General features: G+C 46.1%; 1 protein-coding gene and 1 pseudogene across 15 annotated transcripts; both read right to left on the minus strand.

Annotated features, from left to right (window-relative positions):
- Window positions 1-23373: 23373 nt before the first annotated feature.
- Spin2bl1 (spindlin family member 2B like 1) lies at window positions 23374-51849 on the minus strand. 15 transcript variants are annotated; one of them, XM_039100266.2, is made up of 32 exons: window positions 51660-51843; window positions 49852-50216; window positions 49295-49530; window positions 48719-48976; window positions 47986-48295; window positions 47410-47667; window positions 46677-46986; window positions 46101-46358; window positions 45368-45677; window positions 44792-45049; window positions 44059-44368; window positions 43483-43740; window positions 42750-43059; window positions 42174-42431; window positions 41441-41750; window positions 40865-41122; window positions 40132-40441; window positions 39556-39813; window positions 38823-39132; window positions 38088-38504; window positions 37531-37766; window positions 36955-37212; window positions 36222-36531; window positions 35646-35903; window positions 34913-35222; window positions 34337-34594; window positions 33679-33914; window positions 33055-33246; window positions 31662-31736; window positions 26313-27124; window positions 25702-25853; window positions 23374-25059 (listed from the first exon to the last, which is right to left on the minus strand). In XM_039100266.2, exon 32 carries the CDS (start codon window positions 25055-25057, stop codon window positions 24095-24097), a length of 963 nt encoding a protein of 320 aa, XP_038956194.1. In that variant the 5' UTR covers window positions 25058-25059; window positions 25702-25853; window positions 26313-27124; window positions 31662-31736; window positions 33055-33246; window positions 33679-33914; window positions 34337-34594; window positions 34913-35222; window positions 35646-35903; window positions 36222-36531; window positions 36955-37212; window positions 37531-37766; window positions 38088-38504; window positions 38823-39132; window positions 39556-39813; window positions 40132-40441; window positions 40865-41122; window positions 41441-41750; window positions 42174-42431; window positions 42750-43059; window positions 43483-43740; window positions 44059-44368; window positions 44792-45049; window positions 45368-45677; window positions 46101-46358; window positions 46677-46986; window positions 47410-47667; window positions 47986-48295; window positions 48719-48976; window positions 49295-49530; window positions 49852-50216; window positions 51660-51843; the 3' UTR covers window positions 23374-24094. The 15 variants fall into 15 exon arrangements, with proteins under 15 accessions (XP_038956194.1, XP_063136531.1, XP_063136539.1 ...); XM_063280461.1 differs by having other exon boundaries at window positions 26313-31736; window positions 48732-48976; window positions 51660-51849; XM_063280469.1 differs by having other exon boundaries at window positions 26313-31736; window positions 47423-47667; window positions 51660-51849.
- Window positions 51850-61911: 10062 nt separating this feature from the next.
- Window positions 61912-68634, minus strand: Tmem256-ps1 (transmembrane protein 256, pseudogene 1; annotated as a pseudogene).
- Between the last annotated feature and the right edge of the window lie 1953 nt (window positions 68635-70587).

Genomic DNA, 70587 nt, shown 5'->3' on the forward strand with positions numbered 1-70587 from the left:
TGGACAATCCTGAGACCACACTATAGACTGCCACTTCTGCCCACCTTTGCCCACATCCCTGGCCCAAGAGGAAACTTCATAGTGCCTCTGGACACAGGCATATGGGAGCAGGCAGCTGCAGGAACCTGCAGTCCAGGTCTGCACCCAGAACTGAACTGAACCAGTCAAACAGTTCCCTGTACCCAAATGCCATGGTTGGGGGTGGAGCTGGACCCTCAGAAGTGTGGAAACAGTCATCAGGAGTTCCTATACACCTGAGAGCAGAGGTAAGACCAACTTTTCTGCTCCAAGTGACCTGCCTGGTGGACTCAGGACACACAAAGGCAGAAGTCTTCTGGGACAGGGCACTTCTGGTTTCTGGCTATGCCTGGAACTGATCTGATCCCAACCCCCAGCTCCCTGCTTCCAAATCCCGTAGGAGAAAGAGCGGATTTTTAACTTCATTCTTCATCTGTTTGTTTGTTTTGTTTGTTTTGTTTTCATTAGAGCCAGGGTCCCACTATATAGCTCTAGCTATCCTGGAAATAACTAATGTAGACAATGCTAGCTTTGAACTCATAGAGGTCTGCCTGCCTTTTCCTCCCAAGTGCTATGATTAAAGATGTGGTCATCTGGCCACTAAATCCATTCTAAATTATTTATTGATTTTCCCCCAAGTCAGGGTTTCTCTGTGTAGCCATGGATATTCCAGAACTGACTTTGTAGATCAGACTGACCTAGAACTCAGAGATCTGCCTGCTTCTGCCTCCTGGGTGCTGGGATTAAAGGCATGTCTCACCACTGCCTAGCCATATTATAGATAGATAGATAGATAGATAGATAGATAGATAGATAGATAGAATAAATATAGCTCTCACTACATATTGATTTTTACATAAAATAGAAACAATTTCAGAAATCCACAACTGGTCAAAATGAAGTACAAGAGACTATGGTGTACACGATCCTAATTGATAAATCTGTAACACAAGCACCACATCTAAAGATCATAGAACATCATGGAATTTGCAGCGGGGGACAAGGTTGTAAGAGCCAGAGCACACGGGTATTTGCTTTTCAATATATGATAGAAAAGTTGCACCCATGAATTCTCAAAAATATGGTCACCTAAACAAGACCTGCACAATGACACTATCAGTTAAGTGCCAACATAGATGGAGGAGTTTTCACAGGGCTCCTCCCCTACAAGAAAAGCTACAGGTAATTAAATGACGGCAGCTGTGCAAGCTATGCAGGGCAAATGTAGTCTAGCATCTCTGCACTCTGCCTGCGCAAGCTGCATTTGCAACACCCCAACATTAAATTATAATCTCTACTCTTTCTGTACTGTAAAAAATATGTATTCTAGCCATAGTTTGAAGCACATTTTATTATATGTTAATATTTTGAAGTAGTAAGAACATCATCTTGTGCATAAAAGTAAATTAAATTCTGAATTAAATCTTTGAGGACTCCTTGCTACCTGGCAATTTTAATGAGACAAGATACAACATGAAATCTATTGTTTATATACATTGACACACTGATGTTTAGATGCTGCATTGCATAATATGGCCAAGATTTTTTATATCCAAGGCAGGTTTTTTTTTAATCTTCAGAATTTTTATGGGAAAACTCTAAATACACTGAATACATCTGAATAATAAACACATCTAAAGCTACTGTTTATGGAAATAAACAGCCATAAATGGGATAAACAGGATGTTTTCATCAAATCCCTTCCTCCAGAGTTTGTAATCCTTCAGGAGAGGGGGTAGAAACTGTGTAAGAAAGAGTCAGAGAGAATGGAGCACACCTGGGGAACAAGCTCCTCTGAATGAGTTGAGCACAGATGATATAAACTCACAGAGACTGAGACAGCATGTACAGAGCCTACACAGGTCTATACCAGGTCTTTTATTTATGCAACATAGATTTCCTTTTAGTATTTTTATTTGATCCCTGAGTGTGTAAATGAGTGAACCTCTGATTCTTGTGTTTTCTCTTGTGTTCTTTTCTTTCTGTTTGTCTTGTCCAACTCCATTCTGTTAGTTTTTATTATACATTATACTATGTTATATTATATTATAATCCCCTAGAAGCCTGTTAGCTTTCTAATAAGAGGCAGAAAGGGAGTAGATCCCAGTAAGAGGAGAGGTGGATAGGAAGTAGGTAAAGTCAAGGGAAAGGAAACTATAATCGGGATATATTGTGCATGTGGGAAAATCTATTTTCAATAAAGGTTCAAGGAAAAGAGCAACCTTATGATCAGTTCACACTGAAGATGTTCAGTACCAAAAAAAAAAAAGTCCTAATGAAAAGAGGAAGCCTGACAAGGCAATAAGATGCCCCAGATCATAAAAATAGGTAAGAAACAATTTTTATTGTCATTCTAATTATGATTATAAAAAATCCTCATTTTGATTCCTCTCCTAGTTCAGCACACCAGTCTGAACTTACAGCATTGCTATATGGGAAAAATAGCCTTTGATAGATATTCAGCTTCCCCGAGGAGGACAACTTTATTTTCTTACAGGCAGGTGAAAAGCAGAATAAAAATGCCTAAATTTCTATAGGGATTCACTAACAGCAAGGAAAGGGGATGCTCAAAGGCTCAAAGCAGTGCTATGATGCATAGGCAAGCAATATCATTTAAATAGATTTTAAAAAATCATTTCTTCAACCATAAACCAGAACCAATTATATAATATAGCCAAGAAAGATGGTTTAGAATTATTTCTGAATTAGATCATTGAATTGGATTCTAACCTAGATAACAAAAAAATAGCTAAAACTCTTTCTAAACAAAAAAGCAAGCTGTGAGCCCTCCTTAATTAAAAAGGGTCATAGTGTATGAAACTGATCAACCAGAGACCCTGTATTAACTCCACCAATCCTCAGAACAGTTTATGGTCCTTCTCTTAGTTATAGTTTTATTGCTATGAATAGACATCATGACCATGGCAAGTCTTATAAAGCACAACATTTAATTGGTGAAGGCTTATGGGTTCAGAGGTCCAGTCCATTATCATTGTATTTATTAGTCAGGGTTCTCTAAAGTCACAGAATATATGGAATACCTTTCTACATTGAAGGAATTTATTATGGTGACCTGCAATCTGCAGTCCAACTACACTAACAATGGTCAGCTGTGAATGGGAAGTCCAAGAATCTAGTAGTTGCTCAGTCCCTCGAGGCTAGGTGTTTCAGCTGCTCTTCGGTAGAAGTAGATTCCAAGAGATAAGCTGGCAAGTCAATCCAAGTTTGGAAGAAGAGTGAATCTTCCGTCTACCAATGTATTTATGTAGGTCTCCAGAAGGTGCAGAAGGTGTAGCCCAGACTAAAGGTATGTACCACCACATGTGGATATGGGACTTGCATGTCCAAGGCTGACCTTGAACTCAGAACTCTTCTTGACTCAGTCTCCTGGGATTAAAGGCATATATTATCTCGCCTGCGCCTAAACTGTTCATAGCCACTGTGCCTCAAGATCTCCAAACTAAGATCCAGGTCAGAAATTTGTGTCTTCCAGCCTTGAGATCTGGATCACAGTTGAGCCCTCCAATTATGGATTGTAGTTCATTCCAGATACAGTCAAGTTGACAACCAGGATTAGCCACTACAATCCACCCCTTGCCAACTTGACATAAGTCATATCTCATGTCTAAATGAAACAATAACCAAGCCATGAATATGCCTAACATGATATAACTATTCTTTGTACAATTGCAAACACATTTGTAAACCGACAATTGGGCAATATCCCTTGGGAACATACTTTTAGTATCTCAACTTAAATACCAATTAATGTGAAAGATATTGGAACGGAGAACAAATAGCTATACAAATGTGTTCTTAACAAAATAAAACAGAAGCATTCATATTACTTTATAATCTTCATCTGCATCTGGTTGTGTGGCCTTAGCTGGTATTTTTAACTCCCTTCCTCTACTACCCATTCTGGATTTCCTCCACCCCCTGCAAGCAACTCAGCAGGTCTTGGCTCTTTTCCTAGAGGAGTGACCCATACCTCCATTCCCAGTGAGTCTGTTTCTTTTGTGATCCTGCTTGGATTAGGCTGTTGTAGTTCCCCATTGACTTTAATCACAGGACATAGTAATACTAAAAGAGACCTTTAGGGATGTCCTGCATTCCATAATCCTTCTTACTTCCATTGTGGAGAGCTAATCCAATTTCCCAATCGAAATCTGGATCTATCACCCCTCCTAACACTGTTATTCCTTTCTTAGCCTATTGGTTTAAGGGCATTCATTACAAGCCCAAACCAGGGGGAAGTGTGAGCTTTCAGTTCAATGGAATGTTTATTGTGGCTCCTGGTAGGAGCATTCTCCCCTCTGGGACCAAAACTTCTATGCCAGCAGAACCTAGGGTTGTGGGAACAGGAAGTAAAAATTTTCATAGAGGGTCACTAGGAATGATAGTGAGTGGAACTATTCCTTTTTCCACCCCTTCATTTCTGGACCCATGGATCCTGGCTATGGGAGAAACTGTACCATTTATAGGACATCAATTCAAAGTATATACTGCCTTCTGAAGAACTCTGCCCCAGCCCTTCATGCTGCTGCCACCTAATTGGTGCTTTAACTGCATCTTCAAAACACCATAACATCTTTCTATCAGGCCAGCTGCTTCAGAATGATGGGAAACATGGTAAGACCAGTGGATTCCATGATCATTGGCCTACTGTTGCACTTCTCTGACTGTGGAATGAGTTCCTTGGTCAGAAGCAATACAGTGTGGAATACCATGACGATGGATAAGACATTGCGTAAGTCTACAGATGGTGGTTTTGGCAGAAGGATTACATGCAGGAAAGACAAATCCATAATCAGATTAACTATCTACTCCAGTAAAAAACAAAACATTGTCCTTCCCATGGAGGAAGTGGTCCAATGTAGTCAACCTGTCACCAGGTTGCTGGCTGGTCACCTCTATGAATGGTGCTGTATCTGGGGCTCATTGTTGGTCTCTGCCGTTGGCAGATATGGCATTCAGCAGCAGCTGTAGCCAGGACAGCCTTAGTGAATGGAAGTCTGTGTTGTTCAGCCCAGGCATAAACCCCATCTTGGCCACCATGGCCACTTTGTTCATGGGCCCACTGAGCAATGACAGGGATGACTGGGGAAGGAGGCTGACTATCCACAGAATGGGTCATCTTATGCACTTGATTACTGACCTCATCACCTAAGTCCCCTTTTGGTGAGCATTTACATGGGACACAAATATCTTCACATCCTTTGCCCATTTGGAGAGATCTATCCACATACTTCTTCCCCAGATGCCTTTCTCACCAATTTTCCAATTGTAATCTTTCCAAGTCCCTGACCATCCAGCCAATCCATTGGCTACAGCCCATGAGTCAGTGGAAAAATCATACATCTTACCTTTTCTTCTTCCAAACAAACTATAATTCCAAGCATACTTCCCAAAATTCTGCCCATTGAGAAGATTTTCCTTCTCCTGTATCTTTCAGGGTTGTCCCAATATAAAGCTGCAGCTGTCTACTTCTGGGTGGTGCCTGCATGATGTGCAGAACCATCAGTAAACCAAGTCCTAGTCTTCTCTTCATCAGTCAGCCAATCATAGGGAACACCCCATGAGGCTATAGGTGCATGCTTGGCAGCAGATGGCATTGTAACAAGAGTAGAAACCATAGGCATTTGAGCAACTCCTTCATGTAACTTGCTTGTGCCTTCAGTACCTGCTCAGGCCTGATCCCGTATATACCACTTCCATTTGATAATAGACTGCTGCTGTGCATGTCCTACTTTATGACTTGAAGGGTCTGATAACACCCAGCTCATGATGGGCAGTTCAGGTCTCATAGTTACTTGATGCCCTATTATCAGACATTCAGTTTCCACTAAGGCCCAAGAGCTGTTTTACAAAGGGAGATTGGTTGTCTGTAGATGATGGTAGAACTTTGCTCCAAAATCCCAAAGGTTATCTCCTGTGATTTACCTACAGGGGACTGCTAGAGGCTCCAAACAGCATCTCTATCTGCCACTGACACCTCAAGTACCACCAGGGTCCAAGTTGAGCATGTGGTCCAAGTGGTAAAGCAGACCGCACAACAGCCCAGACCTGGTGAAGAGTCTTCTTCTGTTCCAGAGCCCACCCAACCTAGCAGCTTTCTGAGTCACTTGGTAAATGGGCCTGAGCAATACACCCAAGTAAAAAATGTGGTGCCTCCAGAATCCAAATAGCCCCACTAAACGTTGTGCTTCTTTTTTGGTGGGAGGGGCCAGGTACAATAACTTATCTTTCACCTTAGAAGGAATTTATCTCTGCATGCTCTACACTGCTGAACTAAGAATTTCACTGATGTAGATGGTCCTTGAATTTTGGTTGCATATGTGGAGGCTGTCATGGAGGTAACCTCATCTCTGGAACCAGTGTAAACCACAGTCAGTCCAGGTTTGACAGACAGGCACATGGGGACAGCAGGGGTCTGCAGGGCATCTGTAGGTTTCACATGGGATGTTTGCAACAAAGCCGCAATATCATCCACCTTGAGGGCTGTGGGAATGGTTAACAGTCCCTTTCACCAGAGTCCCAGCAACTGTGCTCGATGTGCCCAATGTAGACCCAGTCACCAGTCTGGAAACAATGAGGGGTGTCTGTCGTTCCTGAAGCATAAGGCAGACAGTTTAGGCCAAATCTCTTATATTGACTGAAGGGCTTGGAGCCTCAAGAAGTGGTTCCTATCAGTGAGTTGGGATACCACCAGTGGACATCAAGGGAGTTGGGGAATCAAACAGGATCTCAAGAGGGGTCAGGTTAAAATGGTAGGAGGTGTTCCAGGCTTGGAACAGGGCCAGGGAAGGGGCACGACCCAGTCAACACCAGTCTCCAAGGTCAATTTAGTTACAGTTTATTGTAGAGTTCTGTTCATTCTCTACCTGCTCTGAGCTCTGGGGATGGTATGCACAATGGATCTTCCAATTAGTCCCCAATATCTTTGCCAATCCCTGACTTACCTTAGAAACAAAAACAAGACCGTTTTCCGATCCAATTACCTTGGGCACTCCGAACCTCGGGAAAATTTCTAATATCTTTATGGCTACCAAGGTAGCTGTTTCCTGCTTGGTGGGGAAAAAGTCTCAACCCATCCAGAGAAAGTATCTACAAACACTAGGAGGTATTTGTAACCATATTTTCCTGACTTAACTTCTGTGAAATCAACCTCCTAAGATACCCCAGGTCATTCTTCCCTGGGTCTCTTGCCCTGTTTGCTCTTGGCTGCATAAGCATTTACTTGCTGATATACTTTACTATTGCTGATATACTGTTCTACTGTCTTTCTGACTGCTTGGATGACCTTCTTATCCCCTAAATGAATGAGTCCATTTGTGCATTTGGCCAAGGGAGTATTTTGTTTGTTTTTTGGGGAGTATAGTTTTCCCCTCTTGAGTGAGCCATTGTCCTTCCTCCTCTAAGTAGCAGTTGGTGGGGTGGCTAGCAATTTGGGCCTTATCTTTGGATGTATATTCTAAGTGAGACCATCCCTTAGTCTAATCCCATTTCCCAGTGGGTGTCCCTTGCAGTCCCATAACCAGGATAGGCTCCTGTATAGTCGCTTCTGAAGATACTTGATCTGCCTGGTTATTACCCCAGGGCACTGAGTCTCTTCCCTTCTGATGTCCAGGGCAATGAATAATATATTTGCTGGCTTCATCAGGGCATCTAAGAGATCCAAGATTTCCTGCTTGTTTTTTATTTCTTTTCCCTCTAATGTGAGCAATTCTCTTTCTTGATAAACACATACTGTGGCAAAGGCATACCTGCTATCCAGGTAGATATTAATTTTCTTGTCAGCCCCAAGTTCCAAGGCTTTGGTGAAGGCAGTTAGCTCCGCTTTCTGCACCAATGTCCTATGGGTAGAGGTTCAGCCCAGGTGACATTTGTGCTGTCCATCACAGCAGCACCTGTTCATCTCTGACCATCATGAAGAAAACTGCTCCTGTCTGTAAACTAGGTAGACTTGGTTCCGGGCAGGGGTTGGTCATAGAGGTCTTTCCTCCACCCATGGGCTTCTGCCAGTATTTGACACTCATGCTGTGGTCCCTGCAGCAAGGTAGCTGGAGAATCTAGTCCATGTCAGCTGACCAGTGGTCCCATCCTCTGGGTCTCTCCATTCAAAAGTGAAATATTCTTGATCTTGAGGTGCCAAAGTCAAGCAGAAGAAAGCATCTTCCAAGTCTAAGACCAGGTACTAAATTCTGGAAGGTGGCAAAAAACTCAACAGAGTGTAGGGGTTAGACACAGTAGGGTGGATGTCAGTCACTCTACCACGGTTTATCTCTCTTAAGTCCTGGACTGGGTGATAATCGTTAGTGCCCAGCTTCTTAACTAGCAGGAGTGGTGTTCTGGGCTGAAAGGCACTAAGCAACACCCCAAGCTGGAGGAGTTGGGAGATGTGTGGCTTAATTCCTTCTTGTGCCTCCCCAGACATCTGGTACTGACGCACCGAGACAGTACCAGGATCAGCCTGTGTCTTAAGTTCCACATACACAGTCTAGAGACACACGTGACCAAGCCTGGACATTTCAGTCCAAGCAAGAGGAAACTTTTTCAGCCACTAAGCAATATACTCTGTCTTTTTGGTGACAATTTGTGTTTGTCCTCCAGACTAGTAGTAAGGACCTGGACAGGTTCTCTAGCTGGCCCCGTCAATTGAGGGCCCTCAGGAAGGAAGTGGATATGAGCCCCCATCTTGGAGAGCAAATCTCTCCTGAGCAAGATATAGGGGCAGGGATGACCATAAATGAATGGGATAACTGGCCCATGCCCAAGTCTACAATGCTTCGGGTAGTCAATGAATATTGTTTAGTCCTAGTGGCCCCTTGGACCCAAAACTTTACTGCTTTGGTCACCTGCAAATCAAGGGTCCCTACAGGTGGCCATCCTACTCTAAAGGTAGGCCATTCAGAGGAACAGAGAGCTGTGCCCTTCTTTACTATTACTAACAAGTTTTCTCCTCTTTTCATAACTTCCCTCCAGTGGTTCACTAGGATGTTTACCAGGATAGATTCAGTATGTTCCATGTCCAAAAATAATGTCAGTCCAATTCCAAGTCCAAGAACACAGAGAAAGATACACAAATACACAGACAGTTTGCCCCTGCCATGGGCACAAAAACCAGGTAATCAGGCAACTTGGCCAGCTCCCACTGATATGGAGTCCAACAGTTGACTTGGCCAGCTTAAGCTGGTATCGACTCTAGTAGATTCCAAAAGGAAGGGAGTCCCCCTGACTTCCTCCCGGGAATCTGAAGCACATCAAGATTCCCAAAGGTCATGATGTTAAGGCACATCTGCCCACCACAAATTGACTGCACCAGACCAGAGACTCTCTAAACATTACAGATGCTCACAAGCAAGCCGAAAGCAAGTCAGACAACATGGATACAGACAACTGCAGTATCTGACATCAAGCTCAAGCTGTTCCTCCAACTACCATTCCTTATGACCTCATAGGGGATCTGGCTTCCTGGCCAATGTACCAAATGTAAGACTCAAAATGAGAACCCCACTCCCCAAGTGAGACATTCGTTACACACTCAAGAGGTTTATTTTCCAGCCCATCAGTGTCGACCTTCAATCATCCCCTCATGGTGAGTGACTAGAAGGAGACCCCAAATGGTTATAACAAGCAGTTTTATACTTTTTAAGGGTTCAGGTTACATCAGCAAGGTTACAGTTCAAACGTATTGGCTAAGCATATTGACCTTTGAATCTATTGGCTAGCAAGCATAGGCATATTATGACATGCATTCGAACTCTATCTGAGACCAGAGGGTCAGGTGACTATCATTCAGTACATTTGTGGTTTTTCAAGAATGTTCCTGCTCCTCCGGAGAACTGTGGGTGAAGAATGGAATTAGGCCTAGCCTTGACCAGAGGCAGGAAGCTGGAACCTGGCCTAGACTTGCCCTGAGGCGGGTGGGTGTAAGGCTGGCAAAAGCCCATAGGGTCCTTTACCTTCTTATAACTATTTTTGCCTTTTGGGTAGGCATTTGGTTCTTGGGTTGCTATTACTCTTACCTGACAAGTTGTGAACCATCAGAATGATACTTGGTTCTCAGTCTTTGAGTCACCCTGGATCTTAATATTCCAATTCTAACTTGTATTGGATCTAATTTTCTGATTGCAACTCTGGGTCCACACCATAAACTGTCCCAGATCAATGTAGTGGGTGGTTTAGGTGATAGGCTAGCAATTGGAGAATAGCAACTGACTCTGGAGGTCTATTAGCTAGGATATGATATCTGACTCCTGGGAAGAGGGGCAGAAGCAGAATTAGTGTACATTAGTGGTAGTTAGTGATTGTAATTGTTGGCATATGCTCATCCCAGGAAGAGGCACTATTAGAGGGTGTGGCTCTGTTGCAGTTGTGTGGCCTATTGGAGTATGTGTGTCACTATAGGCACGGGCTTTGTTCTACCTTCCTGAAAGTGATTCTTCCCCTAGCAGCCTTCAGATGAAGATGTAGAACTCAGCTCTGCCTGCATCATGTCTGCCTGGATGCTACCCTGATTGCACCTTGATGATGATGGACTGAACCTCTGAACCTGTAAAGCCAGCCCAATTAAATGTTGTCCTTAAGATTTGACTTAGTCATGGTGTCTTTTCACAGCAGTAAAACCCTAAGAGAGTGATGAATCCCAAGGGAATGGATATGGACTTCAAGGAGGGGTTGAGGTGGGCAGACACGGGGGGGGGGGATCTAAGGGGAATTTAGAGAGACGAGAATCAAAAAGAGAAAATAAGGCACAGGCAGCCTGTCAACTTTTGTTTTCCTATGCAGATCTGTCTATAAGACCTGGGATTTGAAGACATTAAAGGATAAGGCAGAATACAGTCTAATGCTGTAGACAACTTTATTTCAGTTTCAGTGCTTTTATACACAACTGTAAAACGAAAGCAATGATCCAAGCAAGATTGTTTGAATTCAGAAAAGCATAAATAAAAGCCAGCAAGCACATGTTAAATATCAACAGAACAACTCTTTCCAAAAACTCTTAGGACAGACCAATTTAAACACAATTGCCTGGCACCTATTATACACTACTACATCTAGGAAAGTCTGAAAGAAGGCCAAAGGCCATAACCATTTTCAGGGTACTCTGAAGACTCTGTATATCCTTCTACCAGACTGGGCTCTGTAGCTATCTTCCAACATCTAACATGAATGAATAAACATGCCTTAGAAATTGAATGCAAATACTTGACACAGGAGGCATGAAATCATATCCAAGAAAAATCCAGGGAGCAAAATCTGCTTAATGGGGTGGGAGGAACAGCCTCTGTCTTTGTCCCTGGAACCTCTCTAGCTTCTTCCACAGTTCCCCAAGGCATTCTATTGACCATGTTCCTTGACAGCAGCAGCCTACCTGTGTGTCAGCCATATTGGCCATGGATCAGTAGAAGAGAATGAAGAGCACAAAGGAATGAACATGGGCTGGGAGGAATGTCTGAGGAGGATGATGAAGGAAAAACTAGAGGAACCCTGGGTGTACTCCACATGTGACAGTAAGTGCCAATAGCATGGTGGTAGACTGGTGTCTGTTCTAGTTTGGATTATTCACTTTTATTCCTGTGAAGAGACACTATGACCAAGGCAACTCTTATAAAAAGAAAACATTTAATTGGGGGCTTGCCTACAGTTTCAGTGGCTTAGTCCATCATCATCATCATGGCAGGGAGCATGGGGATAGGTAGGTGTGGTACTGGAGCAATAGCTGAGAGTTACATCCAGATTCACAGGCAGAAAGGGAAAACTGAGCCTACCATGAACTTTTGAAACCTAAAGCTGAAAGAATAAAGATTTTAAACTATCCCCCACTGACCCTGCTGTGAGGACAAGTGCACCTCACAGCAAAGAATAACATAACATGTTTTCGGGATGTAGCCTATCTATAGCCACCACAAGCCATCTAGCTCAACAGTCCTGAGAAAACCCAGAATTAGGGTCAGCTTGCCCCAGAAGCAGGGTGGCCTAGAGTTGAACTGAGCCCAAGTTACAAACCAATGAAATTCCTTTGTGTAACTCTGTAACTGTTGCCAACTACCTATGTAATTTTCCCTATAAATACCTTCCCCTAATTGTGTTTGGAGTCGACTCCCCTGTCTCCTGTGTGAGTGAGATACGTGTCGTCCCCAGAGCTCTGGTTCCTCAAATACACCTCTTGTTTATTACATCAAGACCAGTTTCTTGGGGGTTGCGTCGTCTCGAGATTTGAGTGGGGGGTCTTCCCCACCCCGGTGGTCTTTCATTTGGGGGCTCGTCCGGGATCTTGCGACCACTCACAACTCCGAAGACCTTCTTGGAGGTAAGGGGGATCCCCAATTGTGTCTGAGTGTGCAGCCTCTGTCTGTGTCTGTCTCTGTTCTGGTTCTGATTAGAATCTGAAAAGCACTTTGGTTTCGCAGCCACTTTCTGGAGCTGTAAAGCTCAGAAGCTGTGGTCAACAGATGTGTCTGGAGGACCACAAGCTGCACCCTGAGGGACGCTTCAGGGCAATAGGAAAGCCAGGGACGCCTGGTGGTCTCCTATCGGGTGGAAGAGGATAGTGTGTTCCTCTTGGAAGAGAAACTTCGAAGACCTCTTCCATCTGAAACTGCTTCTGGCTGGTGCCTATGAATTAGGCACAGCAGTTGTTGTCTGGATATTGTGTCTCTTTGTGTTGTCTGTTGTTTGTCTGTTTAGTGTTTTTTGTGACAATAGGACAGACGGTAATGACTCCCCTTAAGCCTGATGTTAGATCATTGGACTGAAGTTAGGGACAGAGCACATAATATGTCAGTTGAAGTTAAGGGAAAGTGGCAGATTTTCTGCACCTCTGAGTGGCCGACTTTCGAATTTCGGTGTCGGCTGGCCCCCTGAGGGTTTTTCGACCTGACTGTGATTCTTGATGTTAAAGCTATTGTTTTTCAGGAAAAACTGTGAGCACATCCTGACCAGCAACCTTACATTTCAGTCAGGCAAAACCTGGTTCAAAATCTTCAGTACCCTCTGCTCCTCCTAAGATCTATCCTGAGATTGAGGAGCCTCCTGAATGGCCAGCTCCTCCCTCGTATCCCCCATTTCCTCACCAGCAGCCTCTAATCTCTGCTCCACAGGAAAAAGAAGCAGGGAGTGGGTGTCCGGCTACAGGTACCCGAAGCCGCAGGGCTCGGAGCCCCACAGAGCCTGACTCCACAGTAGCCATGCCTTTGCGCACTTATGGTGTACCCAACCTCCTGAATCTTCTGCCCCTCTGGAGGCAGACACTTCTGGTCGGGCCCCTGGACGCGAAGTTGGCAAGCACTCACCCCTGACTCCTCTACTGGCCCGATTCTTGTTTTTCTCTTGCAGTCTTATAGACCTCCCCCAGGTCCAGGCAAGGAGATGCAGCCCCTTCAGTATTGGCCTTTCTCCTCCTCTGATCTTTATAACTGGAAACTTAATCACGGAACTATTTGTTTTGTTCATCAAAGAGTTTTACTTGGTCCTCTTTGTGCTTAACTTAAATGTTAAAAATAATTTGCTTGAGAAAAATTGTTTTCTGCCAGGGAGTTTTATCTTTCTCTCTCTTAGCCTCCTCCCCAAGGAGAGATGCCCCTCCCTTTGCTCCCCTTGTCCAGTCTAGCTGCTGTTAGCAGTTGTGTATGAAGGACTCTAGGTTAGTGAGTGACCCTGTCTGAAGCAGGCATTAACAAGAACCTGAAAGCTTTACCTTAGATCCTGAAGAAAAATTCTCCCTGTTGCCTAAACATTCACAGCTTCTAAGGAAGGGACAGCGCAGAGTAGGGAAGTGTGGGGCTGAGGGTGGCAAACGTGCAGGCCTGCTAGCAAGCTACAGGCTGTGAGTGGGCGGCAGTGCAGCTTAGGCCAAGTCAGCGTAAGAGGAGTTTCAAGGTGATGAGGCCGGCCGGGATTGACGCTTTGACAGCAAAAAGATAGCATAGAGTTAGTGGTTGTTTTATGAGACTTTTGGCCCTGAAGAAAAAAATTCCAGTTGCTGCCTTCAGTGGCCATACCGTCAACACTTGCTCACAGAAGGAGAGCGTTCATTAAGAGAAGTTCTTTAAGGGAGCCTGCCCTATCCGCTGGCCCTATTCCAAAAGAAGAGTCTGTCTACATGGAGAGTGCCTTTGATCCTATCCCCTCAGCAGCCAGTTCCTGCCCCTGTGGTCAAAATGCCCCATGTTGGGGGGCAGGGAAGCCCCTAAAATAGTTTCAAAAAGAATCTACAACAAACTGTGAAGAACTTTGTTTTGCCAGTCAAAATTTAGAATTCAGGCTTTGGCTGTGGCTAAGGTCAGGATTAATGTTTTCTTTTCCATGGGCCTTTAACCCACTGAGACAGTTTGGTAAAGGGCTGCTACTGAGGTCCTGAAAGTCCCAGGTGAACCGGTTACAATTCTTTTGTCAGCCACTTGGCATCTAGCACCCAGGTCCTAACCATCTCTCCATCCTTTTGTTATTAGTTCTTACTGGAAGCCTAGTGAGGTTTGGAGGCTGGGTCTCTTGAGAGGCAAAGCCACCAAGCTGACACTGAAGAGAGATATTCCTTGAGGAAAAATCTAAGTCCAGAGAGACAGTAACAGATCAACTGCTCCTCTGCTCGCCTTTCTGTTTCACAGGCACAAAGCTTGTGCTTATTTTTACAACAGCCTTTTTGTCCCAAAGAGGCTTCCTAGTTTAGCTGTGTGACTAAATGCTATTTGTCCTCTTTAGTGGACCTCTATTCTCTAGATTATCTTCTTGTTTTCTCACCATTCCACTTGAGATGCTTGTTAGTAACTGTTACAGGTCTTCTTTACCACCGAGGAAAGACAGAATCCTACTAGAGGCCAAAAAAAAAAAAAAAAAAAAGAAAAGAAAAGAAAAAAGTTCCAGACATAGATGGAAGACCCTCACTCCTGACAGTTGACTTCAATACCCCTGAAGGTAGGGATTGCTCCAGGTCTATGGCCAGTCTCCAAGGGTGGGTCTCCGAGGAACTGGAAAATGCCCCACCAACCTGGCTAAGGTAAAAAAAAAAAAGATATAAAGAAAAAGTTACAGAAATTTAAAGGGTTAAGCTAAGTTGCTGAGAGTTAGTGTAAGTTACAGAGAAAGTAAGGTAGAAGTGTGGTTCAGGGTCTGTGCATCTAGTAGCTGTAGAAGAAGATACAATAGATATAACAGAGAGACTGAGGGAAAAAAAGAGGAAAGAAGACAAAAAGAACAGGATGCTAGGGAAGAAAAGAGACAGAAGAAGAGGAAGTTAGAGATCTAAAGAGAGATAAAAGACAGGAGAGGAACATATACTGGTCACAGTAGGTAGGGAACCTAGGAAGACAGTACCTGACAACAGAAGAGAATTCCTGACTAAAGATCAGTGTGCCTAATGCAAAGAAAAAGGACACTGGGACAGGGACTGCACAAAAACAACAGGGACTGCAGGAAAAACAAGAGGGGCCTCTCCAGCAGCCCCAAAGGCAAGCCTCTCAGTCCTATAGTGCTGACTATGTGCAAAGATAGAAGGGAAGCCTGCCCAGTTTTTTTGTGAATATGGGGGCCCAACACTCTGTGCTCCTAAGCCCAAATGGGCTAGTGTCCAGCAAAAGACCTTGAGTACAGCAGACTACCAGCAACAAGCAATACTCATGGACTACCTGAAGAACGGTGGACCTTGGCATGGGCCGGGTATCCCACTTGTTCCTGGTGATTCCAGACTGCCCTATGAGTCTGAAGCCTACAACCCTGCTCCCAGACCCCGACCTAGAAACCTCCCTTCATGACTATAAGCAGGTGCTCACTGAAGCACAGGGGTGGCATAAAGATCTGACTGACCAGCCACCAGAGGGGGTAGATGCCATCTGGTTCATAGATAGGAGCAGCTTCTTAGAGAAGAAAAAAGATGGGCTGGGACAACAGTGGTAGATGAAAACAGAGTCATATGGGCTCAGGCCCTACCAGAAGACACCTCTACTCAGAGGGTAGAGCTCGCTCCCCTCACCAAAGCCCTTGAGCTGAGAAAGAGACTTAACATCTACATGGACAGCAGGTATGCCTTTGCTACAGCCCATCAGCAGAGGGGCCTGCTGACATCTGAGGACAAGAAACGAGAGATTCTGGCTCTGTTAAGGGCCTTCCATGACCCAGCCAGGCCGAGGAAGAGACTCTGGTACACCTCAATGGGAAAGGAGATCCTGTTACAAAAACAGGCAGAGGCCATACTAAAACAAATGCATCAATGGATTCACTTAGGGGTAAGCAAACTCATCCAGGCATTTTCAAAAACTAAATATTATGTCACAGGTCTCAAGTATCTTGTGGAACAGATAGTATACTGATGTATACCATGCCAAAAGGTTACTGTTTTCAGGAAAGTTGACTGTAGTAGGAGGCTCTGTGGGGAACGGCCTGGATCCTACTGAGAAGTGGACTTCACAGAGATAAAACCAGGAAAATATGGTTACAAACATCTCCTAGTGTTTATAGATACCTTTTCAGAAATAGGTAGAAGCTTTCCCCACCAAGCAAGAGATGGCCTCGATAGTCATCAAGAAGATACTGGAAGAAATCTTCCCCCTGTTTGGAGTGCCCAAGGTAATTGGGTCAGACAATGGCCCTGCTTTCGTTGTCAAGATAAGTCAGGGTGTGGCCAGGTATTTAGAGGTCAATTAAAAATTATATTACATCTACAGACCTCAAAGTTCAGGACAGGTAGAGAAAATAAATAAAATTCTAAAAGAGACCCTGACCAAATTGACCATGGAGACTGGCGCAGACTGGGTGACACTTCTTCTGTCTTGCTCTTTTCAGAGCAAGAAATGCCCTTCCAGATTCAGCCTTACCCATGCCCCCAAAGAGACTACAGAGTTCAGGACAGGTAAAAAAAAAAATAAATAGAACTCTAAAAGAGACCTTGACAAAATTGGCATTAGAGACCGGCGGGGGAGACTGGACTGTCCTCCTTCCTTTTGCTGTTCCGAGTACGGAACACTCCTGACCCTTTTGGCCTAACACCTTATGAGATTATGTGTGGGAGCCCCCCCTTCATTGAATTGGTCAGGGCCCCCTACCCTGAGGTTTTTCCTAAAACCCTGTTTGCTCATTTAAAGGCTTTAGAAACAGTCCAAAGTGGAATTTGGAGCCAAGTGAAGGACGCCTACAAGACAGGAAGTCCAAGCACCTCACCAGTTCCCAGCGGGAGACACAGTCCTGGTCCAGAGACACCAGGCTGAGAATTTAGAACCTCACTGGAAAGGACCCTATAGTTAACCACTCCCACTGCTGTTAAGGTAGATGGGATTGCTACATGGGTCCATGCCTCCCATTTGAAGACAGCACCAGATGTTCTCAGACATAAATAAAAGTTAGAAAAGACTGCTAATCCTCTTAAGCTTCATCTATGTTGTAAGCACTTATAATCCTCATATCTCCCAGAAACCGATTTGGCAAGTTTCCTCCCAAGCCGGGAAGGTAATATGGTCCATCTCCAAGGTGGCCCACTCTCACCCCTGACTTTTGTAAGTTGGTAGCTGGGCTGGACCCTTAGGACATTCCTGACACAGATCCTCAGAGTATGCCCTTAGAAGTCCCAAAGAGACTTTCACCTGGGGGCAAGTTCAGATGCGGAAGTCCAGAAACAAGGAGCCATTAGGGAGACTGAGGTTTTACGTTTGCCCCCGAGATGGCCGAGACCAGGCTACCATCTGATGCTGTGGGGGCTTAAAAAGTTTATACTGTTCTGCCTGGGGATGTGAGACTAATTTCCATGCTCCTAGGACCCTTAGTTATTCTCTTGTTACTTTTGACATTTGGACTCTGTATTTTCAATAAGTTAATAGCCTTTATTAGAAAAAGAGTTAGTCAGGCTGAGGATTTAGCTCAGCGGTAGAGCGCTTGCCTAGCAAGCGCAAGGCCCTGGGTTCGGTCCCCAGCACTGGGGGTTGGGGGGTGAAGCACTAAAAAAAAAAAAAAAAAGAAAGAAGGAAAGAAAAAGAGTTAGTACAGTACAGATTTTAATGCTTCGCCAACAATATCATGCCTCAGAAGACCTTAGGGGGAAAAAAATTAAAAAAAGAAGGCCCTGAGTTCTAAGATTAGAACTAGTCACAAGCAGAAGTGGGAAATAAAAGAATAAAGATTTTAAACTATCCCCCACTGACCCTGCTGTGAGGACAAGTGCACCTCACAGCAAAGAATAACATAAAATGTTTTGGGGATGTAGTCTGGCTATAGCCATCACAAACCATCTGGCCTCGATAAGGCCTGACTCAACAGTCCTGAGAAAAACAAGAACTAGGGTCAGCTTGCCCCAGAAGCAGGGTGGTTTAGAGTTGAACTGAGCCCAAGTTGCAAACCAATGAAATTCCTTTGTGTAACTGTTGCCAACCACCTATGTAATTTCCCTATAAATACCTGCCCCTAATTGGGCTCGGAGTCGACTCCTCTGTCTCCTGTGTGAGATATGTGTCGTCCCCAGAGCTCTGGTTCCTCAAATACACCTCTTGTTTATTACATCAAGACCAGTTTCTCATGAGTTCTTGGGGGTTGCGTCGTCTTGAGATTTGAGTGGGGGTCTTCCCCACCACGGTGGTCTTCCAAAGCCACCCCCAGTGACACACTTCCTCCCTCAAGGCCACACCTACTCCAGCAAGTCCTCATAATCCTATCAAAGATTCTACTCCCTGGTGACTATGCATTTAAATATATGAGTCCATGAGGGACATTCTTATTTAAACCACCCCAGCTAGAAAAAAACATAAATATTTTTATTTGCATTTCTCTGATGGATGCAGATTGTTTTAATAATTTCCTTTCTGCTCCTGTGAAAAAACACTGACCAAAAGCAGCTTGGATGAAGAAAGTATTTTTTTATTTAGTTTACAGATTAAAGCCTATCTTTTTTTGGGGGGGGGGACTGAACCCAGGGCCTTGCGCTTCCTAGGCAAGCGCTCTACCACTGAGCTAAATCCCCAACCCCTAAAGCCTATCTTTGAGATAAGCCAAGGCAAAAACTCAAGTTATTCTTTTTGAAAATACAGTAATTTCACATCATCATTCATTGATTCAACACATATTTATGGAATATTGGCTATGATATAGATCAGTGGTTCTTAACCTTCCTAATGCTACAACCCTTTATGCTGTGGTAACCACAACCATAAAATTACTTTTGTTTCTACTTCATAACTGTAATTTTGTTACTGTTATGAATTATAATATAAATATGTGATATGCAGGATATCTGATGTATGACCCCTGAAAGAGTTATGACCCACAGGTTGAGAAGTAGTGCTCTAGATCCTTTTCAAGAGACTAAGATGTAACTGAATGGGACACAGTGTTGTATTCAAGATGATAATTTTTTGGAGTAAAACTGAAAGTAATAAACTGGACTAAAGAGATAGCTCAGACAGTAAAGTGCTTGCAGTCTCCAGCATCCACAGAAAAGACTGGGCATTGCAACTTGCACCTGTAGTCACAGGACTGGGGATGTGAAGACAGGAGGACCACTGGAGTGTGCTGAGCAAATTGGTGAGCTCTAGATTCATTGAGCGATCCTATCTCAAAACTGAAGGAGACACCCTAATGACTTCTGGCCTCTACAACCATGCACTTGTATACACATGTGCTACACACATTTAAATTCTCTCTCTCTCTCTCTCTCTCTCTCTCTCTCTCTCTCTCTCTCTCTCTCTCTCTCTCTCTCTAATAAAAAAATTCAATAATATCCTACAGTAAAAAAAAACCCATTCATGGGTTTAAAAAATGTTTTTGAACAAGTGATGTTTAATTCAAGACAGGAAAGACATCAACTTTGAAAAGTTATGAAAAGCTCTGTAAGAAATAATTTTAGTGCAAAAGCTTTCAAACCCAAAACAAACTTGTTACCTTGAAGAATGCACAGAGACCATTAGTATGGCTGTCATACATACTCAAAAGAAAGAAAATCTCCCAGAGCAGCACTTTACTACTTTTCATCATTGTGTTTTCCCGACTAAAAATACATTTTTTAAACTGGCATAGTGGTACACAATTGAAATCCTAGCTCCTGAGACTCTAGGGCAGGAGGGTCATGGCTACATAATGGTACACTCTCAAAAAGAAAGAAAACTCTTAAAGTAAGAAGCTTCTAAAATATGTTTTCCAATTGTTTCTTCACGAAAATTTAATATCAGTGTTCTGTATCTTTTTAATACATGTATCTGCATATGTGTTTATAGTTAATTTATAAAATAGTAAACTTTATCTAGAACTAAGAATGAGTAAAATTTGTAAGTTAAAAATCAAAAAGTTGTTATCTAACAAGTACACTTGACATATGGTATTACTGAAAATTATTTATGTACATTATAACAAAATTATATGTACAAATTATCAATTTATAAAATTATACAATAGAAATTTTGGTAACTTCATACATAAACGAAATGTACATAGGGAGACAATTAACTTCCTAGATATTTAGTAAATATAACATCTGAATTTTGCTTAATGTAAGAAAATACATTTCTAGATACACATATAATATCAATATATTTTCATCACTTATAAACAGTGACAAGTTATAAAGCTACTTAATAAGATGTAAACTACATCTAATTTTAAAAAGCATAAGACACAAGGATACTAAAGATAATACATGAGACGAGGTGAGGGCAGCCAGTAGACATACACGGGCTACTTGTTAATGAATGAATTCATGAATGATCTCTGAATTGTAAATTCTTCTGATGGTATGGGGAGCTCATCAGAGATGAGCACTCAGACACAGTGTATAGCCAATAAAAAGTCTTTATTCTAGCTCTCCTGCACCATGCCTGCCTGGATACTCCCATACTCCCAACTTGATGATAATGGACTGAACCTTTGAACCTGTAAGCCAGCCCCAATTAAATGTTGTCCTTATAAGAGTTGCCTTGGTCATGGTGTCTGTTCACAGCAGTAAAATCCTAACTAAGACAGGACATATGGGTTTTATCTGCTTCTTGGGGAATCATGAACTCTGAACATTGTGCTAATATACCTAGGGCCATTCTGAAGATCATATTAGAACCCAAGCTGTACTACATAGTAACAAACAAACTTCATGGTATTGGTACAGAAATAGACATGTTGTTCAATGGAATCAAATTGAAGACCAAGAAATAAACCCACAAACCTATGAACACTTGATTTTTGATAAGGAAGCCAAAACTATACAATGGAAAGATGAAAGCAGCTTCAAGAAATGGTGTTGGTCTAACTGGATGTCTACATGTAGAAGAATGAAAATAGATCCATATTTATAACCCTGCACAAAACTCAAGTTCAAGTGGATCAAGGTCCTCAAAATAAAACTGGGTGCACTAAATCTTATAGAACAGAAAGTGGGAAATGCCAAAAGGAAAATGTCTAAGCTAGCAGAAATGGATCCTTGGAGGAGGGAGCTGCTGTTGTTACCTGAGCACAACATATGATGTAGGAAAGAAAACTACAGTTGCCCTGGTGAGGTGTGCTGGTCTTCTGTCATTCTTGATGCAATCAACCTATAGAGTCAATGCTTGGTAAGCAGTGAACATCATCGAGATTGAGATTGGACACTTTCTTTCAATGTCTGGAAGACCCTTGCTCCTTCCATTTGTGGCCTTGGGAAGAACTCAGCAGCAGGAACAAGAAACACTCTTTCTTTCAGAGGCCATAAAAAAGTTTGCTAAATAAGGGGAAAAACACACTCACAAGAGTTCTTAGAGGGACTGTGGAAGCATGGGACAGGACAACAAACTAAGGATGAGGACAGAGACACATTTCCTGGACTCCACATGAATATATATGGCAAAGCTCTAAGGCACTGTGCTGGCATTGCCAAGTCTTCTTCGCAGGAAGCAAACCTTTCCAAGTGGCAGTATATAGTCAAAGGAATTAGGTTCACAGTCCTAGCCCCCTTGATAGTTTTAGAGAGATTGTCCAAAAGACAGATGTAACTTTAATTTTTTTCAGAGCCTGCTTTTAACAATGGTTCCTAAGTGCCAAGAGGGGAAGTAAACTTGTTTAGAAAGGATCTTTGGAGCAACTCCCATCTGTGTTCTCTGGAAATTGGCAGTTCAGTTCACACGTCAACAGCTGCACCTCAGTCTACAACCTAACAATTCATGGATACACCAGCATCCAGTACTGTAGAGTCAGGCTAGCAAATATGAATGAGCAGTGGTGACACTAACTAGCAGAGACAGCCAGGTCTTGGCCTCAGCATAAGTCAGCAGGAGGGACCAGGACCAACAGAACACCAAGAAAAGCTCCCCACTGTGCCTCTCTCAAGGAAGCAAAGATCAGCAAAGACACAGGACCAAGAAGTGTTTAGGTATGGAAGCAAGCCAAGCTCAGCCTCCTTCCCTATCCATCTAGTCCTCTTTATACTCCCTGCAAACATCACATGGCCTCCATGGGTCTTGCCACAGTACCTGTCTTGACTCAAAACATGAGTCTGTCTCAGCTGACATCATTCTGCCAATCAGCACGAATCCTTAGAAGTGGTCAGAAGCCAAAGCACACCACCAGAAGTTCTCCAATGAGTTTCTCCCCATGGAGTCCCAACAAATGAAGTTCTACTACTCAATGTAATGCAGACCAACACAAACATGTCATTAGTAAAGAATCCCTCATCACATGTCTTTTCACATGTTTGCTTAAGCAGAACATCCTTCCACCTGTGCCTGCTTCAATAAAACGTTCCTTCATGTGTTTGCCTTTGCAAAACACCTTGCAACACAAAGGAATTTTCAAAGAACCCATAAGTTCCCATTTCAGAGAGGTACACACATTTCCTTCAGGGTTAGCTCCCAGTTTAAGAAGGGAAAACCTATTTGAGTAAGAGGTACCTAGAAGATGTCAGGAGAATAGGCTTTGTGGGAGTCTAAGCAGAAAGGGCTGCAAAAGAAGGGTGTCTTCCCTTTGCCTGGGCAAGGAAGGGAGCCACCTGTGGCTTCAGGCAGCTGTGAGGGAACATGGACAGACAAGTTCTCTCTACATCAGGGAGACAAGAGGCACAATCATCAGATGCCTCCTCCCCCCAGGAAGGCAAGGACAATTTCAACAGAGGAAGGACACGACTGCTATTCCTGGATCCACCATTTTCCAGAGAAAATACTTGCCCTGTGCCCGGACCTAGCCTTGAACTCTTACTAGTTTGTTCAGGCTGCTGGCTATGCCAGACTCTCTGAAAGAAGAAAAGCCTGAGATAGATACAACATTGACTTGTGGTTGAAACTGTCCAAGTAGTCCCTGTTGAAATGGCTTTTAGTGACCCTCCAATGTACACGGATGCCATCAGAAGGCCAACTTTTTCTGGGCCTTCCTGCCCCCTCCCTCACCCCCAAACCTACCCACCATCCTTCCTTATCTCTCCCCCGACCCAGAGACTGCCTTTCTTCTTGGAATTGTGCCTCCTACGGGTATCTCCTTTAGTCGCTCCACCACCTATGTATGCATGGGTCTTCCTGGACTCCCTGATCCTTGAGCCTCTACTCAGGGACCTTTGTAAATGGCTTACTCTGCCTACCCTTGCTGTATACCTCTTTTACACTAAATCTTTCTTCCTGAATTCCTTAGCTTTCTTGAAAGCCTGAAGGTGCCACCAGGCTTCACTCTGTTTCCAGCCCTCCCTTCCCAATCCATATTTCTTCCTTCACTCTGTTCCTCTTCAAGGAGTCTCCCCCTCTCTGTTTGGCTTCCTTCCACCTCTCTAGGCAGTTACCTCCTCCTGTTCCCTCCTCCACAAACCATCTCCAGATCCTTCTCCTCCTCCCCCCAAGACCAGACCAGCTAAGTCCCATTGCATTTTTAGATGACTGCTTATGAGACAAGCTCACTTCTCTCAGAGGCTGAATTGACAGCTGTTCCATGGTTCCCTGCTCCACCCACCAGACACACCCAGCAAAGTGCTTCTGACAGCGTGCCATACCCACAGAATTTTGCTTTTGTCAGGACAACATTATGCCTGCAGTGAGACTCAGACACACTGAAGACCAGAAACCTGGGCACATCTAGAAATTACATCTTCAATTATACTTCTATGGAAAGTACAATTTTCACTCTATTTCTACAGTGATGGCAACTCTATTTCAAAGGCTTAGCGGATTTTCACCAAGGAACAGACATAGATGTGCACATCATCAGGAAACTTAACTAAGAAGACAGATGGATTGCCTTCTACCTGGTGGATTACCATCCCAACCCTCTTGGAGCCATCATCTGTGGTGTATTCTGCACATGTGCCTACTAGGAAACTCAAAAGTTCAACGGGGATGTCTAGAGGCGGAGGCTCATCAAAGCCTTCCAAGATACGGAGGTCCCCCTCTCTATAGTCTTCAAAAAGCTGGTACATGTAAAGCACTGGGTCGTTCTCATAGGTCACATAAAAGTTGGCATCCAAGACAGGAGCTTGACCGAGAACGATCCCTTTCCATTCATCCTTAGAGCCATCCTCACCCTCGAATACATGTTCTACAGCTTTGCCAATAATGGTATCAGCAAAGCTAGGGTCAGTGGCTTGGGATGATCCAACGTTGTTTGAAAGAATTTTAAGGGACCGTACCCTCTTGTCTTTATATAGTTCTAGTCCGTAGACACAGTCCACTCCATCATATTTCACCAGGTAGAGAGAGGGGTTTACAGGCACCTGCTCCACCACAGTGCCCTTCCAGTGTGTGATGGGCTCATCTCCTTCCTTCCACTCATGAGAAATTCTGCAGCCCACAATGTTCCGTCGAGGCGGGGTTGGAGATCTGCGTCTCTGCCTCTTCTGACCAGCTCTTCTGTTCATCGTTTCGTTTTCCATCTGCCTCTTCTGACCAGCTCTTCTCCTGTTCGTCGTTTCGTTTTCCATCTGCCTCTTCTGACCAGCTCTTCTCCTGTTCGTCGTTTCGTTTTCCATCTGCCTCTTCTGACCAGCTCTTCTCCTGTTCGTCGTTTCGTTTTCCATCTTCCTCTTCTGACCAGCTCTCTTCTTGTTCATCTTTTCCTTTTCCACGTCCTGTCCTGAAGCTTTGCTGGTATGCTGCTCTTGTGCTTTCTGGGTGCTGGAGGGCTCCATGGCTGCAGAGTGAAAAGGGGAGAGACAGTTAACTAAAGGGGTAAATGGTGAACTTCTCCTAGTCTCACTCTCAGCCTCTGTAACTGCTGGACCCGGAGCCTGAGAATGAGGCTGGAAACCTGGCTGGGCGCCTGCTGTGCGGTGGGAGCTCTGGGGTTCTCTAGCGCCCCTAGGAAGGAAGTACTAGAAAGTGGCAACAGGGCGGCCAGTGCCCATTAAAACTAGGAATCCCCCAGCAAGGGAATTAGGGAATCCATGCTCAGCAGCCAGCGCTCCGCGCCCCGCCCCCTAACCCCCAGGACTGTTGCCAAAGCTCTTTGGAAGTCAGAAGAGCTGTAAAGGGCCTCTCCTCCCTCCACCTTACAGTCCTGAGCTCCCCTGAGGCTCACAATCCTGTCTGTTGCTCAAAGTCCCCTATGCTTTCCCTGACTGCTTCCAAGTACCCACCTCTGGGCTCCACCCAGCTCCTTCGGACTCCTAAGGACAATCCCACTTCCTGCAGCTCCCGGCAGACTCTCCCACCCAGGCCCCCTGCCTTCCTGTGGGAGCCTGTATCCATTGCTCCCACAGTAGCTGCCAGAGGGGGCTCCAGAAAAGTCTGCTAAAAGGCTGAGTGGAAGGCTGCCGACCTAAGGAGGGCTCACCAAAATTGAGAAGGGAGGATCTGCCGGCTGCCTGCAAGAGTTGTCTGAGCTGGTGGAGGGACAGACGAAGTGACCCTTGCTGGTGTCCCGGTGCTGCTGGTGGGCTCCCGGATCCTTCTGCTTAGCTCTCCTTGAGGAGGCTCCTCTGCCAACTGTAGTTAGAGCCAAAGGCTTCAGCAATAATTGTTCCCTCCCCTTTTCTGGAGACCAGCTTCCTGCCTGCAAAGCAGAGTCCCCCTTCCTACTACAGAGCCCTCCCTCCCGCTGTTTTATAGTTCTGTTCCACTAGATTCTCAGGGAGATCCTTTATTTCTGGCTCCATGTCTTTGCAAAACCCTTGTTAACCTAGTCTAGAACCCTCCTTTTTTCTTTTATATTTATATCCCTTGGTTCCTTTCTTCAGTTTAAATCCTCTCAGTGACCCTTTCATCTGCTTTTCATCTTTCAGGAATTTGCTTTACAAACACAACACTCCTTGTCCCAAATACACTTATGAAATTGTTCTGTGTATCAGAATTCACTTTCTTTTCAGTTGGAGAACCTTTGAAAGGAAAAATGTGCTAGCCTTTAGTTTGCCATTTTGACCTAGTCTCAACCTAATTTTTACTGACCTTTCCCTGCTCTTTCAATTGAATGGAGTTTTCTCTTTCTCCTTCTTTAAAGCTTTACCCTATGGAAAAGGAATTGTGGTCATTGTGTTTATAAAAAGATAAAGAGAGGGGGGATATATTCTATGGAGGTCTGGGGAAAGGGGATGTCTCAGTGGGCCCATGCTGAGGCATCCCTTCCACCTGAGGGACCAGCCACAGAACAGTATAGAATAGAATACAATTTTTTCAGGGCAAGGGGAGGGGAGTTAAGAGGGTAGTAGGCCAGAGAAAGAGACAGGAGAGAAGAGGAGAGAAGGAGAGCAGTAGAGGCCAGCCATGAGCATATGGAGAGAAAGGGGGAGGGGAATGGGTAGAGAAGGGACAAAGGGGCAAGGGAGAGCAAGAGGAAGCAGGAGCAAGACAGTGAGGAGGCCGCAAGCAGCCACTTTTATAGTATCAGGCACAACTGGCTGTTGCCGGGAAACTGTGGGGGTGGAGATTAGACAGAATGCTTTCTTTTCCCCATTTTGGTTTAATTACAAAAGAGAAATTGGAGGACATGGTGGAGCAGGAATAGGGACATTGTGATCTCTGATTAATGATTCTTGTTTTAGGGCAATGCCTCTCAAGGGAACCTAGAAAAGTGGGTAAGAGATGTTTGTCCAGTCTTAGAGTTGACTGTTTCCTTGTTGTCCAAGGTCTGTGGAACCATCTAGGTCAGAAGGAAGAGGTCCAATAGAAGCATCTGTGTCTGTGATAGGAGATTGGAACATCTGGAGGTCGCTTCTCTGGAGCTGTCCTGGGTGTAGTAAGCGCCTGGACTGGACAAGATGCTGAAACACACATACATACATACATATATATATATATATATATACATATATATATATATTATAGGTACAGAATAAGATTAAGTGTGTCTGAGAGAAAGAAAACATTTTTTTCTTAAATGTAAATTTGAAACCCAGAGGAATCCCACTCTGTGGAATAGGTAGTAAGTGGGAGCTTCAGGCAGATGTACTTATCCAGGCGGAATCTATTTGGTCCATGAGAAGTAGATCTGAGTGGGTTTCCTGTAGCTTATAAATTTACAAAAGAGATAACAACATCAGTTAACAGCATGAACATTATTTAAGATCAGCTTTTTTTTTGAGCAGAAGAGACAAGAATTTATGATTATAGTTGGATCGTATAGTGGTGAGTTTAGCAAGAGGAAATATGAAGCATTTAACCAATGAAAACCGAGTTGAGGTAAGGAAGTAACCGATTACATCTGTGAAAGCTTACTTAGAAGTCTAGTTTTTCCATTGTCAGGCTACAGTTACCTTAGCTGTCAATGTAGTCAGAAATCTGGGGAAGAATAAACCATAATCTAGCAGTCATGTATTATTTAAACAATGACAGAGCCCATTAGCCAACAGTTCCCCATGGTCTCTGTGGTCTTCATGGCAACTTGGACAGAGTCAGTCTGGCTTTCAAGCCCAGAAGACACAGAGCTTTTCTCTGTAGAATGAATTTGTGTGACATGAGAAATGACTTACCTTGATTTAGATAAATCATTTGACTCTGAGGGTATCCAGTGGTTGTCAGATCACAATCCAGGCAGACTCATGAAGCTGTGTTCACATCTTCTGAGACCTTGAGGGTCAAACTATTAAAGGCTTTGGGCAATGCTGTCTGTCATAAACTTAAATATATTAATAATTACCAGACTTCTGACAAGATTGAGGGTTATATTGATTGGTTACATCTAAATAGCGAACATCATATGTACATCGTGGAAAGTCAAGCTATAAGATTGGGTAATGTACCGAAACTCTTTAATAAAGGCAGATGAGTTAGAGGTTTAGGGACCCATTCTGCTTTCTATCTAAGAAAGTTCATTAGCTGGATTGAGGGTTGTACTGTCATCTGGTACCCTTTGAAGACAATGAGTTACTCATGGGGGGACGTATTGAATTATTCATACCAGTGTCCCAAGAACAATCTCAACACCCCAAATTTCTGCCAGGCTAGATGTCTAAGTTGTCACTTAGACCTTCTAGAAGCCATGTATAGTGAGTCTCAGACTCACCAGAAAGTGTCTCTACCCAGGTCTGGGAGTTTCTTTACACTTCTGCAAGAGGCCGGAAGGAAGAGGGGATAGAAAGTCGCTTTCCAGGGAATACTTGCCCAAGGATCAAAGTCTTATCCCCTTTATCCTATAAAGGCTGGCCAGGCCTTACTTGGGAAATCGGGGATCCTCCTTGCCAACTGGGATTAGCAGGGGATCGTTTCCCTGGATTACCCCTAGTTCAGGAAAAGGAGTACCAACATACAAACTCCTGACCAACTGGCAGGTAGACGATGATATACCTGAGCACCACAAAGAATTCACATGTTTCAGACTGCAGGACATTGTGGCAGAGATGAGGTATCAAGACTTGTAGTTCTATTGCAGTCTAGAGAGCCTAGCGTTCCCAAAGAACCTGTCGTGGATGTCTTAAAAGTTTGCCATGCCAAAAAAAAAGGGATATAGAAAAGGTATGGAGTCATGGCAACATCAGGGTCAGGGCAGCTGACAAAAGGTATGGTAAGGTCACTTGGCAGTATCACTAGAGAGGCTGTAAGTGGCAGCTATGCATTGGTTCCTAAGGGTACACATAGCCAGTAGTCTTTAAAGTGATTAGGTCGGGTGACATTAAGGAGTTGGCATGTGGAGGTCAGGGTCTGAAGCAAAAGGTGAAATGACAAGTTAGTTCCCTTTAGGAGGTGGAGATGTCAAAGAGGTAAGGACCACGGAGGAGTGTTTGATTACCTCCCCCACTTTTCTGATATCTAGAGGTTGGGCAATTGAGACATATTTTCTCTGAATGTAGATAGTACTCACTGGGAACTGGGCTTGGTTTTTATAGTAGAGCTTACCAACAACTCCTGTCTCCCACCTGGGATTCCATGCATGGATCTTGCATGTAGAAAAAAAGTGTCTTGCATTGCTGATAGAAGTGATAGGTTCGTGATCATAGCATATGTATCTGACAAGACCAATATGGGTAGTCCCCATATTCATCTGGCCATTTTTTATAATCATTCTTTGCCTGGTCAAAGATAAAGCAAGTAAAGAGATCATAATACTTAGATGGGATACCAATACAGGGATGAGAGCAATTTGGATCGGTTCCTGGCATCTGGCCATGGAGCAGTTTCTGAACCCTGTTTAGAAAGACTGTTTAGGAACAGAAGGGTTCTGGACCTCCCAGACTCGGGTTCTACCTGAGAAGCTGGTAAAGGAAGCATCATGTCCGTGTTAGTAGGTTGACCGGCCAGAAGGAGCAGAGGGGCTGCTGGCGAGCTTGGGTTTAGGCAAATGGGAGCAAATGAAATAAAGGCTCCCAACTTAGCTAGAAGATCCCTTCCCAATAAGGGGACAGGACATGTCACCACCACCAAACAGGAATGGGTGAGAGGTACACCCCTAAAAAGGCAACTAAGTAATGGGGTGTGGTGAGGAAGGTAAAGGTGCCCTCCTACCCCAACAACAGGAAAATGGGAGAGAAAAGTGGGTCCCCAAAACTCCGTTAGGACTGAGTAAGTGGCCTCAGTGTCCAAAAGGAAGGAGATAGGCCACCCAAATACCATGATAACTACCCGGATCTCCCTGCTGGTGATGGCCGTGGTTGGGTCAAGGGAGCTAGGGCCCCTTCAGTCATCCATAGCCAAACCTGGGAGATTGGCTGGAGAGTTATCCAGGAGTGATGTCCCTCTGTTTTGTGCAACATGAGGGCAGTCAACAGCCCAGTGTCCCTCCTGATGGCACCTAGGACATGGCCCCTTTGGCTTGCTGAAGTTATGTCAAGCCCTCACCCAGTGACTTTGTTGACCTCATTTGTAGCAGGAGCCTAGTGGTCTCTTAGCCTTAGAAGACCAGGAGCTCGGTGCAGTGGCTGAGGCTGGTCAGACAGCCTTCGCCAGCATATGATACTTTAGTCTGTGAGCCTTTTCATCTCTCTCATGGTACAATTTGAAGGCTAGGGTCAAAACTTCTGCCTGTGAAGTTAGGAGCCCCCTCTCTAGTTTTTTAAGTTTGTCTTTTATGTTGGGGTAGCTCTGGGAAAATAAATAGGTCATAAGAGGTTGCTTATCTTCTGGGTTTTTAGGGTCCAGATTAGTGTATTGTAAAAAAGACTTTGTGAGGCATTCTAAAAATTGAGATGGGTTGTCCTGTTTGTCCTGGATGACCTCTTGGAATATTTCAAAGTTTCCTGTGCCATGGGTGAGACCTTGACTGGGGGGATTTAAACCTGTGACATTGAGCACAGCAAGGTTTGGGTATGGCTAATCTTCAGAGCAAGGGAGAGGCACAGGCACTTGCAAGCAGGGGTACAGCTGAGGCACCAGCACTCCCGGTAGTTCTGTGGTGAGGGGCTAGGGCCCAGACAAGAGTGGGGAGCCTCCTCCTGGCAGCTGGAAGCCCCAACAAGTGATTCGGGCTTCAGGGCCAGCGCTGCCCCACCCCATGGTGAGGAGGGAGGAGAGCCCAAAGTACCAACCATAATCCTAGTAAGGAGTGTGTTACTCTTGTGGTGGGTGGGCAGTATGAGAGTGCAGGAAAAGACAGGGTGAAAGCTATTTTTCTCAAGGCTGTGGCAGGCAGACAGAGCACAGGAGCAAAGTCAGAGAGAGAGAGAGAGAGAGAGAGAGAGAGAGAGAGAGGTGTCTTAGCAGGCAAAGTCCCTGGCAGGACACTAGGAGGCGGGGACAGACCCCACTTTTCCCACTGCGGCCTGGCAAAGTGCAGAAGCCCCATGTGAGAGAGTGCGCCAAATGTAGGGGCCACACGCACATCGCACATCAAAAAGCAGGTCTCACAGACAGAGTCCCTGGGAGGACAAAAGGGACAGGGTCAGACCTGCTTTTCACGAGGCATCGAGGCATCGAACCAGGAGCTGCAGCAGCGCAGCAGCAATGAGGAAGGGAGGAGGGGAAGACTATGCTAGCAAGAGTGCCAGTTTAGTGGCCACATAGAGATAATGCTTTCTGCTTACTATGAATTAGACCAAAACATCCCAGGAAAACTGGACAGATGACCCATGGGTGAGAATAGGGATTATTAATTCCCCCTACCAGTACTGGGGCTACACTAGGAGCTGGTCCTTCTGAGCCAGAGAGTAGTTTATTAAGGTCTGGCCTGGCATTTTCAGCATCAAGAAAGAAACTGTCTCAAAAGGAGAAAGGGAAATCTCACCCAAGGGAAAAGGTCCTGGAACGAGGGTCAGTGAAAAGCTCCATCCTCAAGGGCAATAGAGGGGTAGCTCCAAGCTCAAGAAAACTCCCCTGGGACCCTGGGACCATGTGGACATTTACTCTGACCAGTGGAGGAAGGGGGCTTACCAGTTCTCCTAAGTTTATGTCAGGAAGCGGTGGATCTGCGAGTGATATCTGGTGGGGTGGAAACCTGAAGAACTTCTAAATCCGAGCCACAGCACCATATAATGTGTTTATAAAAAGATAAAGAGAGGGGGGATATGTTCTATGGAGGTTTGGGATAAGGGGTTGCCTCAGAGAGTCCCATGCTGAGGTATCCCTTCCCTGGAGGGACCAGCCACAGGATAGTATAGAATAGAATAGTTTATTCGGGGCATGGGGAGGGAGGTTAAGAGGATAGTAGGCCAGAGAGAGAGAGAGAGAGAGAGAGAGAGAGAGAGAGAGAGAGAGAGAGAGAGAGAAGAGGAGAGGAGAGGAGAGGAGAGGAGAGGAGAGGAGAGGCCAGCCATGAGCATGTGGAGAGAAGGGGGGAGGGGAATGGGGGTAGAAAGGACAAAGAGGCAAGAGAGAGCAAAAAGAAGCAGGAGCAAGAGAATATGGAGGGGGAAAGCAGCCACTTTTATAGTGTCAGGCATGCCTGGCTATTGCTAGGTAACTGTGGTGTGGAGCATACCTGGCTATTGCCAGGTAACAGTGGGAGTCTAGCATAGACAGAATGCTAACAGTTATAGCTATGTAAATTAGAAACTGGCATGAACAAAATCAACTTCAAACTCATATTTCAGTTACTGGGCTTCACAGCTAAATATGAAATTTGTTTCACTTCCCCCATTCCTCCTGGAATTTATGTAACTTTTAATTCCTATAATCTGTGAATTAAGATTAAGTCTACATAAAAAATACTGACGTAATAATTTAATAATTTATTAAGTTTTTGCCATAAATCTGCTCCTGAGTTCATATTTGATTCACTAAAAATATAATTTAGCATAATCAAACACAACAAATAATCAGTAACAGATCCATAGACCTATGAATAAATATTTAGGATGTAATTATACTAAGAAAGAAAACATTTACAATAGGCACCCATAGGTTCCCATAGACTCCCAGAGGAGAATTATTAGGAGGTGTGGCCTTGTTGATGGTATTGTAATGATGGAGGAAGTATGTGAGGGAGGATGGGCTGAGGTCTCAGAAGCTCAAGCCAGGCTTAGTGGTTCTCACCCTTCTTCTGCAGCTCCATCTGGTTCAAAAGGACAAACACAGTTCCTGCTCCTCCCAAAAAAACTCCCACACCTAGCCCCCTGCCTTCACTTGTGAGCCTGTACCTACTGCTAATCTTCTTCTCATGAGGGGCTCTGTACCAGCAACCACCTCCACTCTAGGACACCCAACTCTTAGCTTCTAATGGCTGGCAGAGGATAGTGTGTGTGGAGGGGGTTCCTGACACCTTGTAGTCCCTTCTCCTAATAGCTGGAGAGCCAGGAGAATGGCATCCAGCACAAGGAGTGCTCACCAGAGGTGAGCCTGGAAGATCCGCCTGCCCAGGCTAAGAATCCACTGAGCAGTTGCCAATACAGAGGAAGTGACCACAGCTGGTGTTCTGGGCGCTGACAGGTCCTTTTGCTTTGGTCACACGGTGTCCTGCTGCAGCTGGTGGGCTCTCGACCCTTATGCCTAGCTCTCTAGAACAAGGCTTCTCTGCCACCTGGAGTTAGAGCCAAAGGATTAAGCAAGAATTGTTCCCTACCCATCCAGGAGGCAAGCTTCCTGCCTAAAAAGCAGAGTCCCCTTTACTTCTACAGGGTCTTCAATCCCACTGATTTAGTTAGTTCTGTTAGAATAGATTCTCAGGGAGATCAAATAGGCTAGTGGGTCCTAAGGAAAACCCTCGTACCTGCTGCATTCCACACACTCGCTCGCCCCGCCCCCTGCCTTCCCGGGAGAGTCTGTACCCACTGCTACTCTTCTTCCCCTGAGGAGCTCTGTCCCAGCGCCCACTTCCACTCTAGGACGCCCCCTGTTGCCTTGTACTGCTGGCAGAGGATAGTGTGCTGAACAGCTCTACAGACACCTTGTAGTCCCTTCTCCTAATAGCTGGATAGCTGGTAGGAAGGCTTCCAGCACAAGGAGTGCTCACCAAAGGTGAGCCTGGAAGATCCTCCTGCCCAGGCTAAGAGACCACTGAGCGGGTGGCCAATACAGAGGAAGTGACCAAGGTTGATGTTCTGGGCACTTGCTTCTATTTTAGTCACACAGTGTCCTGGTGCTGCTGGTGAGCTCGCGGATGCTGCTTTGCTCACGCGGTGTCCTGGAGCTGCTGGTGGGTTCTCAGACCTTTCTGCCTAGCTCTCCCAATGGAGGCTCCTCTGACACCTGGAATTAGAAACAAAGGGTTCAGCAATAATTGTTCTCTCACCTATCCAGCTTCCTGCCTGCAAAGCAGAGTCCCCCTTCCTACTACAGAGTCTTCCCTCTCGCTGTTTTAAACTTCTGTTCCACCAGATTCTCAGGGAGATCAATTAGGTTAATGGGTCCTAAGACAACCCCTGATCCTGCTCCTCCCTGCTCCTTTCCACAAGCTCCCTCACCCCTCACACTGCCTTCCTCTGAGAGCCTGTACCCAAGGCCACTCTTCTTCTCCTGAGGGGCTCTGTCCCAACACCCACCGCCAGGTCAGGACGCCCACATCTTAGCTGGTACTGGCTGACAGAGGATAGTGTGGGCTCGAGGGCTCTACAGACACCTTGCGGTCCTTACTCCTAATAGCTAAATAGCTGGAAGAAAGGCGTGCTCACAAGGTGTATTCACCAGTGGTGAGCCTGGAAGATCCGCCGCCCAGGCTAAGAGACCCCCGAGGGGGTGGCCAATACAGAGGAAGTGATTGCAGCTGGTGTTCTGGGCGCTCTCTGGTCCTTCTGCGTTGGTCACGCGGTGTCCCGGTGCTGCTGGTGGGCGCGCGGGTCCGGCTTTGCTCACGCGGTGTCCTGGAACTGTTTGCTTCTGGGCTCACAGACCCTTCTGCTTAGCTCTCCCGAAGGAGGCTCCTCTGCCGCCTGGAATTAGAACCAAAGGATTCAGCAATAATTTTTTCCTCTCCTATCCAGGAGGTCAGCTTCCTCCCTGCAAAGCAGAATCCCCTTTCCTACTACAGAGTCTTCCCTCCCGCTGTTTTAAAGTTCTGTTCCAATAGATTCTCAGGGAGATCAGTTAGTTTAGTGGATCCTAAGGACAATCCTTGTTCCTGCTCCTCTCCTCAAACTCGCTCGCCCCGCCCCCTGCCTTCCCGGGAGAGGCTGTACCCACTGCTACTCTTCTCCCCCTGAAGGGCTCTGTCCCAGCACCCACCGCCACTCTAGGACGCCCCCTGTTACCTTGTACTGGCTGGCAGAGGATAGTGTGTGCTGGAGGGGGCTACAGGCACCTTGTAGTCCCTTCTCCTAATAGCTGGATAGCTGGTAGGAAGGCGTCCAGCACAAGGAGTGCTCACCAGAGGTGAGCCTTGAAGACGGGCCTGCGCACCCTAAGAGCCCACTGAGCAGGTGGCCAATACAGAGGAGGTGACCGCGGCTGGTGTTCTGGGCGCTCCCAGGTCCTTCTGCTTTGGCCACGCGGTGTTCCGGTGCTGCTGGTGGGCTCGCGGACCCTTCCGCTTAGCTCTCCTGAAGGAGGCTCCTCAGCCACCTGGAGTTAGAGCCAAAGATTTCAGCAATAATTGTTCCCTCAACTATCCAGCTTCCTGCCTGCAAAGCAGAGTCCCCCTTCCTACTACAGAGTCTTCCCTCGCGCTGTTTTAAACTTCTGTTCCACCAGATTCTCAGGGAGATCAATTAGGTTAATGGGTCCTAAGGACAACCCCTGATCCTGCTCCTCCCTGCTCCTTTCCACAAGCTCCCTCACCCCTCACACTGCCTTCCTCTGAGAGCCTGTACCCAAGGCCACTCTTCTTCTCCTGAGGGGCTCTGTCCCAACACCCACCGCCAGGTCAGGACGCCCGCATCTTAGCTGGTACTGGCTGACGGAGGATACTGTGTGCTGGAGGGCGCTACAGGCACCTTGTGGTCCTTACTCCTAATAGCTAAATAGCTGGAAGATAGGTGTGCTCACAAGGTGTATTCACCAGTGGTGAGCCTGGAAGATCCGCCGCCCAGGCTAAGAGACCCCCGAGGGGGTGGCCAATACAGAGGAAGTGATTGCAGCTGGTGTTCTGGGCGCTCTCTGGTCCTTCTGCGTTGGTCACGCGGTGTCCCGGTGCTGCTGGTGGGCGCGCGGGTCCGGCTTTGCTCACGCGGTGTCCTGGAACTGTTTGCTTCTGGGCTCACAGACCCTTCTGCTTAGCTCTCCCGAAGGAGGCTCCTCTGCCGCCTGGAATTAGAACCAAAGGATTCAGCAATAATTTTTTCCTCTCCTATCCAGGAGGTCAGCTTCCTCCCTGCAAAGCAGAATCCCCTTTCCTACTACAGAGTCTTCCCTCCCGCTGTTTTAAAGTTCTGTTCCAATAGATTCTCAGGGAGATCAGTTAGTTTAGTGGATCCTAAGGACAATCCTTGTTCCTGCTCCTCTCCTCAAACTCGCTCGCCCCGCCCCCTGCCTTCCCGGGAGAGGCTGTACCCACTGCTACTCTTCTCCCCCTGAAGGGCTCTGTCCCAGCACCCACCGCCACTCTAGGACGCCCCCTGTTACCTTGTACTGGCTGGCAGAGGATAGTGTGTGCTGGAGGGGGCTACAGGCACCTTGTAGTCCCTTCTCCTAATAGCTGGATAGCTGGTAGGAAGGCGTCCAGCACAAGGAGTGCTCACCAGAGGTGAGCCTTGAAGACGGGCCTGCGCACCCTAAGAGCCCACTGAGCAGGTGGCCAATACAGAGGAGGTGACCGCGGCTGGTGTTCTGGGCGCTCCCAGGTCCTTCTGCTTTGGCCACGCGGTGTTCCGGTGCTGCTGGTGGGCTCGCGGACCCTTCCGCTTAGCTCTCCTGAAGGAGGCTCCTCAGCCACCTGGAGTTAGAGCCAAAGATTTCAGCAATAATTGTTCCCTCAACTATCCAGCTTCCTGCCTGCAAAGCAGAGTCCCCCTTCCTACTACAGAGTCTTCCCTCGCGCTGTTTTAAACTTCTGTTCCACCAGATTCTCAGGGAGATCAATTAGGTTAATGGGTCCTAAGGACAACCCCTGATCCTGCTCCTCCCTGCTCCTTTCCACAAGCTCCCTCACCCCTCACACTGCCTTCCTCTGAGAGCCTGTACCCAAGGCCACTCTTCTTCTCCTGAGGGGCTCTGTCCCAACACCCACCGCCAGGTCAGGACGCCCGCATCTTAGCTGGTACTGGCTGACGGAGGATACTGTGTGCTGGAGGGCGCTACAGGCACCTTGTGGTCCTTACTCCTAATAGCTAAATAGCTGGAAGATAGGTGTGCTCACAAGGTGTATTCACCAGTGGTGAGCCTGGAAGATCCGCCGCCCAGGCTAAGAGACCCCCGAGGGGGTGGCCAATACAGAGGAAGTGATTGCAGCTGGTGTTCTGGGCGCTCTCTGGTCCTTCTGCGTTGGTCACGCGGTGTCCCGGTGCTGCTGGTGGGCGCGCGGGTCCGGCTTTGCTCACGCGGTGTCCTGGAACTGTTTGCTTCTGGGCTCACAGACCCTTCTGCTTAGCTCTCCCGAAGGAGGCTCCTCTGCCGCCTGGAATTAGAACCAAAGGATTCAGCAATAATTTTTTCCTCTCCTATCCAGGAGGTCAGCTTCCTCCCTGCAAAGCAGAATCCCCTTTCCTACTACAGAGTCTTCCCTCCCGCTGTTTTAAAGTTCTGTTCCAATAGATTCTCAGGGAGATCAGTTAGTTTAGTGGATCCTAAGGACAATCCTTGTTCCTGCTCCTCTCCTCAAACTCGCTCGCCCCGCCCCCTGCCTTCCCGGGAGAGGCTGTACCCACTGCTACTCTTCTCCCCCTGAAGGGCTCTGTCCCAGCACCCACCGCCACTCTAGGACGCCCCCTGTTACCTTGTACTGGCTGGCAGAGGATAGTGTGTGCTGGAGGGGGCTACAGGCACCTTGTAGTCCCTTCTCCTAATAGCTGGATAGCTGGTAGGAAGGCGTCCAGCACAAGGAGTGCTCACCAGAGGTGAGCCTGGAAGATCAGCTTGCCGAGGCTAAGAGACCAGTGAGCCAGTGGCCAAAACAGAGGAAGTGACCGCGGCTGGTGTTCTGGGTGCTCCTTTAGGAGGCTCCTCTGCCACCTAGATGTAGAGCCAAAGGTTTCAGCAATTATTTTTCTCTCCCCTTTCCTGGAGAACCGCTTCCTGCCGGACAAGCAGAGTCCCCCTTCCTACCGCAGCGTCTTCCCTCCAGCCGTTTTAAAGTTCTATTCCACTAGATACCCAGGGAGATCCATTAGTTTAGTGGGTCCTAAGACAACCGGTGTTCCTGCTGCTCCCTGCTCCTTCCCTCAAACTCCCTTACTCCGCCCCCTGCCTTCCTGTGAGAGTCTGTACCCACTGCTACTCTTCCTCTCCTGAGGGGCTCTGTCCCAGCACCCACCGCCACTCTAGGAAGCCCACCTCTTAGCTTGTAAAGGCTGCGGGATAAAGTAACTGCCTGGAGTCTTCCCCAGGCACCTTGTAGTCAGTTTACTAATAACTGTATAGCTGGAGGCTAAGGAGTCCAGCTGTATGAGTGCTAGCCAGGGCTGCGACTGAAGATCCACCTGCTGCCGGCAAGAGTCGACTGAGCGGGTGGCCAGTATAGGGGAACTGACCGTTGCTGTTGCCCTCGAGAGCTCACGGGCCCTCCTGTTTTGCTCACGCGGTGTTCTGGTGCTGCAGGTGGGCGCGCGCATCCAGCTTTGCTCACGCGATGTCCTGGAGCTGCTGGTGGGCGCGCGGGTCAGGCTTTGCTCACGCGGTGTCCTGGAACTGTTTGCTTCTGGGCTCACAGACCCTTCTGCTTAGCTCTCCCGAAGGAGGCTCCTCTGCCGCCTGGAATTAGAACCAAAGGATTCAGCAATAATTTTTTCCTCTCCTATCCAGGAGGTCAGCTTCCTCCCTGCAAAGCAGAATCCCCTTTCCTACTACAGAGTCTTCCCTCCCGCTGTTTTAAAGTTCTGTTCCAATAGATTCTCAGGGAGATCAGTTAGTTTAGTGGATCCTAAGGACAATCCTTGTTCCTGCTCCTCTCCTCAAACTCGCTCGCCCCGCCCCCTGCCTTCCCGGGAGAGGCTGTACCCACTGCTACTCTTCTCCCCCTGAAGGGCTCTGTCCCAGCACCCACCGCCACTCTAGGACGCCCCCTGTTACCTTGTACTGGCTGGCAGAGGATAGTGTGTGCTGGAGGGGGCTACAGGCACCTTGTAGTCCCTTCTCCTAATAGCTGGATAGCTGGTAGGAAGGCGTCCAGCACAAGGAGTGCTCACCAGAGGTGAGCCTTGAAGACGGGCCTGCGCACCCTAAGAGCCCACTGAGCAGGTGGCCAATACAGAGGAGGTGACCGCGGCTGGTGTTCTGGGCGCTCCCAGGTCCTTCTGCTTTGGCCACGCGGTGTTCCGGTGCTGCTGGTGGGCTCGCGGACCCTTCCGCTTAGCTCTCCTGAAGGAGGCTCCTCAGCCACCTGGAGTTAGAGCCAAAGATTTCAGCAATAATTGTTCCCTCAACTATCCAGCTTCCTGCCTGCAAAGCAGAGTCCCCCTTCCTACTACAGAGTCTTCCCTCGCGCTGTTTTAAACTTCTGTTCCACCAGATTCTCAGGGAGATCAATTAGGTTAATGGGTCCTAAGGACAACCCCTGATCCTGCTCCTCCCTGCTCCTTTCCACAAGCTCCCTCACCCCTCACACTGCCTTCCTCTGAGAGCCTGTACCCAAGGCCACTCTTCTTCTCCTGAGGGGCTCTGTCCCAACACCCACCGCCAGGTCAGGACGCCCGCATCTTAGCTGGTACTGGCTGACGGAGGATACTGTGTGCTGGAGGGCGCTACAGGCACCTTGTGGTCCTTACTCCTAATAGCTAAATAGCTGGAAGATAGGTGTGCTCACAAGGTGTATTCACCAGTGGTGAGCCTGGAAGATCCGCCGCCCAGGCTAAGAGACCCCCGAGGGGGTGGCCAATACAGAGGAAGTGATTGCAGCTGGTGTTCTGGGCGCTCTCTGGTCCTTCTGCGTTGGTCACGCGGTGTCCCGGTGCTGCTGGTGGGCGCGCGGGTCCGGCTTTGCTCACGCGGTGTCCTGGAACTGTTTGCTTCTGGGCTCACAGACCCTTCTGCTTAGCTCTCCCGAAGGAGGCTCCTCTGCCGCCTGGAATTAGAACCAAAGGATTCAGCAATAATTTTTTCCTCTCCTATCCAGGAGGTCAGCTTCCTCCCTGCAAAGCAGAATCCCCTTTCCTACTACAGAGTCTTCCCTCCCGCTGTTTTAAAGTTCTGTTCCAATAGATTCTCAGGGAGATCAGTTAGTTTAGTGGATCCTAAGGACAATCCTTGTTCCTGCTCCTCTCCTCAAACTCGCTCGCCCCGCCCCCTGCCTTCCCGGGAGAGGCTGTACCCACTGCTACTCTTCTCCCCCTGAAGGGCTCTGTCCCAGCACCCACCGCCACTCTAGGACGCCCCCTGTTACCTTGTACTGGCTGGCAGAGGATAGTGTGTGCTGGAGGGGGCTACAGGCACCTTGTAGTCCCTTCTCCTAATAGCTGGATAGCTGGTAGGAAGGCGTCCAGCACAAGGAGTGCTCACCAGAGGTGAGCCTTGAAGACGGGCCTGCGCACCCTAAGAGCCCACTGAGCAGGTGGCCAATACAGAGGAGGTGACCGCGGCTGGTGTTCTGGGCGCTCCCAGGTCCTTCTGCTTTGGCCACGCGGTGTTCCGGTGCTGCTGGTGGGCTCGCGGACCCTTCCGCTTAGCTCTCCTGAAGGAGGCTCCTCAGCCACCTGGAGTTAGAGCCAAAGATTTCAGCAATAATTGTTCCCTCAACTATCCAGCTTCCTGCCTGCAAAGCAGAGTCCCCCTTCCTACTACAGAGTCTTCCCTCGCGCCGTTTTAAACTTCTGTTCCACCAGATTCTCAGGGAGATCAATTAGGTTAATGGGTCCTAAGGACAACCCCTGATCCTGCTCCTCCCTGCTCCTTTCCACAAGCTCCCTCACCCCTCACACTGCCTTCCTCTGAGAGCCTGTACCCAAGGCCACTCTTCTTCTCCTGAGGGGCTCTGTCCCAACACCCACCGCCAGGTCAGGACGCCCGCATCTTAGCTGGTACTGGCTGACGGAGGATACTGTGTGCTGGAGGGCGCTACAGGCACCTTGTGGTCCTTACTCCTAATAGCTAAATAGCTGGAAGATAGGTGTGCTCACAAGGTGTATTCACCAGTGGTGAGCCTGGAAGATCCGCCGCCCAGGCTAAGAGACCCCCGAGGGGGTGGCCAATACAGAGGAAGTGATTGCAGCTGGTGTTCTGGGCGCTCTCTGGTCCTTCTGCGTTGGTCACGCGGTGTCCCGGTGCTGCTGGTGGGCGCGCGGGTCCGGCTTTGCTCACGCGGTGTCCTGGAACTGTTTGCTTCTGGGCTCACAGACCCTTCTGCTTAGCTCTCCCGAAGGAGGCTCCTCTGCCGCCTGGAATTAGAACCAAAGGATTCAGCAATAATTTTTTCCTCTCCTATCCAGGAGGTCAGCTTCCTCCCTGCAAAGCAGAATCCCCTTTCCTACTACAGAGTCTTCCCTCCCGCTGTTTTAAAGTTCTGTTCCAATAGATTCTCAGGGAGATCAGTTAGTTTAGTGGATCCTAAGGACAATCCTTGTTCCTGCTCCTCTCCTCAAACTCGCTCGCCCCGCCCCCTGCCTTCCCGGGAGAGGCTGTACCCACTGCTACTCTTCTCCCCCTGAAGGGCTCTGTCCCAGCACCCACCGCCACTCTAGGACGCCCCCTGTTACCTTGTACTGGCTGGCAGAGGATAGTGTGTGCTGGAGGGGGCTACAGGCACCTTGTAGTCCCTTCTCCTAATAGCTGGATAGCTGGTAGGAAGGCGTCCAGCACAAGGAGTGCTCACCAGAGGTGAGCCTTGAAGACGGGCCTGCGCACCCTAAGAGCCCACTGAGCAGGTGGCCAATACAGAGGAGGTGACCGCGGCTGGTGTTCTGGGCGCTCCCAGGTCCTTCTGCTTTGGCCACGCGGTGTTCCGGTGCTGCTGGTGGGCTCGCGGACCCTTCCGCTTAGCTCTCCTGAAGGAGGCTCCTCAGCCACCTGGAGTTAGAGCCAAAGATTTCAGCAATAATTGTTCCCTCAACTATCCAGCTTCCTGCCTGCAAAGCAGAGTCCCCCTTCCTACTACAGAGTCTTCCCTCGCGCCGTTTTAAACTTCTGTTCCACCAGATTCTCAGGGAGATCAATTAGGTTAATGGGTCCTAAGGACAACCCCTGATCCTGCTCCTCCCTGCTCCTTTCCACAAGCTCCCTCACCCCTCACACTGCCTTCCTCTGAGAGCCTGTACCCAAGGCCACTCTTCTTCTCCTGAGGGGCTCTGTCCCAACACCCACCGCCAGGTCAGGACGCCCGCATCTTAGCTGGTACTGGCTGACGGAGGATACTGTGTGCTGGAGGGCGCTACAGGCACCTTGTGGTCCTTACTCCTAATAGCTAAATAGCTGGAAGATAGGTGTGCTCACAAGGTGTATTCACCAGTGGTGAGCCTGGAAGATCCGCCGCCCAGGCTAAGAGACCCCCGAGGGGGTGGCCAATACAGAGGAAGTGATTGCAGCTGGTGTTCTGGGCGCTCTCTGGTCCTTCTGCGTTGGTCACGCGGTGTCCCGGTGCTGCTGGTGGGCGCGCGGGTCCGGCTTTGCTCACGCGGTGTCCTGGAACTGTTTGCTTCTGGGCTCACAGACCCTTCTGCTTAGCTCTCCCGAAGGAGGCTCCTCTGCCGCCTGGAATTAGAACCAAAGGATTCAGCAATAATTTTTTCCTCTCCTATCCAGGAGGTCAGCTTCCTCCCTGCAAAGCAGAATCCCCTTTCCTACTACAGAGTCTTCCCTCCCGCTGTTTTAAAGTTCTGTTCCAATAGATTCTCAGGGAGATCAGTTAGTTTAGTGGATCCTAAGGACAATCCTTGTTCCTGCTCCTCTCCTCAAACTCGCTCGCCCCGCCCCCTGCCTTCCCGGGAGAGGCTGTACCCACTGCTACTCTTCTCCCCCTGAAGGGCTCTGTCCCAGCACCCACCGCCACTCTAGGACGCCCCCTGTTACCTTGTACTGGCTGGCAGAGGATAGTGTGTGCTGGAGGGGGCTACAGGCACCTTGTAGTCCCTTCTCCTAATAGCTGGATAGCTGGTAGGAAGGCGTCCAGCACAAGGAGTGCTCACCAGAGGTGAGCCTTGAAGACGGGCCTGCGCACCCTAAGAGCCCACTGAGCAGGTGGCCAATACAGAGGAGGTGACCGCGGCTGGTGTTCTGGGCGCTCCCAGGTCCTTCTGCTTTGGCCACGCGGTGTTCCGGTGCTGCTGGTGGGCTCGCGGACCCTTCCGCTTAGCTCTCCTGAAGGAGGCTCCTCAGCCACCTGGAGTTAGAGCCAAAGATTTCAGCAATAATTGTTCCCTCAACTATCCAGCTTCCTGCCTGCAAAGCAGAGTCCCCCTTCCTACTACAGAGTCTTCCCTCGCGCCGTTTTAAACTTCTGTTCCACCAGATTCTCAGGGAGATCAATTAGGTTAATGGGTCCTAAGGACAACCCCTGATCCTGCTCCTCCCTGCTCCTTTCCACAAGCTCCCTCACCCCTCACACTGCCTTCCTCTGAGAGCCTGTACCCAAGGCCACTCTTCTTCTCCTGAGGGGCTCTGTCCCAACACCCACCGCCAGGTCAGGACGCCCGCATCTTAGCTGGTACTGGCTGACGGAGGATACTGTGTGCTGGAGGGCGCTACAGGCACCTTGTGGTCCTTACTCCTAATAGCTAAATAGCTGGAAGATAGGTGTGCTCACAAGGTGTATTCACCAGTGGTGAGCCTGGAAGATCCGCCGCCCAGGCTAAGAGACCCCCGAGGGGGTGGCCAATACAGAGGAAGTGATTGCAGCTGGTGTTCTGGGCGCTCTCTGGTCCTTCTGCGTTGGTCACGCGGTGTCCCGGTGCTGCTGGTGGGCGCGCGGGTCCGGCTTTGCTCACGCGGTGTCCTGGAACTGTTTGCTTCTGGGCTCACAGACCCTTCTGCTTAGCTCTCCCGAAGGAGGCTCCTCTGCCGCCTGGAATTAGAACCAAAGGATTCAGCAATAATTTTTTCCTCTCCTATCCAGGAGGTCAGCTTCCTCCCTGCAAAGCAGAATCCCCTTTCCTACTACAGAGTCTTCCCTCCCGCTGTTTTAAAGTTCTGTTCCAATAGATTCTCAGGGAGATCAGTTAGTTTAGTGGATCCTAAGGACAATCCTTGTTCCTGCTCCTCTCCTCAAACTCGCTCGCCCCGCCCCCTGCCTTCCCGGGAGAGGCTGTACCCACTGCTACTCTTCTCCCCCTGAAGGGCTCTGTCCCAGCACCCACCGCCACTCTAGGACGCCCCCTGTTACCTTGTACTGGCTGGCAGAGGATAGTGTGTGCTGGAGGGGGCTACAGGCACCTTGTAGTCCCTTCTCCTAATAGCTGGATAGCTGGTAGGAAGGCGTCCAGCACAAGGAGTGCTCACCAGAGGTGAGCCTTGAAGACGGGCCTGCGCACCCTAAGAGCCCACTGAGCAGGTGGCCAATACAGAGGAGGTGACCGCGGCTGGTGTTCTGGGCGCTCCCAGGTCCTTCTGCTTTGGCCACGCGGTGTTCCGGTGCTGCTGGTGGGCTCGCGGACCCTTCCGCTTAGCTCTCCTGAAGGAGGCTCCTCAGCCACCTGGAGTTAGAGCCAAAGATTTCAGCAATAATTGTTCCCTCAACTATCCAGCTTCCTGCCTGCAAAGCAGAGTCCCCCTTCCTACTACAGAGTCTTCCCTCGCGCCGTTTTAAACTTCTGTTCCACCAGATTCTCAGGGAGATCAATTAGGTTAATGGGTCCTAAGGACAACCCCTGATCCTGCTCCTCCCTGCTCCTTTCCACAAGCTCCCTCACCCCTCACACTGCCTTCCTCTGAGAGCCTGTACCCAAGGCCACTCTTCTTCTCCTGAGGGGCTCTGTCCCAACACCCACCGCCAGGTCAGGACGCCCGCATCTTAGCTGGTACTGGCTGACGGAGGATACTGTGTGCTGGAGGGCGCTACAGGCACCTTGTGGTCCTTACTCCTAATAGCTAAATAGCTGGAAGATAGGTGTGCTCACAAGGTGTATTCACCAGTGGTGAGCCTGGAAGATCCGCCGCCCAGGCTAAGAGACCCCCGAGGGGGTGGCCAATACAGAGGAAGTGATTGCAGCTGGTGTTCTGGGCGCTCTCTGGTCCTTCTGCGTTGGTCACGCGGTGTCCCGGTGCTGCTGGTGGGCGCGCGGGTCCGGCTTTGCTCACGCGGTGTCCTGGAACTGTTTGCTTCTGGGCTCACAGACCCTTCTGCTTAGCTCTCCCGAAGGAGGCTCCTCTGCCGCCTGGAATTAGAACCAAAGGATTCAGCAATAATTTTTTCCTCTCCTATCCAGGAGGTCAGCTTCCTCCCTGCAAAGCAGAATCCCCTTTCCTACTACAGAGTCTTCCCTCCCGCTGTTTTAAAGTTCTGTTCCAATAGATTCTCAGGGAGATCAGTTAGTTTAGTGGATCCTAAGGACAATCCTTGTTCCTGCTCCTCTCCTCAAACTCGCTCGCCCCGCCCCCTGCCTTCCCGGGAGAGGCTGTACCCACTGCTACTCTTCTCCCCCTGAAGGGCTCTGTCCCAGCACCCACCGCCACTCTAGGACGCCCCCTGTTACCTTGTACTGGCTGGCAGAGGATAGTGTGTGCTGGAGGGGGCTACAGGCACCTTGTAGTCCCTTCTCCTAATAGCTGGATAGCTGGTAGGAAGGCGTCCAGCACAAGGAGTGCTCACCAGAGGTGAGCCTTGAAGACGGGCCTGCGCACCCTAAGAGCCCACTGAGCAGGTGGCCAATACAGAGGAGGTGACCGCGGCTGGTGTTCTGGGCGCTCCCAGGTCCTTCTGCTTTGGCCACGCGGTGTTCCGGTGCTGCTGGTGGGCTCGCGGACCCTTCCGCTTAGCTCTCCTGAAGGAGGCTCCTCAGCCACCTGGAGTTAGAGCCAAAGATTTCAGCAATAATTGTTCCCTCAACTATCCAGCTTCCTGCCTGCAAAGCAGAGTCCCCCTTCCTACTACAGAGTCTTCCCTCGCGCTGTTTTAAACTTCTGTTCCACCAGATTCTCAGGGAGATCAATTAGGTTAATGGGTCCTAAGGACAACCCCTGATCCTGCTCCTCCCTGCTCCTTTCCACAAGCTCCCTCACCCCTCACACTGCCTTCCTCTGAGAGCCTGTACCCAAGGCCACTCTTCTTCTCCTGAGGGGCTCTGTCCCAACACCCACCGCCAGGTCAGGACGCCCGCATCTTAGCTGGTACTGGCTGACGGAGGATACTGTGTGCTGGAGGGCGCTACAGGCACCTTGTGGTCCTTACTCCTAATAGCTAAATAGCTGGAAGATAGGTGTGCTCACAAGGTGTATTCACCAGTGGTGAGCCTGGAAGATCCGCCGCCCAGGCTAAGAGACCCCCGAGGGGGTGGCCAATACAGAGGAAGTGATTGCAGCTGGTGTTCTGGGCGCTCTCTGGTCCTTCTGCGTTGGTCACGCGGTGTCCCGGTGCTGCTGGTGGGCGCGCGGGTCCGGCTTTGCTCACGCGGTGTCCTGGAACTGTTTGCTTCTGGGCTCACAGACCCTTCTGCTTAGCTCTCCCGAAGGAGGCTCCTCTGCCGCCTGGAATTAGAACCAAAGGATTCAGCAATAATTTTTTCCTCTCCTATCCAGGAGGTCAGCTTCCTCCCTGCAAAGCAGAATCCCCTTTCCTACTACAGAGTCTTCCCTCCCGCTGTTTTAAAGTTCTGTTCCAATAGATTCTCAGGGAGATCAGTTAGTTTAGTGGATCCTAAGGACAATCCTTGTTCCTGCTCCTCTCCTCAAACTCGCTCGCCCCGCCCCCTGCCTTCCCGGGAGAGGCTGTACCCACTGCTACTCTTCTCCCCCTGAAGGGCTCTGTCCCAGCACCCACCGCCACTCTAGGACGCCCCCTGTTACCTTGTACTGGCTGGCAGAGGATAGTGTGTGCTGGAGGGGGCTACAGGCACCTTGTAGTCCCTTCTCCTAATAGCTGGATAGCTGGTAGGAAGGCGTCCAGCACAAGGAGTGCTCACCAGAGGTGAGCCTTGAAGACGGGCCTGCGCACCCTAAGAGCCCACTGAGCAGGTGGCCAATACAGAGGAGGTGACCGCGGCTGGTGTTCTGGGCGCTCCCAGGTCCTTCTGCTTTGGCCACGCGGTGTTCCGGTGCTGCTGGTGGGCTCGCGGACCCTTCCGCTTAGCTCTCCTGAAGGAGGCTCCTCAGCCACCTGGAGTTAGAGCCAAAGATTTCAGCAATAATTGTTCCCTCAACTATCCAGCTTCCTGCCTGCAAAGCAGAGTCCCCCTTCCTACTACAGAGTCTTCCCTCGCGCCGTTTTAAACTTCTGTTCCACCAGATTCTCAGGGAGATCAATTAGGTTAATGGGTCCTAAGGACAACCCCTGATCCTGCTCCTCCCTGCTCCTTTCCACAAGCTCCCTCACCCCTCACACTGCCTTCCTCTGAGAGCCTGTACCCAAGGCCACTCTTCTTCTCCTGAGGGGCTCTGTCCCAACACCCACCGCCAGGTCAGGACGCCCGCATCTTAGCTGGTACTGGCTGACGGAGGATACTGTGTGCTGGAGGGCGCTACAGGCACCTTGTGGTCCTTACTCCTAATAGCTAAATAGCTGGAAGATAGGTGTGCTCACAAGGTGTATTCACCAGTGGTGAGCCTGGAAGATCCGCCGCCCAGGCTAAGAGACCCCCGAGGGGGTGGCCAATACAGAGGAAGTGATTGCAGCTGGTGTTCTGGGCGCTCTCTGGTCCTTCTGCGTTGGTCACGCGGTGTCCCGGTGCTGCTGGTGGGCGCGCGGGTCCGGCTTTGCTCACGCGGTGTCCTGGAACTGTTTGCTTCTGGGCTCACAGACCCTTCTGCTTAGCTCTCCCGAAGGAGGCTCCTCTGCCGCCTGGAATTAGAACCAAAGGATTCAGCAATAATTTTTTCCTCTCCTATCCAGGAGGTCAGCTTCCTCCCTGCAAAGCAGAATCCCCTTTCCTACTACAGAGTCTTCCCTCCCGCTGTTTTAAAGTTCCGTTCCAATAGATTCTCAGGGAGATCAGTTAGTTTAGTGGATCCTAAGGACAATCCTTGTTCCTGCTCCTCTCCTCAAACTCGCTCGCCCCGCCCCCTGCCTTCCCGGGAGAGGCTGTACCCACTGCTACTCTTCTCCCCCTGAAGGGCTCTGTCCCAGCACCCACCGCCACTCTAGGACGCCCCCTGTTACCTTGTACTGGCTGGCAGAGGATAGTGTGTGCTGGAGGGGGCTACAGGCACCTTGTAGTCCCTTCTCCTAATAGCTGGATAGCTGGTAGGAAGGCGTCCAGCACAAGGAGTGCTCACCAGAGGTGAGCCTTGAAGACGGGCCTGCGCACCCTAAGAGCCCACTGAGCAGGTGGCCAATACAGAGGAGGTGACCGCGGCTGGTGTTCTGGGCGCTCCCAGGTCCTTCTGCTTTGGCCACGCGGTGTTCCGGTGCTGCTGGTGGGCTCGCGGACCCTTCCGCTTAGCTCTCCTGAAGGAGGCTCCTCAGCCACCTGGAGTTAGAGCCAAAGATTTCAGCAATAATTGTTCCCTCAACTATCCAGCTTCCTGCCTGCAAAGCAGAGTCCCCCTTCCTACTACAGAGTCTTCCCTCGCGCCGTTTTAAACTTCTGTTCCACCAGATTCTCAGGGAGATCAATTAGGTTAATGGGTCCTAAGGACAACCCCTGATCCTGCTCCTCCCTGCTCCTTTCCACAAGCTCCCTCACCCCTCACACTGCCTTCCTCTGAGAGCCTGTACCCAAGGCCACTCTTCTTCTCCTGAGGGGCTCTGTCCCAACACCCACCGCCAGGTCAGGACGCCCGCATCTTAGCTGGTACTGGCTGACGGAGGATACTGTGTGCTGGAGGGCGCTACAGGCACCTTGTGGTCCTTACTCCTAATAGCTAAATAGCTGGAAGATAGGTGTGCTCACAAGGTGTATTCACCAGTGGTGAGCCTGGAAGATCCGCCGCCCAGGCTAAGAGACCCCCGAGGGGGTGGCCAATACAGAGGAAGTGATTGCAGCTGGTGTTCTGGGCGCTCTCTGGTCCTTCTGCGTTGGTCACGCGGTGTCCCGGTGCTGCTGGTGGGCGCGCGGGTCCGGCTTTGCTCACGCGGTGTCCTGGAACTGTTTGCTTCTGGGCTCACAGACCCTTCTGCTTAGCTCTCCCGAAGGAGGCTCCTCTGCCGCCTGGAATTAGAACCAAAGGATTCAGCAATAATTTTTTCCTCTCCTATCCAGGAGGTCAGCTTCCTCCCTGCAAAGCAGAATCCCCTTTCCTACTACAGAGTCTTCCCTCCCGCTGTTTTAAAGTTCTGTTCCAATAGATTCTCAGGGAGATCAGTTAGTTTAGTGGATCCTAAGGACAATCCTTGTTCCAGCTCCTCTCCTCAAACTCGCTCGCCCCGCCCCCTGCCTTCCCGGGAGAGGCTGTACCCACTGCTACTCTTCTCCCCCTGAAGGGCTCTGTCCCAGCACCCACCGCCACTCTAGGACGCCCCCTGTTACCTTGTACTGGCTGGCAGAGGATAGTGTGTGCTGGAGGGGGCTACAGGCACCTTGTAGTCCCTTCTCCTAATAGCTGGATAGCTGGTAGGAAGGCGTCCAGCACAAGGAGTGCTCACCAGAGGTGAGCCTGGAAGATCCGCTTGCCGAGGCTAAGAGACCAGTGAGCCAGTGGCCAAAACAGAGGAAGTGACCGCGGCTGGTGTTCTGGGTGCTCCTTTAGGAGGCTCCTCTGCCACCTAGATGTAGAGCCAAAGGTTTCAGCAATTATTTTTCTCTCCCCTTTCCTGGAGAACCGCTTCCTGCCGGACAAGCAGAGTCCCCCTTCCTACCGCAGCGTCTTCCCTCCAGCCGTTTTAAAGTTCTATTCCACTAGATACCCAGGGAGATCCATTAGTTTAGTGGGTCCTAAGACAACCGGTGTTCCTGCTGCTCCCTGCTCCTTCCCTCAAACTCCCTTACTCCGCCCCCTGCCTTCCTGTGAGAGTCTGTACCCACTGCTACTCTTCCTCTCCTGAGGGGCTCTGTCCCAGCACCCACCGCCACTCTAGGAAGCCCACCTCTTAGCTTGTAAAGGCTGCGGGATAAAGTAACTGCCTGGAGTCTTCCCCAGGCACCTTGTAGTCAGTTTACTAATAACTGTATAGCTGGAGGCTAAGGAGTCCAGCTGTATGAGTGCTAGCCAGGGCTGCGACTGAAGATCCACCTGCTGCCGGCAAGAGTCGACTGAGCGGGTGGCCAGTATAGGGGAACTGACCGTTGCTGTTGCCCTCGAGAGCTCACGGGCCCTCCTGTTTTGCTCACGCGGTGTTCTGGTGCTGCAGGTGGGCGCGCGCGTCCAGCTTTGCTCACGCGATGTCCTGGAGCTGCTGGTGGGCTCCTGGGCCCTTCTGCTTAGCTCTCCTTGAGGAGGTTCCTCTGCCACCTGCAATTAGAGTGAAAGGCTTTAGCAATAATTGTTCCCTCCCCTTTCCTGGAGACCAGCTTCCTGCCTGCAAAGCAGAGTCCCCTTTCCTACTACAGAGTTCTCCCTCCCAGTGTTTTAAGTTCCTGTTCCACTAGATTCCCAGGGAGATCAATTAGTTCTGGCTCCAAGTCTTTGCTAAACCCTGGTTAACCTATCCTAGAACCTGCCTTTTTCTGTTATATTTATATCCCCTTGTTCCCTTTTTCTGTTTAAATCCTCTCAGTCTCCCTTTCATCTGTTTTTCATCTTTCAGGAATTTGCTTTACAAACACAACACCCCTTGTCCCCAATACACTGAAATTGTTCTGTGTACCCAAATTTGCTTTCCTTTCAGTTGGAGAACCTTTGAAGGGAAAAATGTGCTAGACCTTAGTTTGCCATTTTGACCTAGTCTCAACCTAATTTTTCCTGACCTTTCCCTGCTCTTTCAATTGGATGGGATTTTTCTCTCTCTCCTTTTCCCTCCTTTAAGGCTTTACCCTATGTAAAAAGAAGTGTGGTTAAAGTGATATAAATTTCTTTAATCTGACATGAAGAACAAAATCACTTTCAAACTTTTATTTCAGTTCCTAAGCCTCACAGCTAAATATTAAAATTTTTCATTTCCCCCATTCCTGTTATTGTTTTCTGAGGACATTACAGAATTTAAAGCTTGTTTTTCTTTTTTATTTAATATAAGACTATTGCTTATTCAGTTGTATTACTGTCTTCGATGTGCAAAATTTGACTTTTAAGTGAACAGAGCTTTCTCTCAGTCTCTGAGTTTTAGAAAAAATAGTTCCACAATAACTAGTAATGTAATATTCATCTGAATATAAATCTTTGTGAAATATCTTAAATTCCAAGGGGAAAATAATCAATTTATATAATTTATAAATTAAGACTAAGTCTACTTAACAAATACTGGAGTAATAATTTACTGATTTATTAAGTTTTTGCCATAAATCTACTCCTTCATTCATATTGATTCATTAAAATATAATATAGCATAATCAAACACAGCAAATACCCAGTAAACAGATCCAAAGCCCTATGAATAAATATTTAGGATGTTCTCATAGTTAAGAATGAAAACCTTTCCGATAGGCTCCCATAGGCTCCCATAGGCTCCCATAGGCTCCGGGAGTGAAGGATGGGCTGAGGTCTCAGAAGCTCAAGCCAGACTTAGTGGCTCTCAGCCTTTTTCTGCTGCTCTGTCTGGTTCCTAAGGACAACCCCAGTTCCTGCTGTTCCCCCACAGACTCCCTCATCTCCGCCTCCCTTTGGACAACCCCAGTTCCTGCAGCTCCCCACAGACTCCTCACCCCTGCCCCTTGTCTTCCGGTAGGAGCCTGTACCCACTGCTACTCTGTTTCTCCTGCCTGACTCCGTCCCATCACCCACTGCCGCTAGGATGCTCACCTCTTAGCTTATACTGGCTGCGGGGTAAAGTCGGTGCCTGGAGGGGGCTCCAGACACTTCGTAGTCACTTCTGCTATTAGCTGGATAGCTGGAGGCGAAGGCGTCCAGCCCTAAGAGTGCTTGCCAAAAGATCCGCCTGCTGCCGCCAAGAGTCGACTGACCCCGGTGGCCAACACAGGAGAAATGACCGTTGCTAGTGTTCTGGGCGCTCGCGGGCTCTTCTGCGTTGCTCACGCGGTGTCCTGGTGCTGCTGGTGGGCTCGCGGGCCCTTCTGCGTTGCTCACGCGGTGTCCTGGTGCTGCTGGTGGGCTCGCGGGCCCTTCTGCGTTGCTCACGCGGTGTCCTGGTGCTGCTGGTGGGCTCGCGGGCCCTACTGCGTTGCTCACGCGGTGTCCTGGTGCTGCTGGTGGGCTCGCGGGCTCTTCTGCGTTGCTCACGCGGTGTCCTGGTGGGCTCGCGGGCCCTTCTGCTTAGCTCTTGGGGATTTGGCTCCCCTGCCACCTTAAGATTAAGCGTAAGCGTTTTGCTCTTTTTTCATTCTATATATTTATTAGTTTATCCTCCCCTTTAGGCTATACTAGCTTTATTGTTTTGTGGCTTCTTCATTTGCTTAGTGTTGTTTTGGGGGGTTTGCCTAGTCTAGTTTGATTTTCTTGGATGGTTTGTTTTATGCCTTGATGTTGTTTTGGGGTTTGATTTGGTTTAGTTTGGTTTTGTTGGATGGTTTGTTTTATGCCTGGAGCCTGTCTTCCACTCTTACTTTCAGTAATCCTTTTTAAGTCTCCTCCTGGATTCTTCATACTGTTTAGTTACACACTTCCATTATCTTGCTTTAGGCACATTTCTTCTGATATTATTTGAATTATTTCTCATATGGTAAGGAGGGCACCCCATTTTCCCCTCAGAGTTCAGGGCCACTTCGTCCAAAATTTAGTCTAATATAGGTTCAAACTGAACCATACAGTGTGATTGCTGGTAGTTAAATTAAAGCCAACATTCCTCAGGAATTAGAAACTGGTTTGCCAGCCCAAAGGAGTTACTTCTTTTTTCCCTGGCAGTAGGGACAAAAGGCTATTATCGGTTGACAGATTCCTTTATTCAAGCTGATGCTGGCCTCCAGCCATTTGTGCTATTTATGTTTCTATTCACACATACTTGTTAAATGTACACATTCTTGTTAAATGTCTCAAAGCTCAGGCTAGGATCCTGCCCCTCCTCTCCTCTAAAATCCCAGGCTGGTTCAGGTCCTGGCTTTCCCTCCCCTCAGCTTCTCTTCTCCTTTATAACTAGCACAATTGCTCCACATCCTGCTTTCCTAGACCCATGTCCAGTCTGGTTTTTTTCTCACTGTTCTGGACACTTTCAGATGCCTCTGTGTGTTCTCGTTCCTATAAGAAAAACCTTCCCCACTAACCATTCCCTAGCTTACAGGGTCAAATTTACATATAAATACGGAGATCACAAAGTTTAGCCATAAGTACATTTTGGAAATAGATTATTTTACATACACATCATATAAATAAATGTGTACCTAATATACATTTATACATTTATTAATATACACTAGTAATGATTTTGTCTGATAATATTTATATATAATATATCAATGATATTCATATATATATATCCCAAATGTACAGCTCATTTTACTTACATTAGGCACAGGAATAATTATTTGTATAACATACTGATAAAGACACATGTTACATGTTTCTTTAAAACAGTATGCTGCATATTTTAGATTTGAATACCTGTTTTTGAAGAAATTCTGCCTTGTTTTACCTTTAAATCATTGTCATTGTTATTTCGATTTGTAAACAATTCTGTTAGTTTCTCCCACATTCCTGTGTGTGAGGTTCATATTTCTGTACTTTGTTTATATATATTTTGCAGTACATTGACTGTAATTCTAAAAATAATATTAGATGTTGTATGAGGATGTTTTCTATGAAATTTAAATAAAAATGCTTAAGGAGGTTTTTTTTTTAACCAATAAATGGAATCTTTATTGGTCAATATGTTTGGCAAAATGAGCATGCATTACTTAGGTATTACTTAATCTAGGTTCTCTGCATTATGGACTGAATTATTTCCCCAATAAGTCATATTTTGATATCTCAGCAGTCAGCCCCTATGAATGTGGTTTTTTATGGAGCTAGGGTCTTCATAGAAGTAATTAAGGCAAATGTTCTAATCCTATATAATGAGTTCTTATAAGAAATTAACATATCCAGAAAAGACCATCTGAACTTAGAAGAACATTTAGAACTTAAGAGAAATGTCCTGAATAAACCTTTGATTTAGACTTAGGAAGTTCACAATTTTGAGAAGATATGTAGTTGTTTGAGCCAGTAAGTGTGTGCTACTTTGTTAAAACAACCATATCACGAAAATACACTCTGCTGCACCACCAAGAGCCCAGTTGTTCTCTACTTCTATTTTTGGTTGTTGATTTCACTCTAAAACTCAGAGATGTCCACAAGCTTGGCAGATAAATCCTTTCCCACATAAACTGGGAAAAGGCATCATTTCATTGTGAAATCTTATCACGAATTTTCTTGCAAAATCGTTTGGCGTCATCACAGGACATTTGCACCTCATTGGAATATAGCTCTCCACCCCCAAGTGCTGTGCTCATGTATTTTATAAAGATCCATTTTATGTGCTGATTTAAGAACTAAGCAGCTAATATGTTTTGGAGACAATGAACCATATACAAATTGTCTGGGTATTAAACAAAACGGATGGATTGATATGGGGGCTATTAAGGTCATCAGTAATATAGCATCTCTGAGTAATTGTTTCTAAAGGTAATTGAGAATTCAAATATTTTTCTTGCAAAATTTGTTTCTCTAGAACCATTCCCAGATCTCCGCCAGTTGGCAGTTTCCTTATATTTCTTTAACCAAATCACAATTTTACTTACTTAAAACCATTGAATATATCATTTTCAAACTGTCATTCTATATATAACATTTCTAGCAATGTGTCCTTTTTGAGAGTTCACTTATAATAATCTTCAGAGAATTAGATCAGCTTAATGTGTGACTATTCTTTCACATTCACAATTTTAATATGGTATAAAACACAGCCGTGGATTTTGGTTACTGGTCTAGCCTCTCCATTCTAAAACACAGTTATGAGGAGACAAATTTAAAGTGATTTTAAGAAAAGGGGAAAAGAAATGTTAATTTAGATATCCCTGACCTTGCCCTATTATATCAAATACCAATCCTGTCACACTAATCAGTTTGCTGTACTGGAAAAAATAGGACAGGAGATCACCATGCTTGGTTTCTGGTAATCTTTATCAAGAATGAATGAAGCCTGAATGAAGCTAGCTTAAAAGCCACATTGAGAGAAAGTGTAGCTGATTGATAATGTGTTTGTTGAGGATCTCATCATTAATGTGCAGTTTCTTAAAAGGCTATTTCTCTCCGTGGAACAATATGGCAGTCTGTTTTAGTTAATGTTCGATTACTGAGAAAAAGCACCATGGAAACTCCTATAAAAGAAAACATTTAATTCAGGCTGACTTAGTTTCAGAGGTTTAATCCATTTTCTTCATGGCAGGCAGCATGCTGGCACAAAGGCAGACAAGGTATCTGGATCCAAAGACTGCAGAAAGAGGCTTTGGGTCTGTCTGGTTTGGGCTTCTGAAACTTCCCCCTAGTAAAACACTTCCTCCAATAAGGCCACACCTACCCAATAATTGCACACTCACTCCAACAGGACCACATCTCTTAATCCCTTTAAATGTTACCACTCTCTTAACCATTCATATATGAACCTATAGGGACCATTTTTATCCAAACTACCACATTCCAATCCCTGGTGTCCATAAACCATGGTGGTACATGCCTTTAATCCCAGCATTCAGGAGACAGAGCCATGCAGATCTCTGAGTTTAAGATCAGTCAACAGTGCAAGTTCCATGACAGCCAAGCTTAGACAGTAAAGGAATTGGAAAACAGAAAGCAGGTGAGAATGTGATAATGAACAAGGGGGCCATGTTCCAGCTAGAGCAAACAACAGAACCTGGCAGCTTGAGCCATGTGTCTCTGGCTTTAGAGTGAAACATAGAAGGGACTATGGAACAACTGATGCTGGTTAACTGGAGTTAAGTAATTAGTGGTGATTAAGAAGAGATCAACAGGGGGCTGGAGAGATGGCTCAGTGGTTAAGAGCACTGACTGCTCTTCCAAAGGTCCTGAGTTCGATTCCCAGCAACCACAGGGTGGTTCACAACCATCTATAAAGAAAGTAAATATTTTTTTTTAAAAAAGAAGAGATCAACATCATTGAGGTGAAACCTGGGAAGTGTTTTTTGACAGCACAAAAAATTGTGTTCCAGAGATAGCCAAGGTTGTACCTAAGCTGCAGCTGGACTTGGTAATGAGTAAGAATCACCCAGGTGGTACTGGTTTTGAAGGCATGAAGGGGACATGAAGAGCAGCTGAGGCTTGGCACTGTGAGAGGCCATGGAAGGCCATTGGTGAAGGTATAGCCTCAGTTGTAGTTGACAGCCCAAGACAGAAAGAGTCATGCAAAGTAGTTGAAGCTTGGCACCATGAAGAGAGCCTATGAGAGGCTATTGGTGAAGCCTAGTTGCAATGAGAAAACCCAGCATGTTAAAGATGCCAGTACCATTGGACGATCATCAAGAACAGCAGCAGCAGTGGAGTAGATCAACCTGAGCTTAGAGTGAGTGCTACAGCAGGCAGAGCTGGAGAAGTTAAGCAAGCCCTTTGGAGGAGCCCAGAAGATCATGTGTGGATCCCAGACATTAGAACAAGAAGGTATGAAGTTGAAGTTGCCTTGGAGACCCCAAGATGTTCGAGATGTCAGAGCCATGGGATAACTGCTGAGGAGATCTGCTAACAGTGAGCAAAACCAGCCCAAGAGAAAGTTTATTGAAGTCAACAAAGATGAAAGGAGTTGGAAATATGAAGAGTACTTTTATGTCAGACATGGAGACGCAAGAGGTTGGAACTTGCCCAGCTGGTTTTTAGTTTTGCTTTGGTACAGTGTTTCCTCACTATGACATTTTTGAATGGTAATGTATATCCTGTGATGTTGGAAGTATGTGATCTGGTGTTTTATTTTGATTTTATAAGGGATTAAGTGATTAGCTGAATCTCAGAAGAGACTTTGACCTTTGGACTTTTAACATTGTTGAGACTGTTATAGACTATAGAACTTTTGAAGTTAGTTTAGTTGTAGTTGTAGTTTGCATTATGTTATGGCTAGCCATACCTACTCATATTTTTTTAACAAGCCTCTGAGGACCAGGGAGTGGAATATGGTGGTTTCAATATGCTTGGCCAATGGACTAGAACTGTTAGGGGGTATAGTATTGTTGGAGTACATGTGGCTTTGTTGAAGAAAGTTTGTCCCTGTGGGGGTGGACTTTGAGATCCCCCTCCTAGCTGCTTGGAAGTCAGTCTTCTGGCTGCCTTATGGCCAAGATGTAGAACTCTCAGCTCCTCTAGCTCCATGCTTGCCTGGATGCTGCCATGTCCCACCATGATGATAACGGACTGAACCTCAGAATCTGTGAGCCGGCCCTTTTTAAGAGTTGCCTTGATCATGGTGTCTCTTTACAGCAATGGAAACCCTAACTAAGACAAACTGTCTCCCCACAGGCCAAATCATCTTCCAACTCATAATAGTATGGCCAGGTAATAAAGCATTCAACTGCCGTCTAATCCAAAGTTCCAAAGTCCACCCATTATACCCATATGCAACCTGATCAGGCCTGTCACAGCAACTACTCCACAGACCTGGTACAAACTTCTTTCTTTCTTAGTCACTGTTTCATTGTTGGGAAGAGACACAATAACCATAACAACTCTTATAAAAGAAAACATTTGGGCTGGAGAGATGGCTCAGTGGTTAAGAGCACCGACTGCTCTTCCCAAGGTCCTGAGTTCAAATCCCAGCAACCACATGGTGGCTCACAACCATCTGAAACAAGTCTGATGCCCTCTTCTGGTGTGTCTGAAGATAGCAACAGTGTAATCATAATATATAATAAATAAATAAAATATTAAAAAAAGAAAACATTTAATCGGGGCTTGTTTACACTTTCAGAGATTTAGGCAATTATCCCCATGAGAGAAAGCCATGGAAAACCAGCAGACATGGTGGCTGAAAGTCCTAGATCTGGATCCAAAGGCTGCAGGAAGAGACAGTCACTGGACCAGGCTTGGGCTTCTGACACCTCAAAGCCCATCCCCAGTGACACATTTCCACCAACAAGACTTCACCTCCTTTCAAGTAGTGTCACTCCTTAAGCATTCAAATATATGAGCTTATGAAGGCCATTCTTGTTCAAACCACCACAGATGCATAATTCATTGCTGACAAAAACTTTACTGTGAAGTACATAACTGGACATAATACATTGTTGATGATTTATCTTTAGTATTCAATAGAATGCCAGACCTTTCCATTGTTTGAGTTTTGTATTAGTTGGGGTTCTCTAAGAACTTGTGGGTAGTCTCTATATAGTAAGGGAATTTGTTGATGACTTACAGTCCATCTCCCCAACAACAGTCAGCAGCAGCTATGAACTTAAGTCCAAGGATCTAGCAGTTGCTCAGTCCTGCAAGGCAGGCAGGCGAAGAAGAGAGAGAGTCTTCCTTCTTCCAATGTTCTTACATGGGTTTCCAGCAAAAGGTGTGGCCCAGATTAAAGGTGTGTACCCCCACACCTGGATCTGAGCTTGCTTTGTCCCAGATGACTTCAAACTCAGAGATCTCCTTGGTCTCCTAGGATTCATAGCCACTGTGCCTCAAGATCTCCATGTCAAGATCCAGGTCAGAAACTTGTATCTCCCTGCCTCAAGATCAGGATCACAGGTGAGCTTTCCAATTCTGGATAGTTGTTCATTCCATATACACTCAAGTTGACAACCAGGAATAGCCACTACAAGTTTCATACATCAATATAATGACTTTTTGGTGATTTTCATCTCCTATTTCCTTCTCTCATTACCCTTTCTTCCACTAGAACTCTTCTTAAGTGCCCAAGCTACTTTCATGAATTATTTTTGTTTACAGCCAACCAGGTTTAATTACAAATATAGGTGGGGAACAAGAAAATGATAATCTACAACAGTTAACTGTCAATAGTTCCTCAGGGAGAGGTGAGGCTATTTTGGTTCCTTCTCTATCTGTGAGGGAATATTAAAGCAGCTGGTTTTGTATAGGCTTGTGCAGATAATCACAAATGAGTTCATGAGTGCCATCTGGTATGTAGAAGACACAGATCTTCTCTTTTTCCTCTTCCTCTTCCTCTTCCTCCTCCTCCTCTTCCTCCTCCTCCTCTTGATCTTCTAGTCTTCTTGCTTCCATTTTTCTGTTCCCCTTTTCAGATGTTCCCTGAACTTGGGGGGAGGGGTGTAAGCTGAGCACTCTACCATCACTTATGTTTGTCATTTTGTCCAGTTATGGGTTTTTGCTCATTTCAGTAAGAAGTTTCTTTGATGAAGTGGGACTAGCACACTAATTTATGAGTATCAACACATACATTTAAAAGACAGAATGACCATCAAAAGGTGATGTAAACATGACTGATAATCATAAGAAAAAATAAGAATCATGAGAAATTCAGACTGTCTTAGAGTTTCTATTGCTCTGAAGAGACACTCTGATCAAGGAAACTCTTGTAAAGGAAACCATTTAATTGAGACTGGCTTATATTGCAGATGATTAGTCCATTATCATCATAGCAGCTTTCAGGTTGACATGGTACTGGAGGAGCTGAGACATCTACATCTTGATCTGAGGTGGCAAATGGAAACTGTGTATCACACTGTGTGTAGCTTAAGCATATGAGACTTCAAAGACTGCCTCCTTGGTGACACACTTCCTCCAACAAGGACATACCTCCTAATAGTGCCCTATGGGCCTAGCATTCAAATACATGAGTCTGTGGGGGATAAACCTTTATTCAAAGCACCACACAGACTAAAAGAGTAACTTAAAGAGTTACTGAAATTTATTTGGAAAAATAATCAAAATAAAAAAGCTTTGAATTAGAACAACCCAAAATGAAGAAAGAGCCAAATAAAAGGGATGATGATGAAGTAGGGCTTGTGGTATGGCTCAGCAGGTAATGGCTATTGATGCCAATTCTGAAAACCTGATTTCATTTCTTGGACCTACATGATGGAGGGAGAAAACTGATTTGTAGGTTGTCCTCTGACGTCACACATGCACTATAGCATGCTTGCCTTCCAATCCACACAAAATAAATATATATTAAAAATGAAAAATTGATGTTACAAATGACCCCAGATATGTTAAAAGAATATGGATTGTTTGGGAGTGGGGAAGAAACAACTATTGTCAAATAAATATAAAAAACTGGATAAATTTATGAATACCTACAACTTACAAAACTGAAAAGATATAAAATCCTAAATAGAAAACATCTGCAAACAATGAAAAAACAAGGGCTGGCTGCATCACAACTGCAATTTACCAAGTCAAGAAAATTTAGCAATAACACTTTGCAAAATATTCAATTAGCATTGAGCAGGAGATAAGCCTTCAAATTCATTCAACATGGCCAGCTTTCTTTAGTTATCAAAATTTTGTTAGGATGTGACTATAAAAACAAAACTTTGAACAAATACACTGTGATGAGCAGAAGTACAAAGTCCCTTAACAATGTATTTGGAAGTAAATTTCAACAACACATCAAAAATACCATCAACCGTGGACAAGTCAGTTTCATGTCAAAGAGGTTCAGGTGGTTCAAATTGAAATCAGTAAGCATGTATTCCTCACATGCATAGTGTCAAGGATAAAGATCAGATAATCATGTCAGCAGAGACAGAAAATGTTTCTATAAAATTTCATATCTTTAAATGGTTAAATTTCTAGAGTACTTTATTATAAAAAATCATACTGCAACATAATAAAGGACATAAATGATGATCTTACAGCCAATATCATGGTAAAGTAGGAGAAACTGAAAACATTTCCTCTAAACTAAGGAACAAGGTAAGTGTGACTACTTTTGATGTGTTTATTCAATATACTACTAGCAGTATGGTGGTGGAGCATGTCTTTGATCCTAGCACTTGGGAGGCAGAGGCAGAAGTCAGATCTCTGAGGCTGAGGTCTGTCTGTTCTACAGAATTAGTTCCAGGACAGACAGGGCTACACAGAGAAACCCTGTCTTGAAAAACAAAAACCAAAACAAACCAAAACAAAAACCAAAAATAAAGCCATCACCAACAACAATAAAACCTATGCCCACTACCACTACCACTACCACTACCACTACCACTACCACTATCACCAATGGCAACAACAACACCAACAACAAAGTTAATAAATCAATATAGTGCTAGATGTTTAAGTCAGAACAATTAGGAAAGAGAAAGGAATAAAAGGCACACTAATTAGAAAAGTCAAAATCAAGTTATTCCTTTTTGAAGATGACATGAATCTCTATCTAGGGCAATATAAAGATTCTTCTGAAAGATATTTAGACTATTAAAGCTGTGAATGTATCAAGTAGACTATCAAGACAAAAAGGAACATATAAAATTATTACATTTTCTAAACATCAATAATGATGTTTAAAAAGTTTTAACTATCATAGCCACAAAAATATCAAGGTACAAACTCAAGATTATAGAAAATTTGTATAGTGAAAACTATAAAATATGAAAAGATCTCTGATATTCATGATTGCAAGAATTAAGAGTTGAATTATCCACACTGTCCAAAGCAATCTATAGATTTAATCTAAATCATAAAGAAATATAAAATATTCTGAATAGCCAAATTTATCTTGAGGTACAAAAACGAAACTGGAAGCATTACAAAATCTATTATACATATACATACACACACACACACACACACACACACATATATATACATATATATATATATATATATATATATATATATATATATATATATATATATATATATATATATATATACCACAGAGCTATAGTGAGGAGAGGGATCAGATATAATCAGATATAATTAATCAGAGTTTAATTTAGGTTACACAGGGAAAATGCCTCTCCCAGAAACCATATTTTGACAAATAAAAAGTCCAGTGCCAGATTTGGGATACTCCTCTGGATATGTTGAGGAGGGTTGCCCCAGAGACCTTTAAGCAATACAGTCTATTTCCATTACTCTTGATTGTCCTACCAAAATATGATAGTGAGACCATACTTCAGAAAATGTCACACACTTTTTTTTAATGTGCCTTTTTCTTTTAATTTCTTTTCTGCTTCAACATTCCCCTTTCCCTCTGCACCCAATTACCCAGAAAGGCCAGGACTGGGCACTTAAACAAGAGACCTCAAAAAGCCAAGGCAAGCCAGCCCAAGATCAGCAGGCTCCCTCCAACAGGCCCCAGAGTCTGGATGCTAGTGTCTCTATTCAGAGCCTGGTAGTAAAAGCTAGTGCAGAATAAGGTAGCTCCAGAAGCTAGCAGCAACCCTGCCCAGACAGGTTTTCTGCAATAGGGTACCCAAACAGGGCCAGGCTGTGCAAAAAGTGGTGTTTGTTGGCCTTGAGCTCCTTCACGTAGGCATTCGGAAACTGCGCCGTGTGCCCCGTAGGTGACCAAACTCAAGGCCCCAGCTCCAGACAAGGCACCTAGGCGGCAGAAAGCAGCGCCTACCCCCGGCCATAGCTGTGGGTGGTCGCATCACACACTTTTGACACAGGATATTATAAAATCAAGTTGGTACTGACTATTAAGTGTCTTCTCTGCTGACTAGCACTCAAAGTACCCAAAGGAATTATGCAGTATGCTGTGTATGTGTGGCAGGGAGATAACCAACAGTCTTATTCAATGGTCAATTCTGTCAACTACTGTAATGACTGGCATGGCAAAATATGGCCCTGGGTACAAAAGTACTATGTTATGGTAGTATCCATCCACTTGCTGGTTGGACTTAAGTAAGGCCTGTCTCACAGGAATATATGAATCTGGTACTGTAAGATCAAGAGCTCATGATTGGGGAACTTACAAGCCCCAGGGATGATTTTACTATTGCTGTTTTGGTAAATGGACATAGTGTTGGGGTTTAAATCTCAGCTGGAATCCAGACAAAGCACACCAAACCAACATGGTTCCACGTGAAGAGGTTTAATGAGAGAAGAAGAGTAGAAGAGGGGAGGAACAAAAGCTGGCCATGAGAATGTGGAGGGAACCCAGCTCCGAAAAGAAAAGAAAAGAAAAGAAAAGAAAAAAAAAAGCTGCAGAGAATGTGGAGGGAAGTGGGGGTGGGGAGAGAAGGGACAAAAGGAAGAGTGCAAGAGAAGAGCAAAGAGCAAGAGAGTGAGGAGGGGCCAAGCAGCCCCTTATATAGTGTCAGGCACAGCTGGCTGTTGCCAGGCAACTGTGGGGTTGAGCATACCTGGCTGCTGCCAGGTAGCTGTGGGGGTGGAGCTTAGACAGAATACCAGCTCATAGTATAAAACTTTCCCCTATTTTTATTTTAAATAAAGCTTTCAAGACAAAGTAGACAGAATGCAGTAGTATAAGGCGGTAGAAGGAAATAATAAAATGGAAAGTTTTCAATAGGGTGGGAAATGGGAGAGGGTAGGTGAATAATGTGGTTAGAATGAGAAATGTTCCACAAAATGTATTTGAATATTTGGTCCTATACTGGCTGGTTTTGTGTATCAACTTGACACAAGCTGGTGTTATCACAGACAAAGGAGCCTCCCTTGTGGAAATGCCTACATGAGACTAGAGTAGAGCATTTTCTAAATTAGTGATCAAGTATGGAGAGCCCATTGTGGGTTGTGCCATCCCTGGGCTGGTAGTCCTGGGTTCTATAAGAAAGCAAGCTAAGCAAGCCAGGGGAAGCAAGCCAGTGAGTAACATCCCTCCATGGCCTCTGCATCAGCTCCTGCTTCCTGACCTGCTTGAGTTCTAGTCTTCATTTCCTTTGGTGATGAACAGCAATGTGGACGTGTAAGCTGAATAAACCCTTTCCTCCCCAACATCCTTCTTGGTCATGATGTTTGTGCAGGAATACAAACCCTGATTCTGTTTAGGTATAGGAGGTATGGCCTTCATGGAATAAGTATATCACTGGAATAAGGCTTTGTGAGTGAGTTTAAAGCCTCAAGATACTTCAGTTCCCTCTCTCTGCTTTGAGGTTGCAATTAAGGATGTGGTTCTTAGCTTTCAGCTCCATCCACCACGCTGGCCTGTTAGATGCCTCCCAGCCCCAATGGATTCTTATCTTTCTAGGACCATAAGTAAAATAAAATCTTCCACAAGTTGCTTTTCTTCATTGTGTTTTCTCAAAACAACAGAAATGTAACTAACATAGAAGTTGGTGCCAGAGAGTGTGCTTGTTACTAGAAAGAACATATGACCTTGTTGATTTGGGGGAGGAATGCTAAAGACGTTGGAACTTTGGACTAGGAAAGCTGTAAACTGCTGTAAGCAGAACTTAACAGATCATTTTAGTATAAAGGAGAAAGACAGTAGTGGTGAGAGTAATGTGGACCATGGAGACCAAACCCAAGGTTTTAGAGCAGAACAATGGTAGCAAGATAGAGACTGTTCTTGTGATAGTTTGTCAAAAAATCTGGCTTTCTCCTCCCTTGTCCTAAGAACTTGCCCAAGTTTTTTTTGAGAGAGGGTGGGGCAGAGAAAATTTCAAGATTGTATAATATTGAGCCTCTGAAATGGCTGTTATTGATGGGGTTTATGCAGGTTCACAGTGAAAAATAATAGGTTTTATGCATGATCTGGAAGAGATGCTATGGTAATTTGAGTAAAAATAGCCCCCATAAGCTCATGGGAGTGGCTCTGTTAGAAGGTGTGGACTTATTGGAGGAAGTGTGTCACCGGGGGTGGGCTTTGGGGCCTTAGAAGCTAAAGGCTAAATAGTGGCTTATTTTCTCTTCCTGCTGCCTGCTGATCTAGATGTAGAACTCAGCTCCCTCTCTAGCACCATGACTGCCAGTATGCCACTAAGCTTCTTGCCATGACAATAAAGGAATAAACCTCTGAAACTCTAAGCCATCTCCAATTAAATATTTTCTTTTATAAGAGTTGTTGTGATCATGGAGTCTCTTCACAGCAATAGAAACCCGAAGACAGAGGCTGTTAAGGAGATTATTGTCAATAAGGAGAGGTGTATTCTGCACTGGTATAAAGGGAAGGGATCCCTAACGGTCAGCCCATATCCAGCTAAGCGTCCTAATTAAGAAAGAAAGTATAAGGCATTCACTCCCTGATCCTAGAAAACAACTGAAAAAAGAAGTGCTACTGCTAATATGACTCGAGGAAGTCCAAGTTCCTTCCAAACTGACAGCCAAGTTTGGCATTGTTAAGCACATGAAAATGCCAGAAACCTGACATGTCTACTAAGAGAAGTTGCATGCAGGGAATAATCCTTGAGAGACCTGAATATTCTAGGTAACAGAGCTGGAGGAATAAAGTGAAAGAATAAAAAATACAGCCAAAAAGTCAGAAGTTTAGAAATGCTATCTCACCCCTAAGAAGCCCTAAATACCTCAAATTCCAGTCCCTGCTCTCTACCGGTAAGTTGGTAAAAGGTCACATTTCTTGAGCCTGCTCTCCCAGGAACTAGTTGAAAGGGCTTAAGATAAGGCCCTTAGATTCCCAACCTAGTAAAGATAACAGAAAGCTCCCAGGAACTAGCTGACCATAAAGTTAGATTACAATCTTAAAAACAATCTTGAGAGACAGGAAGCTTCTCCTTGTGATTTTTCACTGGTATTTTCCAATGATGCCATCCCTGCCCCCTTGGGTTGTAGCTTCTTCCTTTAAATACCTCTTCTCCCAGCTACTGGGGGTCAAACTACTGTGCCCCTGCGTGGGATACAAGTCTCGACCCCAGTGCACTGGTCCCTATCGATAAACCTCATGTGATTACAGCAAGGATGGTCTTGTGTGAGTTCTTGGGGGGTCGTGTCATCCCGAGACTTGAGTGACGGTCTCCCCACTCTGGGGGTCTTTCAAAAGTTATGTACACCCTTTGAAATTAAAGTTTCAGACACTGGGCATGGAGATAAGGTATTTCATAGTTTGACCTCTGTGTTTTGGTTTCCCTTTGGTTTTTCTTTTGGCCTGGTATTTCCCTGTTATTACCCCATTCCTCCCTTTTTCGAATAGTAATGTATATTCTGTGTCACTATATGTTGGAAGTATGTAATTTACTTTTTGATTATATAGTGCATTACAATTAAGAGACAGTCTTCAGTCTCAGAAGAGACTTAGGACTTTTAAACAACCTTGGTGACTTGTGAAGTTGGACCAAATGCATTTTTCATTGTGATATGGCCATGACCTTATGAGTGCTAGGGAGTGGAATATGATAGTTTGAACAAGATTTGTCCCCTATAAAGATGATGTATTTGAGTAGTTGGTGGTGATATTTGGGTAGGTTTAGGAGTTGTGGTCTTGCTGGAGGAAGTATATCATTGGAGTTGAGCTATGAGAGTTTAAAGCCTACAGCAATTTCCAGTTCACTCTTCCTACCTTATGTTTATAGTTGAATATATGATCTTTCAGCTTGCTGCTTCAGCCAATATGCTTGTCTGCTTCAATGCCTCACCCATAGTGATGTACTCTTCTCCCTCTGATACACAGTAACAGAAAAGTAACTAAAACAGAAGGCAATAATTAACTCTAAAGACCTTTTGAAAAGGTCATATGAAAACTTACTACTGTGGAAGCTTCCCAAAATATGAACACAAACACACACACACACACACACACACACACACACACACACACACGTAAAAAGCTTAAGTAAAGTTACTCTGTAACAGAATGACAGTGCCCCTACTAGGCAACTAGGCCAGCAAATAAAATGCCCATTGCCAAAAATGAGTTAGTTCTTCTGCAGTTGCTGTCAAATGAAGTTGTACAGATCACCAATCATTACTAGCTCTTGCCTATGTTCTTTGTTATCCTCCAAAAACTAACAATAAGACTATTGTGGAGATATTACCTACTCAAGTCATGGAACAAGGAGAAATCAAACTGGTACTTACCTGGAAGTTTCATCCCTACTGGCTAGCTTTCATAATTCTGAGAAGTGCTCTGAGCACTCCCATAGGGGAGAAGTAAACATCTATCATACCCAAGTGTGAACCTACTGTCCTAGCAAGACATGTCCACTGGTACAATAGTGGTGCATATGTCACGGGAGTACCAGTTTCTTATGGGAGAGTTAAGACCTGCTTCATGAATTAGAAAAAAGAAATAAAAAGGAAAGGACATGACTGCTCCTAGGTATGGTGGAGAAGACGGTTTATTGTAGAGGTGTGGGAGAGCACAGCCAGAGGCAGGCACATCTGGGAGAATCCAGAGTGGTCATGACCCTGAACCATGTGGGGAGAGGGGGGAGAGGAAGGAAGAAAGGGGAACCAAGTAAGGCAGTCAGGAAGCCAGAAGTACAAAAGGAGCAAGAGGGGCAGAGATGGGGACAGAGAGGCAGAGAGTAGATAGCCAAAATGTCTGGATTATATAGGGAAGAGCCTATGGGGGGGGTAGTGCAGCTCCTGGGCTGGAAAGTTCAGGATAGAGAGGGAAGTATGCCAGCCATACCCTGTTATAGGTAGGGACTAAGGGATGCTTTGAGAACCTGGAGGCAAAGTCTGCTTTGATATGTAAAAATAGGTACCTCCGATGATGCTTGTTCCAGCCTTGAAACTTAACCCATTTGCAACCCATACCTGACACTATTATTAGGGTGTGAAGCTGTGACTAGAGTCATAGACTCTAGTGGGTAACATACAATGTTTACTCTGTGTGGTGGTTTGCATATGCTTGGCCCAGGGAGTGGCACTATTAGGAGGTGTGGTCTTGTTGGAGGAAGTGTGTCGCTGTGGGCGTGGGCTTGGAGACCCTCATCCTAGCTTCTCCCAGGATGTTGAGGTTGTTCCTGGATTCCTTCAGGTGAAGATGTAGAACTCAGCTCCTCTTGCACCATGCCTGCCCGGATGCTGCCATGCTCCCACCTTGATGATAATGAACTGAACCTCTGAACCTGTAAGCCAGCCCCAATTCAATGTTGTCCTTTATAAAACTTGCATTGGTCATGGTGTCTGTTCACAGCAATAAGACCCTGACTAAGACACTCTGCTAACTGGACGTAATATTAAACAACTCCTACTGACTTAAAAGTTACACTCGTAGATTAGTGCATCTCTAAGCCTTCATTGCAGAAGCTTCTTTCTTCAAAGGAAGATAATAAACAAAGAGAACCCCAACTGGTCAAAGTGCAGAGAATAAAGGACTACTGAATGCTCAATCATAAATGGGACACCGAAATCACATATCCTCCTCAGGGAACATGGTGAAGTCATGAATGGTGTCAAACACTTTTAATCCCAGTACCTAGGAGGCAGAGGTATGATGATTCCCCTTCAGGCTTTACAATAGACTGGAGGATGGGGTGTGGGAGGAGGGGACAAGCAGGGAGAAGAAAGAAATTCAGCTCAGACCAATGTTATTCTAACTGGTGTTTGATAAGACTTCTAGCGTCTGGCCCAGGTCATTTTACTTTAGCCATATTTAAGCGTAGCACAATTTTGGGGGAAAAATATTCAGATAACAATTAACTCCATCCCAAGTGCACAAAAATTTAGAACACACACTGAGATTCTTTACAAAGTACATCTGGCTTCTGTCACAAGAATGGGTACTGTTGACTCGGAGCTAGGGCAGGAGATTTAGGGTCTGGGATGACTGAGGTAAACATAACGCCTGTGGATGTCAAGATTGGCCTGGCCCTAAGATAACATGGAATTCACTTAGGCTGCTGTAAAGTACAAGTGACATCACTCATAAGGGTGGGTTTTATGACCTAAAAGCAGTGCTCAAGGTTTAGGAAAAAAAGATCTAAGATAAGTAAATTCTAGAGACAAGGACAAAGCCTGTCTGTCCCATCTGACAGCAAAGGCTCACCAGGTTGTAAAATGACATCATTACTGGCATTCCTGGAAGAACAGCTATGCAGCACCGCATTCCATTGATGAAGGGAGGGGTAAACTGTGTGTTTAACTCTCCGGGCGTCTCCAGGGCTTATCTGTGTGCACAAGGCCTTTTTGCCCTCAATGAAGAGGTAAGCAAATGTCTTTGAGGCCAGCGTCAAACATAGTGAGTTCTTAGACAGCCAGGACATAGTGAGATGCAATCTAAAACAACAACAAAAGTTTGTAAAAAAGCATAGAGGCTCTTCAATGACTGAAAATATAGTTATCATATGACCCAGGAATACCAGATATTTACCCAAGTACATATTGAAAGTAATTAAAAATGGCATACTTTAAAAATGTCTTCAGGCAAAAAAAAATGTCTTCAGGCATAAGTTTACCATAAAATCACACTCTTAAAGGTTTCACATATGACAGAGTATATGCCATATACCATTTGTCTGGTTTGTTTTACTTCATATAATATACTCCTCTTCCACCCTGTTTTCTAAAAATAACAAGAATTTATTTTTCTCTATGGATGAATGTGTGAATGTGTGTGTGTGGATATATATATGTGTGTGTGTGTGTGTGTGTATAAAAGTTTTAATTTTAATAATTTTATTTTGGTTGTGAGCCTAGCCTTTAACGGCTGAGCCATCTCTCCAGCCCGATTTTAATAATTTTATAATAGCATGTATTCGTAACCATAGTTTTTTTAAATGTTTCTCTACTATTTTATTTTTTATCATTCTGTCAAGTCATTTGAAGCCACTTTTCTTTCTTTTCAAGTGAGTAACTTCGTTTTGTTTTTTCTTTCCTTTTGGCCTATAGATAAAAAAATACTGACCTTTGTAATTAATTTTTTAAACCATGGTTTGCCTCAATATTAACTGTCAGTATCTTCAAGGACAAAATACAATCTTTAAAAATATCAAATTGGGTCTTTTATTGTTTGTGAAAAGCTTTGTTTAGATTATATTTTTGAGTGCTAATTCTGTTTCATTTTTGAGTTTTTATTAAGTTATTATATTCTAGCCTGATGAACATATCAATTTTTTCTTCACATCAAAATTTGTTTGCACTGTTTGGTTGCTCATTACCACTATCCCTTATATCTCTATAGTTCTCAAATATATTTATTATCTACTAGGTAACCAAATAGAGAAATAAATAGTAAATTGATACACAAATTAAGGGAAATTATGCTCTATTTCCAAAAACATCTCACTGTTGTATTTTCACTTGAAATAGTTTCAAATCCTTTTGTAGTTGAGATTTATCAGTTATGCATTCTCATCATCCTCATCAAGATTATCATTGTATATCCTAGGCCGACCTCTATATATTGAATCTTCTCTATACCTAGAAAATCTCCTAAATTACATGTTAAACTGGTAATGTCAAAGTGCAATCTTTAATATTATATGAAGTATCATGAGTTTTGAGAAGTATGCCAAATATTCATTTCTATCACCTCAATTGTAAATATGGCAGGCAAGACACCTAATCAATAACTTTTACTTTCTCACACCTCTGAAGGTTAGAAGTCCAAGATCATGATAACAAATTTTACTCTGGATGAGATCCATCTCCATGATTTATAGACAGTTACCTCTTCATTCTGTCTTGACCTTGCTTTGGTACATGTGTGAAGAGGGATACAAATTATCTCTTTCTCTTCTGAGAAAACAAGTTTGATTAGAAGAATCCCATGCTAATGATTTAATCTAACTTTTCTAATATAGTCATTCTGGAAGTTAAGGCATCAACATATGATTTGAGAGAGGCACAATGCATTCCATAGCACCATAAGTATCATAGAAAACAGTACCTTAAAACTGTCCTGTGCTTTATCTCCATTTCCCAAACCCTCTCTACATACATTAATCTGATACCATTGTTTGTAGGATGGGAGCTGGTAGTACACTGGTCATTTGCATGCTGGAGAGGCTAAGAACAT

Source organism: Rattus norvegicus, chromosome X, assembly GCF_036323735.1.
Source record: "Rattus norvegicus strain BN/NHsdMcwi chromosome X, GRCr8, whole genome shotgun sequence".
NCBI lineage: Eukaryota > Metazoa > Chordata > Mammalia > Rodentia > Muridae > Rattus > Rattus norvegicus.

Excerpts from the sequence above, each read along its gene's own strand:
- Spin2bl1 (XM_063280461.1), bottom strand. The coding sequence starts at position 25,057 with ATGGAGCCCTCCAGCACCCAGAAAGCACAAGAGCAGCATACCAGCAAA.